The 66986-nt window shown below is 48.4% G+C and overlaps 4 protein-coding genes across 4 annotated transcripts; all 4 read left to right on the top strand.

Moving 5' to 3' along the window:
• The first annotated feature begins 7667 nt into the window (after window positions 1-7667).
• Krt13 (keratin 13) lies at window positions 7668-11562 on the top strand. Its single transcript, XM_057774583.1, has 8 exons — window positions 7668-8138; window positions 9097-9179; window positions 9360-9516; window positions 9700-9861; window positions 9971-10096; window positions 10190-10410; window positions 11139-11164; window positions 11489-11562. Exons 1-8 carry the CDS (start codon window positions 7668-7670, stop codon window positions 11560-11562), a joined length of 1320 nt encoding a protein of 439 aa, XP_057630566.1.
• An 11387-nt stretch (window positions 11563-22949) lies between these two features.
• Window positions 22950-26289, top strand: Krt36 (keratin 36). Its single transcript, XM_057773528.1, has 7 exons — window positions 22950-23408; window positions 24036-24118; window positions 24349-24505; window positions 24982-25143; window positions 25242-25367; window positions 25539-25759; window positions 26094-26289. Exons 1-7 carry the CDS (start codon window positions 22950-22952, stop codon window positions 26287-26289), a joined length of 1404 nt encoding a protein of 467 aa, XP_057629511.1.
• Window positions 26290-32455: 6166 nt separating this feature from the next.
• Krt35 (keratin 35) lies at window positions 32456-37096 on the top strand. Its single transcript, XM_057773529.1, has 7 exons — window positions 32456-32926; window positions 33691-33773; window positions 33946-34102; window positions 34433-34594; window positions 34848-34973; window positions 36432-36652; window positions 36949-37096. Exons 1-7 carry the CDS (start codon window positions 32456-32458, stop codon window positions 37094-37096), a joined length of 1368 nt encoding a protein of 455 aa, XP_057629512.1.
• Window positions 37097-42941: 5845 nt separating this feature from the next.
• Window positions 42942-49893, top strand: Krt32 (keratin 32). The gene is made up of 7 exons (XM_057774632.1): window positions 42942-43424; window positions 44481-44563; window positions 44730-44886; window positions 46135-46296; window positions 46379-46504; window positions 47212-47432; window positions 49761-49893. The coding sequence occupies exons 1-7, from the start codon at window positions 42942-42944 to the stop codon at window positions 49891-49893; spliced, it is 1365 nt and encodes a 454-aa protein (XP_057630615.1).
• The last annotated feature ends 17093 nt before the right edge of the window (window positions 49894-66986 follow it).

The raw sequence follows: 66986 nt of genomic DNA, 5'->3' as shown, positions 1-66986 counted from the left end.
CCGCTGAGTCCCTGGGCAGGCTGTGTTGACAGAAAGGGATTTTAGGATTTGGCACCGTGGACATGCCAGGGCCCAAGGCACCAAGGCTAGTTTGAAGTGATTCACGAGGAGTTCTGTAGGAAACAGATGTCTCAGGAAGGAGAGAGCTGTCTGAAGGCCTGGGTTGACTGTCAGGAGGAAGGTCTGTTTCTCAGGAGAGGGAGGAGGGACCCCATCTAAGCAAGACACTGCAGTAGGAGACAGGGTTCAGGGTGCAGGCCAGGGAGGGATCTGCACATTAGTAATCTGTTGAAGACACACAAAGCTGAGGACCAGAGACGACATGCTGAAGCCAACTAAGGGATGGTTTCACTATGATGTCCACGAGAAGCTTTGAAAGTCCTTGCATTTCTTCTTGTTTCCTTGTTTAATACTATTCCAGGCCTCAGTTTCCCCAAATGTGAAAAGAGGGTATTAAGTGGCAGAGTACTGATAAGAATCTTTCACCGAGTGAGCACTCCCATAAACTTCTGGGCTTAGGAACTTAGATCAGTGAAAGTCTTTGGAAAGGTGGACACTGCAAGCCGTTAACATCATAGGCCACCATGGGAAGCAGGGGCATCTTCTGGCTAGGTGCTAGCAGTGCCTGAGCATGGAAAGGCCAACAGATGTGGTGGGGGGTAGAGCTGACACTCAGAAACTTGAGTACCCTACCACTAGATACGGTAGACAGAGCCAGAGCTGAGATTCAAAACTTGACTTCAAGGTGTCCTAGGGCAAAGGGATTGCTTGTCTGAAACTCACCTGCTTTATCTAAAAAAGCAGGCCTTAAAAACATAAAACAAAACAAAAAACCTATCCTGGGCTGGGAATGTAGCTCAGTGGGCAGTGAGCCTGTCTAGCTTGCGTGAAGCCCTGGGTTTGAACCCCAGCACGGACTGAGCTTGGTGTGATCACACTCGTAATCCTAGCACTCGGGATGTGGAGGTAGGAGGATCGAAAGTTCAAGACCATCCTTGACTATGTAATTTGTTTGCGGTCATCCAGGACCACATAATCTTTTTGAGGCCAACCTGAGCTATGCAAATACTCTGTCTCAAATGTAAAAGAATGAAGCAACGAACCTCTCCTCTTGTGAGACTACATGACGAGAAACCCTGTGATGTCTGCTGAGATGGGCTGAAATCGGACTCAAGGCAGTTCAATTCTGACGCAACCATAGTTAGAAAGACCTCACAGGTCGGGGCTCAGGCCCACAAGACGGAAACCTGCTTCAGGTAACAGCTGTCAGCAGCATGGCCCCCGGCAACCCACAACTTCTTGGTCACAAATTGTGGGTTTCCACGACTCCCTGCTTGGCACTCTCACAGAATTCAGTAAAATAATGTGCTTATTATTGCCGATTGATTGTGAAGAACACTCTAAAGACTTACAGTGGTTCACAGGCAGTAAAGAGGCAGACCCTGGAGCACGCCTGTTTTTACTGAAATGGGTTCTTACGTATTCCAGGCTGGTTTCGAATTTACTGTGTAGCCAAGGATAACTTTGAGTTCCGAATTCTTTTGCCGTCAACTTCCGGAGTGCTGAGATTACAGGCATGCACCACCCTGCCTTCTTTATCCAGTGCTGGGTGTTAAACCCTGGTCATCATGCATGCTAGGCAAGCATGGTATCAGCTGAGCTACATCCTAGCTGACCATTGAGATTTTGAATTTGGGCAATGTAATTAACTTCTCTGTGCCTCAGTTGCCCCAGCTTTAATAAAAGAGTGTGATATATGATATATAGATCATATCTATATATCAGAGTTGTTTTGAATAAGGTAGTGCAAATACAAGGTTCAACATAGTATTAATTTTATTAGTTATGTGTGTGTGTATGTGTGTGTGTGTGTGTGTGTGAGAGAGAGAGAGAGAGAGAGAGAGAGGAGAGAGAGGGACAGGAGAGAGAGAGGAGAGAGAGAGACAGAGAGAGAGGAGAGAGGAGAGAGAGACAGAGGGAGAGGAGAGAGAAAGAGAGGAAAGAGAGAGATAGGAGAGAGAGAACATTCCTGTTTGTGAATGGAGGTGCCATGTGGAGGATGGAGGACAGTTTCGGGTGCTGGTCTTCACTATCTACTTTGTTTAACACAGGGCCTTTTGGTTGTTGCTGATGCTGTCAGTCCATCTGGTCCAGGACCTTCCTGAGAGTCTTTTGCCTCCACTTCCCATTTTCCTGTAGGAGGGCTGAAACAATAGATGCTTACATTATGTGCCTGTGTCTTCCCCAAAATCAGGTTCTTAGTCTTGGGCAGCAAGCACCTTTCCCTGCCGAGCCAGTCTCCTCACCTTTACTGCCCGCAAACCACTTTTTGTCTTTAGCGTAGTCCTCGCCATCAATTAGCAATAATAAGCACATTACTTTCCTCAGCAGTGTAGTGAGCATTTTCATTATCCTTTGACATCAGTGGAAGATGAGTGGAGAATGACCCACCTACCTCCCAAGGGTCTCAAGGCTTCCACCAGGGAGGGGACTGTACTGAGGAGCAGACCCCTCCAGACCGTCGATCCAGACCTAGAGGACAGTTCCCCGTTCCTCAGAGACACCTGTTTGGCACGGTGCGACTCACAAGTCACTTCAGACTGGCTTCAGCGCTTCAGGTCCTTGCATGTCCATGAGGTTCACTTCCTTCTTCCCACTAATCTCACCAACTCAGGGCATGCATGTGACCTGCGACCTGCTGTGTGGGGTTTTCCTCCAACAGGCATTTCTGCGATGCCCTCTGGAAATCACACAAGTCGGTACAACTCTGACATCCCCTGGAGTTAGCACAGACCCCAAAGGCTAGGGCTCAGCCCCACAAGACTGAATGATCCTTGTTTCAGATGATAATTACAGGTTAATTGCAACATGTGTCTCACTTGGGTACAAGTCATGGAGCCCCAAGACTCCCTTCTTGGGCTGAAATCTTTGGTAGAGTAGCTCACACAATCCAGGAAAGCATTGTGATTGTTGCTAAAGGCCCCAAGTGAGCAGTCAGGTAAAGAAACACATAGATGAGGTTTAGCTGGGCCCCCAGTACAGAAATTATTGTCCTCATTAAGTTGGTGTCTGCCATCATTCTGACACACAGGCATGGCCTCGGTTCTGGACTGGGAGGTGTCTGAACTACACACTCCAGCATCTGTGTGGAGATTTCATCACACAGGCATGATTAATGCTCACAGCCTTCAGATGCTTTCCCCTTTCTGGAGGCTGGAGCCTGAGTGGGAGAGGCTGGAAGTCATTCAGGTGACCAGCCCTTGTTCATGAGCCCACCTAGAACCATCTACCATGATGCTCCTGTAATCAGCAAAAGCCGAGCGATTGGAGTCTGTGACTAACACTGAAGACCACGTACCAGGACAAAAGATGTCCCCACTGTCCCTATTGCTCAAAAATTAAGGGTTTTAATTATGTGCTAAAACAAAACAAAACTCCCAAAATGTTCATATTTTACTATGAATCACACTGTCATGGAACAAACTCCTCTTAGACCTGAGCACCCCACTACTGGGTGTAGATAGAACCAGAAGCCAGATTCAAAATTTGGCTTCAAGGTGTCCTTGGGCAAGTGATAGTGATTTGCTTTCTTGAACCTCACATGCTTCATCTGGAAAATCCTCAGAGGAGAGGGGGCCTGAACTGGCCTTGTCTCATAGTCACACTGATGAATACCTTGAATATCACCATAGAACCTTCAGCCGGCAATGGATGGAGATAGAGACAGAGACCCACATCAGAGCACTGGAATGAGGTCCCAAGGCCCAGATGAAGAGCAGAAGGAGGGAGAACATGAACAAGGAAGTCAGGACAGTGAGGGGTTGGAATGGGAGCTCACCAAATCCAGCTGGACTGGGACTGAACGAGCATGTGATCAAACCAGACTCTCTGAATGTGGCTGACAATGGGGGCTGACTGAGAAGCCATTGACAATGGCACTGGGACTTGTTTCTACTGCATGTACTGGCTCTTTGGGACACTAGTCTATTTGGATGCATACCTTCCTAGGCCTGGATGGAGGGGGGAGGGTACCCTGCCCTCTCTTAAGACTGGAGGGGGAGGGAGGAGGGTGAGTGGTGGAGCAGGAGGGGAATGGGAGGAGGGGAGGAAGTGGAAATTTTTGAATGGAAAAATAAAATAAAAAAAATCCTCACTTGAGCAGGGGATGTGGCTCAGTGGGTAGTGAGCTTGTTTGCATATATGAATCTCTGGGTTTTTTTTTTTTGTTTGCTTGTTTTTTGTTTTTTTGGAGACAGGGTTTCTCTGTGGTTTTGGAGCCTGTCCCAGAACTAGCTCTTGTAGACCAGGCTGGTCTCGAACTCACAGAGATCCGCCTGCCTCTGCCTCCCAAGTGCTGGGATTAAAGGCGTGCGCCACCACCGCCCGGCTGAATCTCTGGTTTTGGTGACGAGCATGGAATAAATCTGGTATGGCGGAGCATGCGTGTGATCCTAGAACTCGGGAGGTGGACCCAGCAGGGTTAGAAGCTCAAGGCGCTTGGCTACATACATAAGACTCCATCTCAAAACTGAAGAAATAAAACAGCCAACAGCAATTACCTATAAGGCTAAACGATGATGTGTTAGTGTTGTGGTTGGTGAATGTGTTTTTTCCCCCCTCCTGCACTTGAAACATAACTGGAAATGGGATGGATTTTCATGTTATTTTGCCCAAGAGCCAAGGAAAAAATTGTCAGACAAACTAGAGTGAGTTTTCATGATTTCTGAGATGGGGACTGGGTCCCTAGATGAATCTCTGCTCAGCTCTCCCCCCCCCTCCAGAAGGGCCTGGCCTGTGCCCATAGGCACTGGGGGTCACGGTGTGTAGGCAGAGGGCATTCTTGTAACAAGGCACCATGAGTCCCTTCTTGGAGGGAGGGCTGTGGCCTGACCCTGTGAGGGGAGGCATGCCATGCCATCCATGTTTGCTCTGCCAGGGCTTTGGAGGATCTGTGACATTGTTACTTGTAGAGGCGTTGGCCCAACCTGCTTGTCAACCCCGGGAAGGGTTGGGGCATCATCACCTCAGGCCAGGCAGGTTTCATTAATCACCTTTTTGTTAGTTTTGATCCTTCCCTGACAGAGCCAGGGCTCTTGCTTTGGGCTGAATCATGCCTTTCCAGTGAGAGAGCTGAGCCATCAGTTTGGGATGGGAGGGCTGGGCAGGGTTAGGGGTCAGCCCAAATCCTGGACTCATCATGGTGTTTGAACACCCCGGTACACCCTGGGTCTTACTCTGGCAGGACCACCGGCCTTCTGGGTAAACATGGGTCCCCTTCCTTACCTCTGAACACAAACGTGATAAGGTCCCTACTCAGGACTCTCTTTTCTAGTCTTGTTGAGTCAGCACAGGGAATTCTGGGACAACCTCACATCTGTGCCACCTCTCCTTGGGGGCCCGTGTTGGGGTCCTTCCTTCTCAGCCCTGCAAACTTCTTTCCTATCCCTGGTTCTGAGAGGGTCCCTCGAGACCTTTCCTTCCAGCTGGACCATCAGGGCCTCCTCTAACAGGGTCTCTACGCAGCCCCTGAGCTTTTCAATCACACTCTGCGGTCTTTAAAAGAGACCCTAACCCTAGTCCCTGAGACACAATCTTCTAGTCGCGTCTCAGTCAAATTTTACAAACTGAAGCAGATATCATGAGGGCCCTGCTCAGAAACTCCAGAACCTTTTCAGCTTTGGAAGGTGTGCTAAGACAATCAGAACAATGGACTATAAATCCCCATATATTGGACTGACCAAGCCCCTCCTTTTTAAACCTCAACTCAGTAAACTTTTCTGAGCAACCCTTATCTCTCCTTTGCACATTAGGGCCATCACCTAATGTGACAACCCAAACAGCTCTAGATATGAATAAATGTCCTCTGGGAAGCCAAGTAGCCCCTGGGGGAGAACCTCTGGACTCATTTCTGCTGACAGAAGTTGGAAGAGTGATTTTATTAGGGGTGTGGGCTGTGAGTAGATACTCAGGAAAAGTACTGTGAGTTTACGGAGTGCTGGAAAGTTCTGGAGAGCGGTTGAACGGGAGCATGCATCGGTGACAAGGCAATTAGACACTGGACTCATAAACTTTATTGTATAAAAAAACAGATATAAAATGAGTCCTGAGGGCAGGTAGAACTAGCCTTGGGGTTTAGTTCTGACTCTTCCTTAAGATTCAGTTCTCAGGGAGGGGGAGAGAGACTCAGGGAGGGGAGCAGAGAAAAATGTAGAGCTCAATAAAAATCAATAAAAAAAAGATTCATTTCTCAGCCAGGTGGTGGTGGCGTACACCTTTAATCCCAGCACTTGGGAGGCAGAGGCAGGCAGATCTCTGTGAGTTTGAGGCCAGCCTGGTCTACAAGAGCTAGTTCCAGGACAGGCTCCAAAAGTACACAGAGAAGTCTTGTCTCAAAAAACAAAACAAAACAACAACAACAAAAAACTCAGTTCTCTGTGTATAAAGTGGGGCATAACATCGAAGCCACCTCCTGGGGCTGTTGCTAAGGTGGATGAAACTGAGGGCAGGGCTGGTGAGGTGCTCAGCAGAGCAGAGTTTCATGCCTGGGACACATTCAATAGAAGGAGAGCTGACTCTGGATAGCTGTGCCCCAACCTCCACAGCATATGGCGGCACATGTGTTCTCCCAGGGCACAGAATAAACAAATGAAACTGAAAAATTAAAAAAAAAAAAGAGAGTGAAGACTCAGGCTGTAAGCATATTAGTGGGGCTACTCCCTCCTTCTGCACCTCAGTTAACTCAACGGTGTTTGCCTTCTGGGGTCCCCTAGGGTCTCTTATTAGTGTTGCTTTTTAGAACCATTTCTTAAAAAAAAGATTTATTTATTTTATTTCACGGGCACGAGTGTTTGATTGCACTTATTTCATGCATTATGAGTGTTCCTGGTGCTTACAGAACCGAGAAGAGGGAATGAGATCTTCTGGAACTGCAGCTACAGACAGTTGTGAGCTCTCATGTGGATGCTGGGAACTGAACTCAGGTCTTCTCTCAAAACAGCAAGTATTCCTAGTCCTGGAACCAACTCTCCAGGCCCTGGAACCACATTTTTCCTCAGGCTAAATATGTTTTAGGTGGTTAATTCTTTAATATTAACGAAATTTGTCTTCAGAAGTGTTGGGAGCATTGGCATAGACTAAGTGCCAAGGGGTTTCCAGAACATTCCAGTCAGACCTTTTAGAGGCAGAAAGAAGGGTAGCGAGGGCTATGGTGATCCCACGCAGCATAGGGCCACTTTGCAGCCTGGGCTTTCCCTGAGGAGGCTCTCTGGCAGACCATTGCAGCTCAGTCCCCAGACTAATACTGGGCAGGGCTGGGATGGATGTTCGTAACTGGAAAGGTGAAGTAGAATTTGGTTGTCAAAAGGATAGTCTCAAGCAGAACGTTGCTCCCTCTGAGTCAGCCCTTTTGTTAAGGATTAAAAGGAAAAAAAAAGTCACCCCCAACAACACTACCCACCCTAGAGAGTAGAGGTAGCTGGGCTTGTGGGAACTGAGGTGCAGGTGCACTTGGCATCAGGTCAGAGGGTGGGGAAGGGAGGAGGGAAGATGTCCCACCCCCATGGAAGGTGCATAAAAGGCATGCCTAGCAAGGGAGAGCCACACAGTCCTCCTTGGCCTTGGTCAAGTTCAGCTCCTGTCTGCTCCTGCTCCTACTCTCGCTCCTCACCATGAGCTGCCGCTTTCAGAGTTCCTCCACCAGCTATGGAGGTGGTTTCGGGGCTGGTTCCTGCCAGCTTGGAGGAAGCCGTAAAATCTCTACCTGCTCTTCCCGGTTTGTCTCTGGAGGGTCAGCTGGAGGCTATGGAGGTGGCATGAGCTGTGGCTTTGGTGGCGGGGCTGGTAGTGGTTTTGGAGGTGGCTTTGGAGGTAGCTATGGTGGAGGTTTTGGTGGTGGATTTGGCGGTGGCTTTGGTGACTTTGGAGGTGGCGATGGTGGCCTCCTCTCTGGCAATGAGAAGATCACCATGCAGAACCTCAACGACCGCTTAGCCAACTACCTGGAAAAGGTGCGCGCTCTAGAGGCAGCCAACGCTGATCTGGAGGTGAAGATTCGTGACTGGCATCTGAGGCAGAGCCCAGCTAGCCCAGAGCGGGACTACAGTGCCTACTACAAGACCATTGAAGAGCTGCGGGTTAAGGTGAGGCCTCTGATGCTCAGAAGGCTTTCTCAGTATGGGGCAGAGCATCAAGAGCTAGGACATGTAGTGTCACAGAGGACCAGGTGTGGATGGAATTCGTATTCTTGCAGGGGGACCATTCTACCTTTGTGCTACCAAGACTCTCTACTACTTAAGTTTTCTTATGCCATGGCCCAAACGCTTTCTCTCCCATACCTCACGTTTATTGATGTCATTATTCTTGCCAACTTTTTTAAATGACTTCCTGAACTGTTACTTGTGACTCAGTTGCTATAACCTAACCTACTGAGCTATTTGGAAACATGACATTTTAAAAAGTCGCTGCGAATGGCAAAACCAAGAGAGAAAAGACATCTACGTTCACTGTTTATTTTGGAAGAACCACACATGAACTTCTTCTCAGTGGATGATGACTCAGTGGGGTGTAAAGAGGTAGAGGCTCAGGCTGGTACGGAGCCTGGAAGCCCTCAGTGATGCCTGACTGTCACACCGTGACACCAACTTGTTAGAGCAGAAATCTGCTAGCCTGGATCAAGCCCCAGTTACGCAGGACAGGCTTTAATGCTTAGACTGCAGATGTTTGGGCAAGAGACTCAATTGGATGTGTTTCTTCGTTGCTTATCTGGGAGGCCAGCTCCAGGGACATGACCAGAATAGATCTGGAGTCACAGTGAACCTCTTCTGACCTTAAGGGGACAGCTCTGGAGACAGTGGCCTAGATAGGCAACAGCTCTAATATATGACTACTGGAAGATGCCCTGAGCAGGTGTTCCTCTGAAGCGTTCACCATTGGCCTTTCCCACTCTGACTTGATGGGGGACGCTCAAGAGAAAGAAAAGGGTGCTGGCCTTGCCTCTCACCTCACAGAGTTGGTCGTCTTTGCTCAAGCACAGTTAAGGCATTGAGTTTTGCTCTCTAAGCACAGTCCCAGAGAATTCCCTCTCTCTGTGTTTTGTAGATCCTGGAAGCCACCACCGACAACAACCGCATCATCCTGGAGGTTGACAACGCCAGGCTGGCTGCAGATGACTTCAGGCTCAAGTGAGTCTTTCTTCCTCACGTCTTTCCCAGCAGACTCTTACGTGAGAGGAATGCCCATCTGATGGAGGGCACTGGGACATCCGGGAGCGAAGGCCTTGGAGTCGTAGAGGAGTTCAGGGTATGGGGTGGGATGCGTCTAATGCTATTTATGTTTTGCTTTAATTCTTAAACATATTTCAGGTATGAAACTGAGCTGAACTTGCGGCAGGGTGTGGAGGCTGACATCAATGGCCTGCGCAGGGTGTTAGATGACCTCACCCTGTCTAAGACTGACCTGGAGATGCAGATCGAGAGCCTGAATGAGGAGCTGGCCTACATGAAGAAGAACCATGAGGAGGTGAGAGGGGATGGCGGGCCTGCCATGGGCTGAGCCACCTCTGGTGAGCAAGGGGAGCCCGCTGCTGCAGGCTGACACTGCCATCCACTGTGAGGTCCTGATGAATCTTCCAGAACATTCTGCTGCCACTCAGAGATAAGGAGAAAAAGGAGTCTCTCACATCTTCCTTTTCTACCCCCACAGGAGATGAAGGAGTTCAGCAACCAGGTTGTAGGCCAGGTCAACGTGGAGATGGATGCCACCCCTGGCATTGATCTGACTCGTGTGCTGGCTGAGATGAGGGAACAGTATGAGGCCCTGGCAGAGAAGAATAGGAGGGATGCCGAGGAATGGTTCCAGAGCAAGGTACTGGTGTTCCTAACCCACTAAGGTGGGTGGTGCTGGGGGGGGCATGGCTTTTGGTCAGGACTTCTTGCTAAGCCCCACCACCCCCTTCTCTCTGCTTGGCATTCAGAGTGCAGAGCTGAACAAGGAAGTCTCCTCCAGTGCTGCCATGATCCAGACCAGTAAGACAGAGATCACAGAGCTCAGGCGCACACTCCAGGGCCTGGAGATTGAGCTGCAGTCCCAGCTGAGCATGGTACCCTCGGCTGCCCATGCCCTGTGATTCCCCCACTACTAGGTCTCCCTCTGGACTGGCTCTCCTCATAACTTCTTCCTTTTGGACCACCAGAAAGCCGGCCTGGAAAGCTCCTTGGCAGAGACAGAGTGCCGCTATGCCCTGCAGCTGCAGCAGATCCAGGGACTCATCAGCAGCATTGAGGCCCAGCTGAGCGAGCTCCGCAGCGAGATGGAGTGCCAGAACCAGGAGTACAAGATGCTGTTGGACATCAAGACACGGCTGGAGCAGGAGATCGCCACCTACCGCAGCCTGCTCGAGGACCAGGATGCCAAGTAGGTCCCTGGCACCGACTGTCTTTAGAAAGGGGTCACAGGAACAGAGGCTAGCAGAGCGGGCAGCGTCTTAGAGATCGGCCTTCTCTTGCTGGAGAGGCAACAGCTTCTGCTTGAGCTTAAATAACCTGGCAAAAGAACTGGAGTCAGAGCTCCCTCCTCATCTCTCCAGTTAGACTGAGGAACTGCTCTGTAGCAGGCTGGCAGGGTTAGTACCTTTGTACATCACAATGCCAGTCCCTGTTTGTGGACAGACCGGAAGAGGGATGTGGAAGGAGCATTTAATCCAGGACAGCCATTAGTTGGGATGTGTTTCAGCCAAATGACCACATAGCTCCATGACAGAGTGCCTGCTTGGCTCTATCCCTGCACCAAGGAGAGAGAAGATGACGATTTAACTGCATTCATACTATTTGTGAAGACTAAACCATCTTTGTGGGCTTAGGGGGAAAGGTGCGGGGGCAGAGAGCTGAGTGAACCAGACACCCCGAGTCTTGGGACCAATAGTATGTCCCTTCGAGGGCTTTCAGACAAATTGGCGAGACAGGTAGACAGGTAAGCACACCTGGTAGATGCCTCAGGGGAAAGAAGGTCCCGGGCTGGAGACAAGGTTGGGAGAGATTCCAAGTCAAGGCTCTGAAAGGTGATAGAATTCCTACATCAGAGGACCAGGAGACGCCTGTCCTCCATTGCCCTCTGCTCATGGCTGTTTCTCCCCTCCCTTCCAGGATGGCTGGCTTCAACAACGCTAGAGGTAAGGAATCAGCTCTGTGGGAGGGGGTTTGAGACGCTGAGCTTGGGTAGATGTGGGCTGGGAAGGAGGCAGGGCAGGCAGCCAAGTACAAGATGGAGGGAATCGGGTGGAAATGCCTACTCTATTATTGACTTATCAATATAAATGTCTCTGCCTCACAGAGCCATGGGGTTGTGTTGGTGAAAGCCACCTTTGGGGACAGTAACAGAATCTTCGCCCACATACCTCTTGACTACTTGGGAGCTTGCGAGCCTTCCTGGGGTCTTGGCTCAGCCTGAAGTGGGGGTTCTCCAGCCTGAGCCTCTTGTCCTCTCTCTGTCTCAGGAAATGTCACTACCACTGCCAGTGCCTCCGTCTCCCCCTCCACTTCCGGTCGCGTGGATTTCCGCAAGTATTAACTCAGCTTGGAGTCCTTCCGTGGCCTTCAAGAGGAGAGCTGATGGTGCCTGTACAATGAGAGGACTGCATGTGAAGCCTGTCCCATTGTCCCCATGCCTCTGACAACCTCAGAGGGTGGACCCGCCCCCTTCTCTCCTGATTGATGGCCTTCTCTGCCCTACCCTGCTCTTCCCACTCTCTGGGTTCTCGATGTCTCTACTAAAAAGAACAGATAATTCAATAAAGATTCCTGATTTCCTGCAAATGTTTTGGTGTCTGGTCTGGTTTCTGAGGGTGGCCTCTGCCACCCCTCTGATTTAGGTCATGGGTGAGGTGGGTACAGGTGGGCTGAGCAGACATCTTAGATGGGATCTTGGGAAAATGGAGGCCCAAGACAGGTATTCCAGCCCCAACCGGCTGCCTTCCAGGCTGATAGCTCCATTTTGGCCTGAGATATCATTCTTTTCTTGGCACACCCCAAGGTCTTGCGACTCTAAACCACCCAGCGGACTAACCCATGACTCACTCAGCACCTCAGCCTGCCCTGGTCTCTGGCTGCCCTGTCTCTGATCTCCCTGTTCTCTCCTGCTTTTCTGGAGCCCTATCTAAAGTCACAGCCTCCTCTGGCTGTGCTGATCCTACACAAATTGACTGCACAAATGTTTTCTCTCTGTTCTTTACTCTTCCCTGGGATCCTCCTGGACATGTCTGTGGGCTCAATTACTACATGTCTGATGACCCCCTACATCTGCCTCTCCAGCTTCAGATTCACCCGCCCTATGCATGGGGCATCCCTTCCTAAGTTCTACAGATCTATAGGGCCACCCTCTTTGATTCATTCTTGCTCCACCCACTCTCAAGGACCGGGAGTTCCAAGACATCTTGTTCTCTCTCTTCTCATCTTCCATAGTCCTTGCCATGGACAGTGTTTTAGCTCCTGCATCGTTCCTAGCTCTAGCTTTGACAACTACTATGTGCTTCTACAATATTCTCACTGGCCTCCCTGCCTCTGGTTTGACTCTACCCTTCATTCAAGCTGGGGTGATGGGTTGAAATTTGAAGTCGTATAACCTAGAGATGCCTCTGGTTATAGCCACCAAGGAAAGGTCTCGATCCTTTGTAGGCCCAGGTCAGATGATCTGACCTCTTCTTGCCTCCTTCCAGTCCTGGCTCCTACAAGAGCCTGCCCCATGAACCTCAAGGTTCTGCTATCCCAAAATGCTCTTGGTGAGGTGGCCATGTGGTTGGGCACCTGGAGAGCCCTTGTTCTACTGGAGACCTCAGTCTGACCACCCTCCTCTTCCTCTCCAGAGCACGTCTGTTGTAATATGAACGGCAGGGCTGCGTCCCCGGCACCCAGCCGCCCGCATGGCTAGCTTATGCCCCAAAATAATTACACGGAAACTGTATTCTTTTAATCACTGCCTGGCCCATTAGTTCCGGCCTCTTATTGGCTAGCTCTTACATATTGATCTAACCCATTTCTAATATTCTGTGTAGTACCACGAGCTGGCTTACCAGGAAAGATCTTAACCTGCGTCTGTCTGGAGTGGGAGAATCATGGCGACTCCTCACTCGGCTTCTTTCTCCCAGCATTCTGTCTGTTTACTCCACCCACCTAAGGGCTGGCCTATAAATGGGCCAAGGCAGTTTCTTTATTAAATGAAAGTAACTCCTCCATCACACGTCTTTGTTTTATTTGTGACTATAAGGCTTTTCTTAAAATGCAGATTGAGATGGAAGACCCTTCTCCATGACAGACGGGGTGGCATGCCTCTGTGGGTGCTCCCAGGATTGTGCCCACCTGTCCTCACATTGACAGTATGACCCTAGGGGTAAGGCTGTCTTTTCATCTTGGGGAGGGTTTAGCTAGTGCTTATTGAAAGAAGAGAAGAACGAAGGAACTGTCTCCAAGGTGACATTTGAATTTTGTCACAGAATTTTTGCTGGAGGGTTGGAGGGTCTCTGGCACTTTTGCTACCTGTCTGTCACCTTTCTCTGGTCTTTCCCTCTCTTTCCTGTCTCTCTTCTCCAGGTTCCCACCCCACCCGGGTGTAACTTAGACTCTTCCCACTTGCAGGCCACAGGCAGGTGGCTTAGGCACACAGGGTATGCCTGGGCTAGCTAAGCAGAGACGACATCTAATCTCCACTCATTCCAGAGCCCACTCTGGTCGCCACTATAGAAGGAGGTGGGGCTCAGGTCAGGTTCAGCGTCCAGAGCTTTCCCAGGAGCTAAGGCCTCACAGTAAAACAGGCCACGCCTTTTCTCCCAACCCCTTTTGAGTTTTGCTTAATTTGTTTAGGCTGGCACTACCTGTTGAATGCTATTGTTTTCTTGACACTAGATTGATTCTGGAGAAAGAGAAAGAAAAAAAGATGGCGTTTATTTTGAAACGAGTTCTCAGACAAACAGGAACTAACTATGAGCACTTCCTTTCCTGCTAATTGCTACCTCCCATGTGGGCTATTAAGGTTGAGGACTCAGAACATCTGACACACAGTAAGTCAGTGCTCACCAAACAACTCTCCGGTCGTGACCTTTCTGGTTCTGTGACTCCCTTTGAGGTAGAAATAGTTTCGGGGTCACCCACATCCTCATACCTAGAGTATTTATAGGAGCTGAAAGAATGGACTAGATGAGGACTGAGGGACTATGGGAAATGGAAGAGGTAGTAAGCACACCACACCAAGGGCAAGAAAAAAATGGGGCCTCCCACCCCAGTTATGATTAGGAGTTTTCAAAGCTGAGTGCTCCTGGCTGGTTCTGGTCCCCAAGGTCAAAGAGTCTTTCCTGACTCTCTATTGGCAAGGTCCATAGAATATGGGGGGGTCATTCAGTGACAGGAGCTGGGCCACTGGAGGCATTTGGAGGTGACTCTATCTGGCCTGGGAGCCTTTCACTCGGATCCCAGGGAGGACTGTCAGGAGCCCCAACTAAAGACTTCTGTGGCCCCATCAGGTGTCTCGGGGAAGCTGGTTGGGGTGGGTCAGGAGCAGGTGTTTCTGCCAGGCCACCCAGCAGCCTTTCTGAGCTCTCTGGCCTGGGAGGTGGGAGGAGTGGGGTGGGGATCTTGTCTTTCTACCTAGGCTCCGTATATCACCTTAGTCACCTGTGTGGGGTGACACCTGAGGGAGAAAAGACCTGTCGGGTCAACACCGCCCCTCCTACGGGGTTGTCCTAGGTGCTCAGGCCGCACCAGGCTCTGTGACTGCTTCCCAGAGCTGTGGTAGTGAACAAACAGCACTGACCCAGTAGCGCCTGACTCCCAGCTATGTCAGACTGTGAATGAGTGTGTGTTAAGGCGGGAGACCCTAGGTTACAACCAGGTTGAAAAGGCCAACACACTGCACACTGAATGCTCTACCTGGTTTCTCAGCTTTATGTCACTTCATCTTCGATCATCCCAAGAACTGTCACTGTCCTGCCCCTTTTGCACACAGAAAGACCAATTTAGATCTTCTAAGTGACAAACCCAGTTCATAGGATGGGATCCACAATTCCAAAGTGCTCCCTGAGACTCTGGCTGGTACTTTGTCAGAGGTCATATGTTCGCTTCCGGTAATGTGAGAGAGGAACAGGACTTCAAGGCCCCGGTGCTCAGGTGACAGAAGAGTCAACCAGGTACATTTCTGGGATGTCCGTGAGCCTCGGCATTAGGTTAGGAGCCCAGGCGGGGGGTTGGTGGATCGGTGGGAAAGTCTGATATGTGGTAAATGACATACCCTGGTGGTTCAGTGTTGCAGTTCTTAAGAAGCTCCTGGCTTCTCACCTTGAGCAAAAGGTCCCTCCCCATCCTCAAGGCTCCTCCCTTTGTTAATGGACCAGTACCTGTCTGCCCATCCAGTGAGGCTGTCTGTCCTGCCTGGGCCCTGCAGAGGGCAGACTCCTGCCAGAAAGCAGATGGGACCTCTGGTCACCTGTTAGGGCTCAAGGTAGAGGGGCGGAGCCTTAGACCTGGTCTCAGTAGGCAGCTCTTTCTGTCTGTCCCCAGATTTGGGTATGGAAGCCAAGTACTGGAGAGCAAGGTGCAACTGAGGGCAGAGTTCCTTGCCTGAGACTCCTTTGGTACTTGGATCATCTTGTTTGGGTGGCAGCTTTGACCACCCAAGCAGGAGTATGAGACTTCCCTAGCCTTCCTAGAATGGGAATCCCACTGTTCCACCCTAGGAAAGCCTCCAATAAGGCTGGGAAGCAATGCCATTGCAAGGGTGTAGCCAATAGGGCCTAATGATCCTAATGATATATTGTCCCACGGTTCCCCATTTCCCTCCTGGGACTCTTTTTTTTTCTTCCTGCTTTTTGGGTTCGTGTATCTTAGGGAGCCTATGTCGTTTTGGATGGTAGTCTTGGGACCTTAGGGGTAGAGCCGAATACATGATCTATGTTCCTTTGAACATAGATCTGGGGTTCTGGGAAAAATGTCACACTGTGTCCCCTCATGGAGTTTGGGAGGGGAAGGTGGATGGGTGGCTGCTGAGACTCATTCAGGCACCTTTTGGGGGTGAATTTGTGGTAAAGTTGGCAGGTGTCTGACACTCTCTGTTTAACTTTCATGATTGGTCATAACCGCCATGCGGCTGCTTTCATCTGAGCCTCTCAGAGAAACTTAAAAGTAAAACCTCTGGTGTGTAGGGCAGTTAATGATAGCCTGGAGGCTTGAGCCTGGCCACAGAGATGCTGCTGTTAGCAGGAGGGATGTTGTTATGTGGACTTCACAGCATCTGTAAAGGCTGATGGCCGAGCCAATCCAATGGGGTGTTTAGGGGAGGGTTTGCTTTGTGGTTCAGCTAAGTGATAGTTGAATGGAGGGGACGCAGACACTGATGTCCCTGTTCCAGGATGCCCAACCGTACATCTCTCATAAACCACAGGTTCTCTAAACACACTGGGAAAAAGGTCGTACTGTGGAATTCTCAGACCATAAAAGTTGAGTGAGGGAAGTCAGGACTTAGCACCTCTGAGCAGAAGACCATATTCTCCAGATGGGAGCTGTTGGGCAGCATGATTGTGAGGAAGAGCTGGACCTCGGGGACAGGGCTCTGGGCCCTGAAACATGAATGCAGATCATGGCCTGGAGAACTGGAGAGGTACGGCTTTCTGCTGGGCCCAGTGGCTTCCTGGGTACTCACTATGGGAAGACACTTGGCTCATTCTGAATAGACTTTCAAAGCTTGGGTTAATAACCAAAGTCACTCCTGGGGGAGAGACTTTTCTTCTTTTGTACTTTTGGGGAATTAATATTCTGGGGCATTCTGGCCATGGTAAAGAGGGAATTTCAAGACCTAGTGAAGGTAAGCTAGACCCAGGGGGAGTTTTAAAGCTGTATTAGGGTCTTAGAGAGTCGAGGTCCTAGAGTTTTGAATAGGAAGCCACTGTTTAAGGTCAATGCCATTCTTCATCAGCTTCCCTGAATATCCCCACTGAAGGGCAGCCAGGGAATGGGTGAAGGACCTCCTTGATCACCTAGCTTGTGTTCAGACTGTCCTAAGTCCAGTGAGGGCTGGTGACAATGGAGGTGGGCAGAACTTTGGGCACCTGAGACACTGGAAATAGAGGAGAGAGAGAGAGAGAGAGAGAGAGAGAGAGAGAGAGAGAGAGAGATTTGAGACTCCTGCCCAGGCTTAGTCACCTAGTGGGAGGAAGATGACATCAGAGTAGAACGTCACTGAAGTGGTCAAGATCAGAAGGACGACAGCTTAGCCCCCAAACCTCTGGGACTGCTAATGGAGCCCGGGAAGGCACACATAGAGGTCACTGAGATGGGGACTCAAAGGTCATGGTTTTTTCCAAAGGAAGTTTGGTGGACTTGTTCCCAGTATTAGTTAATTTCATGGTGACAGGGAGGAGGGAAGGGAGAGTAGCATCTTGCTTGGTTGAGACCCTTAAATAGCGATATGTTCCTATTGAAGACCTCCATGCGGAGCCCAGGGTGCTCATCTGGACTGGCTATGCATATAGACAGTAACATTTTAGTATAACCATACTCCAAAATATTGAATGTGTTTTTGCTTGCCGGCTCTGGTAACCCTGTCCTTCCTAGGTCTATGAATGTTCCTTGAGTCTTTCACCATCAAAACCCAGTGAAACATTTCCTGGATCCTTCGGAAAACTTAAAAGAATGGCTAGCAATGTCTTCATCGTAAGCATTTGTACTTCCCACCGTGCGCTCTTTGACTTTGCGTACCAGTTCCTGCATGTCAGTACTAGCGCCTGACATCAGCTGGTGGCACATTTGGCAGGAGCTATGGAAATGGTTATTTAGAGCAGCATATATAGTAACCAGGTTTCCTAGGTGGAGGGACCAGAAATCCCAGGCGCTTCACGCTTGAACAAATTCCGTGTTATAAGGAAAGAACAGTTGTGTGGAGGAGATGAGGATTAGTTGCAGGCGGGGTCCTGGGTGGGGCCTGAAGGCATTAGGACAAGGAGTTAATTTTCAGGTATCTTCTCTGGCAGGCAATTTTCTAGGACCCGTGTGTGGACCTCAAGGTGAAAGCAAGTGATATGAGAAAACCAGGAAACCAAAGCCTGAGTTGGCAGGCTACTCGAAGAGGGACGGCCACGGGCCATCTTGAGTGGCCTTATTCTCAGTGGTGTCCATAGTAGGTGGCCTGACTGATCCATTGGCTACTGTCTGGTCCGTTTTCTCTGCTGTCTTTGGGGTTCCATGGTAACATGGTAGCCCTCACATTCTAACCAAAGCCTGGAGAAGCAGGAATAAAGGATCCCTTCTGGGAAAGTTCGTTTCCTCCTTGGACACATCGCAACAAGCCATCCGTGGGTGGAAGTGAGGGCTCAAGGGTGGGTAGGACAATCAGGCTGGCCACCTTGGGTCCCGGCAGAGCTTCGGCTTTCCAATGAGACTCAATTTCAACCAAGACGTTTACCTGGCTATTGATCTTGAGGTTGATAGCTTTCCAAGACTTGTTTGAGAAAAAGGGCCGTTTCTGTTCTCCTAGCAACATTTTCTCTCTTCCCCCTGTCCCCCCCCAAACTGAGTCGTGGTGGATGGAGAGTTCTCTGAGCACTGAAATTGCCTAGACCCAAAGGAACTGCTAAGGACAGTGGTTCTCAACTTGTTGGTCCTGAACGATCTTTTTACAAGGGTCACGTGAGACCACCAGAAAGCACGTATTTACATTAGGATTCATTGCAGTAGCAGAGTTACAGTTATGAAGTAGCAATGAAAATGATTTTATGGTTGGGGGGGGGGTCACCGCAACATGAGGAACTGTATCAAAGGGTCTCAGAATTAGGAAGGTTGGGAACCACTTGCTCTAGAGTAAAGGTCAGAAGCTGGTGGAGAATCCTGGCCAAAGGGACTGCTGTATTCTGCATGCAGCAAGACATTGCCTCTTTGGTCAGTTTTCTCTTCTTGGACAATTGGGCTAGGCTGCAAACATCAATATTCCATCAGGTGGTTACTGGCTGGGACAGGGCACTTGACTTCGGTTCCTGTTCTGTGGGTTTCAGAGTGGTCTTGATTTTTGAAACCAATGACATAATTTCTAATTTATCAAGCCCCTTTTGGGATAGTTTTGACAATTCTGTGACTGGCAAGAGACCCGTTTACCTGTCGCTAAGGAGGCCCAAAGACGGCGAGCAGCTCAGACGCCCATGTTCCCTAAGTTTTTTTCTGTACTGCGAGGTCTTCAGCTCATTTGGCCAAAGATGCCATTTTAGCCTGGGCCTGCTGGGATGTCTGCTTGGTGTCCAGTGACACTGACCTCTGAAGGAGCCCTCCTCAGGAACCACAGGGGGAGGTGGGTCTATGCTGCTACTGCCCATGAAGTAGAAGGTCGGGAGGAAGCCTCTTGCCATTTCCCTGTGGCGTGTGATGCTGAAGACAAAGGGAAATTCTGAAGTACATGGATGCTTTGAAAGAAAAGAAGTTTCAAGCATGTCATATTTGAACCTCTGAAACTCCTGTTTATTTTGTAGATGAACGATAGGGACAGGGTAATGGGGGATAGAGAATAAACCACAGCCATGCCCCACCTACTCGTAGTCCCCACGGAATGCATGTGGATAGCTAACTGCAGGGTGTCTGAGGCCCTGCCTCAGTTCTCATGGTACACGGGGCTCGCTCAGGGAATTGCTGCAGAGCTAGGCCCGGAGCCCAGGTCTCCTGTTCCCTAGGGTAGTGAGTGTTTGATTGATGTTAAAAACACTGTATAGAGGGTTTGAGAAGGCCTCTGTTTTGCCTATTTTGCATGTGAGGTTAACAAGGCAAATTGGGTTTGTGCGTGTTATTAAGGTTTGCCTGGGTGGGCCAACAGAGAAAGTAGACTCATGGTTTTCCTAGAAAATAGAATTGGGGGCTTAGGGGAAGTCTGATCATCCAGTGTCTGTGCTGATAGCTCAGCAGTTGTCAGCTTGGGGTGATATCATCGCCCGCCCCTTGCCAGGGGACATAGAAAATGTCTCTAGGCAATTTTGGTCATCGTAATTAGGCCAAGAAGTGGTGCCAGCTCTGTGGATGCAGAAACAACATCTTTTCCACCATCTCCCTTAAACACTTAGAATAAGCTTGGTGCAACGTAGGTTCCCAGGGAATATTAACTGAGCGAGTGGATGAATGAATGAATGAATGAATGAGCAGGCCCTGGGAAAGCCTGTTGTATCATTTGTGTCCTCCCACCTGGGCCCCTTTGTAAAGGGAGCAGGGAGTTAGGGTGAGTTATTCCCACCCAGAAACCCAGGGCAAATGGCCTAACAGGAGGGGTGACAGACAGGGAGACAGAGAAGAGAATGGCATCAGGTGGTAGAGGTGAGAAGTGTCACAGACACTGGACAGCGTACAGGGCAGCCCTGAACAACTCAGGATCGCTCAACCCACAGTGTCTACACTGCTGGGTCAAGAAGCTCCCGGACAGGATGGTCTTCAACCTTGTAGGAGAGCCGGGAGATAAGCTGTCACAAGGAAGTTGCTAATGGGGCGGCTAGAGCTGGGGGTGCAGAGGCTGACGTACCCCCTCACTCTCTTGACCGGCAAGAGCTGCAATGGAGCCACACTCAGGCAGCTGTGGAGGTGTCTACCGTCCCGGGCGTGTTCTTCACAGCCAATCACCCTCCTTGAGTAATCTCTGGGAGAAACTTATAAACTGTTTTTAAGAGGTTGAGAAGCACAACTTCAGAAGCACATAAATGCTTCCATAAACGCCAGCTTTGCAAAATGACTCCACGGAGGAAGAACAAGCAGAGTCATCTCCTACGCTTGGGCAAGTCCAGGGTTTGAGGTGGAAGAACCGAGCTTGTCTTTGGTCCACAATTTTCAGGATCTCCTCTCTTGATTTGCTTAGGCATCTGGTAGGGATTTGGTTTTGATCTTTTTATTCCTATTCTGTGGTTGGTCATCTCTGAGATGTGTTTGGTGACTAGGAAGGTCTAAGTGGTTTTAGGGTCAGGGAAGATGAAGACTACAAGGGAAATGGTCTTCCAACCCTGCCCATGGCTCCAAACAGGTGGATTACATGATGACCAGCTCATAAACTGTCTGAAGGCTTGGTTATGGGGTATCCTCTCCACTAACTGCTATCATATTGTTCCCGAAAGGGGGCACAGAGATGTCAGCAAACTCCAGCAGAGTGCTTATACCCATGAGCCTTTGCTGCCCTTACCATAAACCATCACCAAAGACTGTCCTTTTGGCTAACCAGTGCTTCTAAAGTATGGAGGGGCTTTCAAAGAACACTCGTAGCTATCTTTGGATCCTCCTGGTATCTATGGGGAGTAGACAGGAGAGCCCCCTGATCTCTACTGTTCCCACCAGGCCACTAGGGATCCCAGAGAGGTGACATGCTCAGTGTCATAGGGTGAATGATTGATGGAGCCAGTATCTGAATGCTGGTCTCTTATCCCTAAATTCTAGGTATCCTGAATTGGAGTCTAAGAGCCCGGGTTTCAGATATAAGTATTACCACTCGCCCCTTGATTACCACGAGTGTTCAAGCAATGGATGGCAACTGGTGGAGGTTCACTGGCTATGAGGAGCAAACGGAAGAGTTAAAATCCCAAGCACCACAAGCACATTGCCACAGCTAGTTCTTTTAATTTTATTAAATTTAAATCTAAAAATTACATTTATTTCTTCTGTGTGTATGTGTATACACAGGTGCGTACAAACGCGGTGTACATGTATGGATCAAAGGGAAACCTGTAGTTGCTTCTTTCCTTCTACCATATGGGCCTGGGGATTGAACTGAGATCGTCAGACTTGGTTGCAGGTGCCTTTACTCACTAAACCATCTCCCTGGCCTACACACAATTTTGAAAGATTTATTTTAAAAGTTATTACTGTGTGTATGTGTGCATGATATGTGTGTAAGAATGTAGACATTTGTGTGCTCCTGCATGCGTGTGTGTGTGTGTGTGTGTGTGGTGTAGTTCAGGGGACATCTTTCAGAAATCAGGTCTTTCCTTCTACTTTAGGATCCCCAGATCAAACTCAGGTTGTCAGGCAAGAGCTTTTGCCCACTGAGCCATCTTTCTGGCCCTTACTTGTAAAATTAGCTTGCGAGGTGTCAGGTTCCTTATGGAATGTATCTGTATAGATAGGTCTGTATTAGTTTTGCTTGACCCTGCTCCTCACTCCCACCCCTTCCCTTCTTCCCTCTGATCCCCATCACCTCTTATCCTTTTTGCCCCACTTTCCCCTTCCCACGTCCTTATCACATGTTCTAGTACCTTCTTCACCGCCCCCCCCCCAATGTTTCTCTTATGGGTCCCTTTCTAGTTGTCTGACTTACACACACTCCTACATAAACACACATGTGTAAACATTAGAAGCGAGGATCCATATAAGATGGAGAACACGTGGGGTTTGTCTTTCTCAGCCTGCGTTTCCTCACTCAACACAATACTTTCCAGCTCCATTTATTCTCCTGCAAATTCCATATTTTTATTTTTCTTTATGGCCGAATAATATTCCACTATGTATCCTTTACTCCCTTTTCATCGCTCCGGTGGCCCGGGCACGGATGAACAGCTGTGGGAGTATGGGTGACAGATGGACAGATGGGGTTCGCGGGGAAAGACAAGTAGGGAGGACAGAAACCAAATGTCACATGTGAGGCCACTCCCAGTTTACGAGAGCTGAAGCAAGGACTCTTTGAAGAGGTCATAAAATTCAGCCTGCCAGGAAATGCCGATGGCTGAGAGTCCCGACTTAGCAAACCCAATTGGACAATTTTTTTTCCACTTTTACAAGGAAAGACATTCTGATGGATAGCAAAAATGACATTCTAATGAGATAGGCTTTCTGGGAATGGAAAGGGTTTTCCCAAGAGCTAAAGACCTGGAACACGCCAACACCCCATGGAGAGTGTATATAAGCGCTGTAGGGAGCCCTGGGGAGTCCACAACCTGAGCTCCTGCCTAAGCTGCAGCCTTCTTCGCTAACATCATGGCCACCCAGATCTGCACCCCGACCTTCTCCACTGGGTCTGCCAAGGGCCTCTGCGGCACCTCAGGCAGCTTCTCTCGGATGTCTTCTGTCCATTCCATGGGCTCCTACAGGGCCCCCAGTTTGGTTGGCGCTGTGGGGTCCATGTCCTCCTTCAGGACAGGCTTCTCTGGCCTCGGTGGCTGCTTGCCGGGCTCCTACCTGTCCTCTGGGTGCCACTCATCTGGCTTTGTAGGAAACGGAGGCTGGTTCTGTGAGGGCAGCTTCAATGGCAACGAGAAGGCGACCATGCAGGTCCTGAATGACCGCCTGGCCAACTACCTGGAGAAGGTGCGGCAGCTGGAGCAGGACAATGCGCAGCTGGAGTGCCGCATCCGAGAATGGTACGAGTGTCAAGTGCCATACATCTGCCCGGATTACCAGTCCTACTTTAAGACCGCGGAGGACTTGCAGCAGAAGGTAATGGGCCAGGTCCTCTTCCAGCGGACCAGGCAACTCCCGGAAGCCTTCCATTCCAAGATTCAGCCGCTCACTGAAGCATACAGGAAATCCTTCTTGACGGAGAGAGCTCTATTCTCTGGGACTTGGTTCCCTGGGGACTTGGTTCCCTGGTCTGTGTTACCAGCTGTTCTACTCCTTCCCTTGTTGTCTTAGCTTAGGGAGGGAAGGATCATGACCTTAGTCCCCACTTGGTTTAGTGCTGTATCTGACACCTTTCTAGCCACTGGCTTGCTGGAAGATAGGGCTATCATTGTGCCCATCTAACAGATGAGAAGGTTGAGTTTTGAGAGGATCAGCAGCTTGCACAAGGTCACACAACCTAAATGTGGAACCCAGAATCAGAACCCAGTTCTGATATATCAGAACCTCACCCTGATGTATCCCACTGGGCCACCCTGGAGGCTACAGAAGCTAGGACTGATGGGCAAGTGATGTGGTGTACCTCCTAGGGCCTGTTCTTCTTCCATGTCTGGATATTTAAAGACGTTGCCTGTATTTAGAGGCATCTGTGAGCTGGGTTCCTCACCCCCCTATCCTCACATTGCTAGCCCTTCCCCAGTTCAGGGCAAACCTCTTGTTTTTCAGATCCTGCTGACCAAGTCTGAGAATGCCAGGCTTGTCTTACAAATTGACAATGCCAAGCTGGCTGCTGATGACTTCCGGACCAAGTGAGTGGCCCAACTAGGGCAAGTTTGCTCTGTGTCAAATTCTGTTCCTTGAGTTTTGGGAGCTGGTGAGGTGGGAATAAAGCCCGATACAGCTGTAAATTGGAAGCCATGGCAGAGGCCTTGGACCCCTCCTGAGACAAGGGAAAGGACCCCTGTGTTTCTGACTCTAAGTTAGCCATGGCAGCCAGGGCTTCCCTTGCTGCAGACTGGGCAGGGTTCTGTGTGTGCAGGTATGAGACAGAGTTGTCCCTGCGGCAGCTGGTAGAGGCGGACATCAATGGCCTGCGCCGCATCCTGGACGAGCTGACCCTGTGTAAGGCTGACCTGGAGGCGCAGGTGGAGTCCCTGAAGGAGGAGCTGCTGTGTCTCAAGAGGAACCATGAAGAGGTGAGATTGCTATAACCTGACCCCAAAGGTCCCCAACCAGCCAAGGAGTCACTGCTGACCACTGGGCTCACTGCATGGCAGGAAGTCCACGAAGCACTTTGTATCTTGTTTCATCCCCACTTTCACCACAAGAGTTAGATGGCACCGTGAGCTCTATTTTACAGCTGAGAAGATGGTTGTAAAGATGTGATGTCATTTGCCTACATCACACAGAGACTACACCCTCACCCATGACACTTCAACTCCATTTGGATTATGGTGTCTGATAATAATTCTATTGGCTTGGTGTGTCATCCCCTAAATCCTCAGGAGGGGTGAGGTATAGCTAGACCAATGGGGAGATCCATATTCAAAGAGGCGAGCTCTCTTGTCTCACGGTACCTGAGGGAGGGAGGAGAATTTGAATCCAGGTCACAGAACCTACCAAGCCAGCAACTTTCTCACAGCCATATGCCATCCTTGCTTTGTCACCGCAGGAAGTCAATGCACTCCGTTCCCAGCTTGGGGACCGACTGAATGTGGAGGTAGATGCTGCCCCGCCAGTGGATCTTAACAAGATTTTGGATGACATGAGATGCCAGTATGAGACCCTGGTGGAGAATAACCGCAGAGATGTGGAGGCTTGGTTCAACACTCAGGTGGGGTTGGCGACCCAGGACTGTGAGCTGTGGGGTGGGGTCACTGTGGAAAGGCGAGACTCTAGGTCTCATCCCTTTCTGCATTCTCTCTTCCGTAGACCGAGGAGCTGAACCAGCAGGTGCTGTCCAGCTCCGAACAGCTGCAGTGTTGCCAGACAGAGATCATCGAGCTCAGACGCACAGTCAACGCCCTGGAGATTGAGCTGCAGGCCCAGCAGAGCATGGTGGGTGGTCTCTGCCCAGCTGACTGGTCACAGTTCATTGAAGGCTCTCTGACTTAGCAATGTGCTGGCCATCACGTCCTCACAGGGTCTAAGCCCAACTGTGTGGAGATACTAGTTCAGCGGGTGTTTAGGGCAGAATCCCCTCTCAATGGCACCTCTTCCCCACTGTAGCGGAATTCCCTGGAGTCTACGCTGGCTGAGACGGAGGCCCGCTATGGCTCCCAGCTGGGTCAGATGCAGTGTCTGATCACCAACGTGGAGCACCAGCTGGCTGAGATCCGCTGTGACCTGGAACGGCAGAACCATGAGTATCAGGTGTTGTTGGATGTCAAGGCCCGGCTGGAATCGGAGATTGCCACCTACCGTCGCTTGCTGGAGGGCGAGGATTGCAAGTGAGTGATTCTTGGCCTCTCAGAGCTGGGCTGAGAGAAGGGCTTGACACACTTTCAGAGCTGAGTGGTTGTTTCAAAGACGAAGGTGACGGAGCTAAAGCCATTAAAGAATCCTTCTGGTCCAGGGCTTTGGAAATGTTCAAGGGGACAAGATATGGCGAGGCACAAGCCCGTCTTGGGCCATCTTTTTGGTGGACATTCCTAGTCTCCCCTCTTGCAGCTCCATCCTCCCTTCCTCGGGGTTTCAGAGTCACTTAAATGCTCTGATGTCATCCCCTAAGTTGGTCTAATGCTCCCATGCCAAGTGCTTCACATTGTGACTTCATTTCTTCAGGCTTCCTGCCCACCCTTGTTCCACGGAGTGCAAGCCTGCTGTCAGAGTCCCTTACGTCCCCCCTACACCCTGTGCCCCGGCTGGCCCCTGCACCCCAGCTCCCCAAGTCAGCACCCAGATTCGTACCATCACCGAGGAGATCAGAGATGGAAGAGTCGTCTCCTCCAGGGAGCACGTGGTGCCCCGTGCACTGTGACCAGCCACCAGTGAGGCCTAGGCCACAGGAAAGAGGACACCTCGTGGCTCTTGGCAGCGAAATGATTTTGCACTTCCCTGGGGCCCTCCTTGCTTAGCAGGTTTTTCTACTAAAATTCATCTATTGTTTCTGGTCTTAACTGTGCTTTTTACGCCATGCAAAACCAGGTTCCTCTGGAAACGTACCCAATAAAGTGTTCTCTTGGCATAGCAAAGCGGATCCTGATTGACTCTGTGGATTCTCCTGGGGTTAATGTCTATGGGTGTTTGGGCAGGGGATACAGTAAAGTTTCTGAGTGATTAAAAAAATTAATATTGGAGATGCTTTTACATTCTGGTCAATAGACACTAACTCCTACCTTAATCTTGGTGGGTGCCAGTTGGTTGTCCCTAGATTGGCTTTGTCTGTAGGCACCTACCGTAAGATAGCAGAGAAAATGCAAAGCCTCCCGTCTTCTTTAGCTGTCCTGATGGGATCAGTGATCATCTCTCAGGCCGCCCTACTTTCTCCCTTGGCTAGCTCCTGTTTCCCTTCTTCCCAACACGTATCAGTTCAATAGAGTCCCAGGGCCAACCAGAGAGCTCCAATCTCGGGTAGCCAAGACTGAGCCAACCACACCACGGAGGGGAGTTGGGGTGAACTGGAAAGTGAAGACAGAGCGTCAGGCAAATCCATGTTCCTAACATGGGGGTATGGGAATGATAGAGGACTCTGGAGGGACAGCTAGGGGCACTTTTATATTCTGTATTATAAAGACTCATTTGCACTCCGTATTGTAAAAGGGAGTCAGCGTTTCATGTACACACGGCTGATGGTTTGTCTGTCCTGATAACCCTCACCTACAGCTCAGATGTCCTGGGAGGAGCACAAGGTTGAGGATGGCAGATGGTCACTAGACTTAGAGTTTCAGGAAGTCCCTGAGCGCAGATACCCACAGAATGAGGGAGGAACACCGAGATGATAGAGACACAGACATACAAGTCTCAGGGATGCATCTGATGCCTGACCAGAGAGGCGAGCCTGAGCTCCAGAGTGATTGATGGCTTTTCTTCTCTCACCACTCCCATGTCCTGTGAAGATGCTGGCAGGAGATGAGATGAGAGGCAGGATGTTTTTGAGACATGTAAACCCATTACCTTTTCAGCTCACCATCTCGCCTAGTAAAGTACAGCATGATTCAGTTCCCACTTCTGTTCACAGGCCTTTTATTCCAGTTACAGGAAGTATGGGGTGGCAGGGACCGTGTGGTACAGGGGATGGCCAGTCTGCTATGTGAAGTGGCACTCAGGGTGTGTGGGTGGCCCCGACTGAGCTGTGCTGACTGACGTATGGATCTTAATTGGGTTGGGCTCTGGATACCCTCTTCATCACAGAAGCCAGGTCTATGAGAAGTCAGAGGTCCCATGCTGGCCTCTCTGCCTTCTGACCTATTCTTCAGTTCAGAACACAGACCCAGAGCTGGCAGTGATTTATATCAGACCACGCAGCAGTGAGGAGCTGAGTCCTAGCCATCACCCGGCTCTTCTGCTTTTGCCTCTGGGCTTTTACTTGAGGCCAAGATAGTGCTGCCAACGCTACCATATATCTGGTGACTAAGCCAAACAGGAGGAGGCCAGAGGTTCAGCAGAAGCAGCCCAGGTAGGTCCCAGGAGATGTTCACAGGCAAAATGGAAGTGTCTTGCCTGTGACTGCTCTGTTGCTCTAACAGCGCGTGCCCAGGCATGCCCAGGGACTCCTTTAGTCCCAGCAATTCATCCGTGCCTTGGAGCTTCTGGGAGCCCCGATGGGAAAAATGTGTGTTACCACTCTAAATGTGGTGCTCACCAGAGTCGGTCTGAACCAAAATGAAGAGTCTTCGGGCTACACTCAAACAGCCCTGGATGATTGTATTTGGTTTGTTTATGTGTCATTGCTTCAATTCCTACTAAATCCCTTGGAGTGCTTGCGGTAGTAAGAAACCCCTCCTATGCTCAACCTCAGCCACACACCCTTAACTGAGTCCACTAATGGGAAAACTGGAGGGCAATATTGCACGGCAATCGGAAGTCCTAGCGCTCCTTGGTTCTTTTGACTCCTAGCCCATTGTTCTCTCCATGACATCAGGAGAGGGATGAGATGATACAGGGCGCTTACTTTCAAGGTGGTCAATTTATTCTCTGCTTTCTAGACATACTATCTGGTCCCTTTTCCCAGACACTCTTGCTTCAGTGAATAAATTCGAAGGCAATGCTTGAGGACCTCCCCACCCCAGCCAGCAAAACCTGTGCTACTATGCACCAGAGCTCAGCCAGGGAGGAGCAGGGCCATGGCATTAGCGGCATTAACTGTGGATAACAGGCACGGCTCCCAGGAAGCAACCATCCAGTTGTAGATCCCCTTCTTTCCCTCCCAGGATCAGCCCAGGGATGGCAAGAGTCAGGGAAGTGTAAGGTTTTGGCCTGTGAGCAGGGGGAAAGATTGTTGAATGTTGGGGTGACTAGGGGAAGGGTTCTGAGAAGATTTAGCTGGGCAGAGCAAGAAAGCAAAAAGGTATTTTTAGGGCATGGCTGAGTATGACCATGTCATGTTCTGGACAGAGGACAGAGATCTTGAGGGGGAGATTATCAGGGTGCTTCTAAGCAATGTTAGTTCTTGTTGATATGGAATTCTAGGCAATTATTTTATTTTAGTTTTTTAGATTCTAATGGGGGAAAAAGAAATGGAGGAACACAATTTATAGGCATTTCATAGCCCTGAAAATATTACTTATCTGTTTTTTTTTAAATAAAAATATCTTATTATCTAAAAACATCTTATCAGGATTTTTCAGCCACACCTTTGAGCTGCCTCACTGGCTCCTTTCTCCCTTGAGCAGATGGCTTTTGTTCTCTGCTAGGGGACCCGGCTTGTTGGGGCAGGTGATGTTGGTTCCTGTCTTGCAGCTTCTGCTTCTTTATCTACTGCCTTTCCCGCTTCTCCTAGTCATTCATTCTTTTTTTCCTTCTTCCAATTCTCCCTTCTATGCTCTCGTCTCCTCCAAATCCTTTATTTCTTTACGTAACGCAACTCACCCGTTCACTCAGTCACTCCCGCACACACTCACTCACATTCATACCCTTGCACACTCACTCGCACACTCTGAGACGTCTAAAAGGACAGCACTGTTGTCGACATTGCAGGGGTGTTTCAAAGGAAGTCTGAGGTTAGTCCCCAGGGCAGTCGCTCGGGAAGATGGGGCTGAACCACAAGACAGAGGATAGCAGTTCATGGAGGACGAGGGGATTCTCTCAGTCACCTCCGCGGGTTCCAAGTGTTGAGTGAGCACAGCAGGACTGGAGAGGGGCGTGAGCTCTAAGGAGAAGGAATGACTGGGACTGAGCCTCCAGAGGCAGTGGAATGGGTCTGAGGACTGGAGTCACTGGATGGGCAGGGCTATGGTCTCCTGGCAGAGCCTATGTGGACCCTGCATAAACTATTCTTGGCCCCACCATTGGGATTTCTGTGGGAATTGGCACCCATCTATCTATGTAGGGTGTAGGTGATGGTGGGGTTTAATTTCAGGGGACTGCACACTGAACAAGAGCCATTTCTGTCACCTCTGCTACTCCTTGGCTGGCTCCTAAAGCACTGTAAGTAGTCATCTACCCAGTAGGGTTATAATAATGCCCTGATAATGCCAACCTCATGTCTCATGAGGATATCGTGAGGACTGAGTGAGAGGGCGCGTAGAAGGACTGAGCGCAGGTCCTGGCACATCCCGAGTGGGTGATGGAAGTCCCCACTGGTGTCATTAATAGGGCGATTTGGAGGACTCTTCAAAGCTGCCAACAGCACTTGGTCCCTATCTAGGCAGCTCAGGTGTAAAGTCCCACCAAGGAAGTCATGTCATCCTTGGGGTTGAGTAGATGAATCCAGAATTCCTAGAACTTGCTGTGACTTCTCTGGGACACATGGCTTCAGAGTTGCCCTGATGAGCCCAGAGCACATCCCCAGTCGTCCCCAGGAGGCTGTGACATAGGAGAGAGTTGGGTGGGAAGCACAAACACTCTGGGGGGCTCAACCAGGCTCTCAGCTCAGCTGCTTCTTTGCACTGAGGCATGGTGGTCCAGGGAGGAGAGGCTGAGGTAGCCAACGACACCCTAGGATTATGCTGGGTGGGTGCTGATCACACGGGGTCCCAGGCCGTGGGAAGGGTGCAGTGGCTGATGGGAGTGACCTACGCACCTGGCCCATCAGATAGTGGATTGCGTGCTTAGAGTCTGTCCCCCCTCCCTAATGACAGCTGCTTAGCTTTACCAAGTTCCATTTCAACAGGACTGAGCATGTGAAGGGACTGACTGCTGCCACTTGGAGTCCTTGCCACCAACAGGTGCTATCTGAGCTTTTTCAAGCTCAGTTAATGCTTAAGGCAACCCAGGGCACAGGCATTGATATTTGTTCTCACTACAGAAGAAACAGAGGGAGACCCTGGGAGGTGGAGTCAGCTGGTTCATGCTGGGGCTTTTTTGAGCCCACGAGTTCAGATGTCAGATTGCTTTTCTCGGGACCCCAGAGTGTGACTCATGCCCCTGTGGATCCTCCTCCAATTCCCTCCTCTCTGTTTTCCAGAGGCGCTATCCTATCAAGCAGCCTGGGACAGAATCCCAGGTTTAGTCAGCCACATGCTGGAGGTGCTAACACAGGTCTTGTTATATCCGAGCTTTGCTGTCCTCAGCTATGGGCTAGGGACCATGAGCTCAGTTCCGTAGGGAGCACACGTGGGAAGCTGCTGAGCACCGTACTTGGCTCTCAGCTCATGGTTGCTTCCCAATGGGAAGACAGTAGATGTTCTTAGAAGAGAAAGCAGAGGAGCTGGAAGAGATGACTCAGTGGTTAAGAGTACTGACTGCTCTACCAGAGGACCCAGGCTCAATGCCTGGCACTCACTTGGCAGCTCAAAACTTTCTGTAATTCCAGTTCCGGGAACCCAATACCTGCACACAGACATACATACCAGCAAAACAGCAATAAAAATAAAATAAAGATAAATTATTAAAAAAAAAGAAGAGAAAACATGACAGCTTAGAAGATGGGTCCCACAGCCCTCACCTGTGGCGTTCTGTCCACAGCATCACCTCTCCTCAGCCCTGGCTCTCCTCAGCCCTGGTTCTCCTCAGCCCTGGCTCTCCTCAGCCCTGGTTCTCCTCAGCCCTGGCTCTCCTCAGCCCTGGTTCTCCTCAGCCCTGGCTCTCCTCAGCCCTGGTTCCAGGACTCTCTTGTTCACACACTGAACTGGCCAGATGTCTCATCAAACTTTCTAGGCATCGAGTCAGCCAGTTTCCAGAGCAGAGATGAGCCCGGGAGGCTCAGGTTCCTTGTACCTGCTGAGGAGATGTGTGAATCAAATACTCCCCCCTCTACCAATTCAGACAACTAGAAGGGAAGCCTCCATTTCTACCAGGCCTGGAAAAGAAACATCCCCCTAAACACGGCTCTAGCTGTCACATGGGTCAGGACTTGACTTTGAGTCGAGGCTATGTAAGCAGAAAGAGCTCCTGGCTAGGGAGTAGGAGAGTGTCTGCTGAGGCTCTGTTGGGTTGAGGGTTACTAACTGTCCTATTTCGTCCAGGACAAAAACTTTCCTGCATCACACATTAAAATCACAGCAGTCCAGAGGGACCTGGGACAGTTGGTTACCAAGATCATATCTTCTGGGCCCACTCAAGAGTCTCTTATGTTTGCTCAAACTACAAGCCCCTGCCTTCCAGCCACTTGCAGGCTTGCATCCCCCTCCCCCAGAATGTTGTTCATCAAAAGAGGCAAGGCCGAAGAGGGCAAGACGGTGGCCGGACTCCCACGCCTACTTAACAAGGAGGCTGAGGTCTGGGTTCTGATGACAGGCCCCTTTGAAGAACTGATGCAGACTGGGCCTTCCCAGGGTGTAGGGTTGTGGGAGTGAGTCTCCACATATCCACTTGTCCAACGGGGCTTCTGTTTTACGAGGCCAGGGTATGTTCACGGGAAGCTAAATAACAGGCTAATGAGAGGTTTTGATAGAAAGTGGAATTAACTTTAATGAGGAGAAAACACTTTGTAAGGGCCGACCAACGCCCACTGGGGCAGAGGTATAAAGTCAGGCTAGGGAGCTGCTTCTCTGTGTTGGGGTGTCAACTCTCAGAGATCCACTGCTTACTGGACTGCTGTGGCCATGGCTTCCAAATGCTTCAAGGCCAGCTTCTCCTCCGGATCCCTCAAGAGCCCGAGTAAATCCGGAGGGGGCTCCACACGAACGTCTTCCATGTATTCCAGCAGCTCTTGCAAACTGCCTAGTCTTTCCCGGGGAACCCGGAGTTTCTCCGTGTGTTCTGCTGGCCTGGGTAGAAACAGTTACAGGGTTTCCAGCTGTCTGCCTGCTCTGGGCCTCCCCTCGGGAGGTTTTTCTACCAGCTACAGTATCGGTGGAGGTTGGTTTGGGGAGGGCATCCTCACTGGCAATGAGAAGGAGACCATGCAGGTCCTGAATGACCGCCTGGCCAGCTACCTGGAGAAGGTGCGCCAGCTGGAGCAGGAGAATGCCAACTTGGAGAGCCGCATTCGCGAGTGGTGTGAGCAGCAGGTGCCCTATATGTGCCCTGATTACCAGTCTTACTTCCGAACCATGGAGGAGCTCCAGAAGAAGGTGAGTCGTTTGGAATGGCTTCGGGTCTAGAAGCCAGGATGTGTGTCATAGTAGCCTGGATCCCACAGGGAACTTTTGGAGGAAACAAAGCTTTTTTTATATCTGCGGTTTCTTCTATTCTCTCCGATGATCTTAGCCCAGTCTATCAGATGAGAACACTCAAAGCCAGGCTGGCTAAGTGACCCAGATGGCAATTAGCAGACTCAGAACTTGAACACAGGCTGAATTAACTAAGTGGCTGTGTGACCTTCGATACCACTGTCCACCGTTCTGAATTTGAATGTCCTCATTCTAAAAAGGCAAATTGCTTAGATTTGGTGTACTTAGTGAAGCTCTGTTTCCACACCCATAAAGCAGGGAAGATGCCTTCTCTGTAAGTCCTCGGGCTCTGCTGGATCCCGAGAGAGAGTGTTTGTGACCAGATAACTGAGCATAACTGTTAGCAGCAACCTGCCTTGGGCCCACAGCAGGCCTTGGGGACAGGAAGGCAGGAGGAATCTTCATCTCCTCACGCTGTAGTATCCTGTAGCATGCCTTTGCCTTGTCTCTAGCCCTTCGCTACACATCATAGGCACACCACATTGCAAGGGATCTTGAGGGTCTACTGCCTGACACCGGCTCTCATCTCTTACGGAGCCCCACACTGTCGAGATCCACGGATGGGAATGTACCTCCTAACACAGGCAGCTCTTGTCAGACTTGGGGGGACGCCGTCACCAACTGAACATCCTTTCTTATGTGAAATCACTTCCTTATGTCCCCAGACTCTTTGCAGCAAGGCAGAGAACGCCAGGTTGGTGGTGCAGATCGACAACGCCAAGCTGGCTGCCGATGACTTCAGGACCAAGTGAGTGGCCTTGCTTGTCCCCGGGCTGGGGCTGATACAGTCGGATGCTGGTGATGGTTGGTCTCAGGGTTCAGTTGCACTCAGAACTTACAGCACCAGGTTAGTCTGGGGTGGGGCTTGACCTCCATGCAAATGGGATCACAAGTCTGGGTGCCTTGCTCTGTGTCTTCAGGTATGAGACGGAGGTTTCCCTGCGGCAGTTGGTGGAGGCTGACATCAATGGCCTGCGCAGGATCCTTGACGACCTGACTCTGTGCAAGGCTGACCTGGAAGCACAGGTGGAGTCTCTGAAGGAAGAGTTGCTCTGCCTCAAGAAGAACCATGAGGAGGTGAGCATGGGGGACCAAGTGAGCTTAGGGAAGAGGTCAGCATGTGGGCCAGATGAGAATGGGGGTGGGAGGAGGAGGTATTCATTTAGGACCAGGTGACAATGGGGAAAAGGTGAGCACGGAGGAGCCAATGTCAATGGGGAGCTGAAGAGTGACTGAGAATGGGAAGAATGGGGAAGAGATAAGTATGAGGAATAGGTGAACGTGGGGGAGCAGGGGCGCGGGAGAGAAGAGCAAGTGGGAGGCGGCGAATGTAAGAAGAGCATGGGAAGAGAGAGGTGAGTATGGGGGATGCAGTCACCGAGGAACGGACCCTCATCTGTGTCACAGGAAGTGAACTCACTGCGCTGCCAGCTTGGCGATCGGCTCAATGTCGAGGTGGACGCAGCTCCACCTGTTGATCTGAACCGTGTCCTGGAGGAGATGAGGTGCCAGTATGAGACCTTGGTGGAGAACAACCGGAGGGACGCAGAAGACTGGTATGACACCCAGGTAGGTACCCGGAAGCGGCCAGAGCACCAGAGGTGCAGTCATCTAAGAGTATCCCTGGGGCTCTGAACCAGAAGCCCGAGATGGAGGGCTTTACCTTGGTTTTGACTTCATTTTGAAACCATGCGGTCTCCCCAGCACGCACGACGTCAGTGGGTTGGAGTGGGTAATCTGGAAGGTTCCAAGTGATCTCTGTGACCTTTGAAGCTGAGACCTCAGGGTTCCTGTTCAGACCCCGTGTGCATGTGTGTTGCAGACTGAAGAACTGAATCAGCAGGTCGTGTCCAGTTCGGAGCAGCTGCAGTCCTGCCAGGCGGACATCATTGAGTTGAGACGCACAGTCAACTCCTTAGAGATCGAGTTGCAGGCCCAGCAGAGCATGGTAAGCACCAGGGTGGGGCAGAACTGCTGACCCGAGCTCGGAGGCACACAACCCCCAGATTCCACATGTTGGCCGTACACACCAATTCCAAGAGTTCAAATTCTTAGCTCAGGGCTTCCCTGTGTAGAGAAGAGGGCGTGAAGGTCAGCCACACGTCACAATTGCCCTGGGGTTGAAAGATAAGAGGGTCTGTAGTACTTGGCACATGCTGGGAGTGAGTCCTCCAAATAAGATCCAGCTTCTGTGTAACTGCTGTCCAGAGGTACCAATAGGAAGGAGATGCTGTCTGGATCAAGAAGCCACAGGACCTGGGCTAGTTCACCTTTGGTTGTGTTTGACTGTGCTTTCTCCTAGTTCAGTGACTCTCTGAGCTTCCATTCTTTCTTTCTTTTCCTGTTAAACCTATTTTTTTATGTATGCATCAAAAACACACAGTCTACCATTAAAGATTATGCCATTCTAAAATAATACAAGTTACTAATAATTTTAGTCGTGGTCAGAAGGAAGACCCAATCATTGCAGCATGGAGTAGCTTACATATTAGATGTGAGAATTTATAACACTTTTAATACATCACTAGTCATGGTGACCTGTATTTCACTGACTAGGTATATAAATATCATGAATCAGCATGCTATTTACTTTGACCTACAGATATAACAAAAATACTATAAAAATACACATGGCTTTTTTAAAAATAGAAATATGTCTGAAAATCCTAAATCCTCCATAAGAAGACATCTCTTCTATTTAAGGGTGTCCTGCTAAATGCAGGTGCTGCTACCATGACAGTGTTAGAGGGGAACACGTCTATGACCTTAGCACTTGGGAAGTGGAGCCAGAAAGACTAGGTATTCAAAGCCAGATTTAGCCACATAGTGAGTTCAAGGCCAACCTAGGCTACATGAGACCCTGTAGAAGAAGGAGGAGGAGAGGGAGAAGAAATTATTAATCAATGAAGGCTCTTCCTTTGTGATTCAAAATCAGATTTTACACATCAAGAAGGCCCCCATCATATATCAGTGCCTTAGTCTTGCAATTCCCACAATCCAAAAGTTCCAGATTTTCCAGGAACATCTCGAGTCTGAAGTCATCCATCACAAAGCGCCTTTCTTTCTTACGATTTACGTATTTTTATTTTATGTGTGTCTATATTTTATGAGGGTTTTGTTTGCATGTGTGTCTGTGTGTCATGTGTGTGCAATGCCCATGAAGACCTGAAGAGAACATCAGAACCCTGGGAACTAGAATTACAGACATTTGTAAATCACCACATGGGTGTTACAAATTAAACCTGGGTCCTCGGAAGAGCAGCCAGTGCTCTTAGCCACTGAGCTGCCTCTCCAATTTGTGAGTTCATGCTTGTATTCCAAAGTCCTACTGACATCCAGGCAGGTCTTCCTCACTAGTTCTCTGGCCTCTAACCTCCTCCTCCTCCCTCAACCCTTGCCTTCCCAGAGAGATGCTTTGGACTCCACCCTGGCAGAGACGGAAGCCCGCTATGGCTCCCAGCTGGCCCAGATGCAATGCATGATCGGCAGTGTGGAGTCCCAGCTTGGTGAGATCCGGGCTGACCTGGAGCGGCAGAACCAGGAGTACCAGGTGCTGCTGGATGTCCGGGCCCGGTTGGAGTGTGAGATCAACACCTACAGGGGCCTGCTGGAGAGCGAGGACAGCAAGTGAGTATGGCTGCATGCTCTCACCCTTCCAAAGCTCTGGGGAGACCACACGGTGCCAAGGAAGAGCATATCCGAGTCAGGAACCTTAGGGGTTTAGCACTGGTCTTGGGACAAACTCATTTGTTTGCTCCAGCTGGTTCTGATTTCTTCTCTGAGAGCCTGTTTCCCTTTGGGTAAATTAAGGAGACACAGTTTAAAAGGTACCATCTGATGATTTGTATGTCTTCGATCTGTTTAGTGTTATCGAAAACAGCAACCTGATTACGATAGTAAGCCAACGCTCTTCTGTTTTCCAGGCTTCCCTGCAACCCGTGTGCCCCAGACTACTCAGCCTCTAAGTCATGCCTCCCCTGCCTTCCTGCGGTCTCCTGCGGCGCTGGAGCAGCCCGCGCAAACAGCAACCCCCGCCCTGTCTGTGTTCCCTGCCCGGGGGGCAGGTTCTGAGAGGGACAGAGCCAGACGGTCAAGGCCGTTGCCTTCAGGGTTCTGACGTGGCATCTTGTCAACCCTAACTCTTACAGCCCAAATATTTCCATTCATGCTGGACCTAGGCTTCAGGCCCTGAGAGGGCCCCTGCAAATATATGCCTTAAAGCTTCTGAGACCCTGTCAACTAAGTCTGGTTGCCCTTCAGGCCTTGATGCCTCATCATTTCAGTGGGCTTCAGGGTCTGTGTTCTGGGGGCCTTTTCCTTGGTCAGTTTTTCTTTCTGAGTGTGTTCTCATAGGTTCTGAAATTTAATACAGTGTATCTGAGTCTGAGATAATAAAGCCGTTTGCTCTGGCTCCCAATGACTGGCTCACATCATTTCTGTGTTGGTTTGGGTCCATCTGGGGTTTAGATTGACTGTTGGGTATGGAGGATGCTTGACCAGTGGTGACCCTGGAAATATCAGGGTCCCCAGGCTTCTCATTGGGGGTAGTGAGAGGGCTGCAATGGAGAATATTTTTGTGCCTGCACATGTTTGGGACATCCTTGACTGTTATTCTTCGGGCTTCATCCACTTTTTTTCCCATTTTGAAACAGGATCTCTCATTGCCCTGAAAACTTGCCCATGCAGACTGGACTGGCTGACCAGGGAGCGCCAGGGATCTGCCTGTCTCTGCCTCCCAAGCACAGACATTATAAACCTGTGCCACCATACCTGGCTTTTTGTTGAATGTGGTTGTCGGGGATTGAACTCAGGTTGTTGGATCTGCAAGGATCACTTTGCCCACTGAAGGCCTTGCTGGTGAGGCTTCTTCGCTTGGCTTCCTTGATGAAGATCTTTTTGCAAGGTCCCAGTGTGGTCACAATTGTTACCTATTTTGCCTCTTGGTATACATAGCAACTCTTGGAGGAAGTGAAGAGAGAACATTGGGGTCACTTTATTAACCTGTGTGTGTTCCTCACAGCAGTGACATGTGCCCCACACTCAGGGATTTTAGGGTTCTTGCATATTAACTCCCCTCTTCCCTTGAAACCCTTCCCTGAAATTCTCCCACTTCAGGAAATCTCAAAATCCTTAAGTTCCGTTGCACACAGGCCACGGAGATTGAGCCAGAGTTAGCATTTCCACTTGTAGCTCAGAGGCTCTTGACCGAGGAGACCCCTGTGTACTCTTGGCATCTAGTAAGGTTGATGCTCAGATGCAGAAACTCCCAGCATCTCCCCATAAAGCCCGTCATTTGTGTTCAGAATTCTTCCCTCAAAAGATCAAGCAAAGCACCAAGCTCTTCCAAAGCCGATGGGAAGGGGACAAGGGTGATGGTACAGTTTCTAAGCTAGAGAAGAAGGCAGACTGTCGCCAGAGGGTCATGTGCTCTTCAAAAATGATAAAGGTTCCTGCTAAGAAACTCAAGTGATGTTAAGAGGATGATCATGGTTCCAAGGTGAAGCTCAGGATGGTGGAAGGTACTGGACTGATTTGGGCCAGAGCTATGTCCCTTCAGGGCACCAGAACAGTTCCTTCTGCTTCTTCCCTGACAGGAGGGCCCAGGTCTTTGGTATCTGCCAGCAACATGACTCTAGGTAGCCTGTATTACTGTCTTCTTGGGACACTATGGTTGAATTTGCTAAAGCTCAGGCATCTGCCTTGTTCACTTTATTCTATAAATCCATACCGAGCGTTAATATGTGCCAGGTCGGATGCTAGGTACTACAGGCAGGGGTCAGTCTGCATGGGAGGGATGCCTTGGCATAGGACAGGGAGGACACCCACTTCAACTTACAACTTCTGTCTGTCTGTCTATTTATCCATCCATTCATCCATCCATCCATCTACCTATCTACCACCTATTTATCAGTCTGTTTATTCATTCATCTACCCATCTCCTATTATCTATCTATCTATCTATCTATCTATCTATCTATCTATCTGCCTACCTACCTACCTACCTATATTCATGTAACTCTCTTTCTCACTCTCTATTTGCCTACCCACCTACCACCTATTTATTTGGCTATCTATCTACCTACCTACCTACCTACCTACCTACCTATATACCATTCTCTATCTGTCTGTCTGCCTGCCTATCTATCTATCTATCTATCTATCTATCTATCTATCTATCCATCCTTTCATCTATCTACCTACCTATAAACTATCTATCTATCTATCTATCTATCTATCTATCTATCTATCTATCTATTATCTATCTATCTATCTATCTATCTATCCATCCTTTCATCTATCTACCTACCTATAAACTATCTATCTATCTATCTATCTATCTATCTATCTATCTATCTATCTATTATCTATCTATCTATCTATCTATCTATCTATCTATGTATCTATCTATGTATCTATCTATCTCATCTACTTTAGTGATGAGAGAAGGATGTGCCATTAATGTGAGCAATGTAGAACCAGAACATGGAGTCAGAGGAACCTGGGACTTCAGGTCCACCATGTCCTACCAACTTCACCACTGTGAGAGTGTTGACAGGCCCCTTTATGAGTCTCAGTTTCCTCCTGGGGAAAACAGAGCAGGAGACACTTACTATGCCGTAATGTCCCTAGTACTTTATTGAGCTTACAGCTGGCATCTGGAACGTGGCCAACACCGACTTGTTCTTCTAGTTTGATGCTCTGAGGGTGGGCATCTATTTTCCTCTGTTGGAATTTTATTTTAAGGCAGCATTTCCAGACAGCAATGCCCAGTTACCTCAGGCTAGCCAAGTATATGAGAACTTACGGGACTGGAGAGATGGCTCAGCAGTAAAGAGAGTTTATTGTTCTTACAGAGGATTGGAGTTTCATTTTGGTTCCTAACACTCATGTCAGGCAGTTCCCAAGCCTCTAACTCCAGTTCCAGGGGATCTAATGCCCTCTGGCCTCCACAGGTACCTCACTCACATGCATTCTCTCCCATTACACATGTTAAAACAAATCTGAAAAAAACAAAACAAATCAAGAAGTCCCATGTATCAGTATCAGCTTCAGCTCTGACAGTCACGGTCAGCAGGACAATCTGCTCTCTCGAGCACAGGCTCTGGGGAAATCTGTTCTGTATAAGTCACACTCTTCTTCCTGGTGGCCTCAGAATCAAAAGCCCCTTGTGTTTTTACTTTTGAGCCCTACAGGTCATTCCAGTGTACAGACAAAGGTGAAAACATCTGGCTGCACAGAGACAGGGCTGCAATTTAAAAGCAAAGGCAAATGAGATAAGTAAAGGGAGGGCTCCACAGGATCTGGTGAGCGCCTTCTGGGAGGGAGCTAGGATGGTTGGAATGGGGCTTTTGATTCTGAGGCCACCAGGAAGAAGAGTGTGACTTATACAGAACAGACTTCCCCAGAGCCTGTGCTCCAGAGAGCAGATTGTCCTGCTGGCCGCGACTGTCAGAGCTGAAGCGGAGACTGATATGTATGATTTCTTGGTTTGCTTATTTTTATTTTTAAAAATATATGTGTAATAGGATAATATGCATGTCAATGAGGTACCCGCCGAGGCCAGAGGGCATTGGATCCCCTGGAACTGGAGTTACAGGCTTGTGAGCTGACTGACATGAGTGTTGGGAACCAAAACAAAACTCCAGTTCTCCATAAGAAAAACAAACTCTCTTTACTGCCGAGCCATCTCTTCAGTCCCGTAAGTTTTCATATACTTGGCTAGCCTGAGGTAACTGGGCATTGTTGCTGGAAATGCTGCCTCAAAAATGAAATTCCAGCAGAGGAAAGCAATTGCACACCCTCCGGTGGTAGATGCCTACCGTTTCAGGCAGCTGGCCTTGCTCTCAAGCCTTCTCCATCTGACATCACCAGCTCCTCTAAATTGTCCATCGAGACAATGCTTGGATGTTCCAGGGCTCAAACTGGGAGATCTTTTTTCCTAGGAGGGGAGGGTCGTGAGAATGGTGGTGGGACCTATGTTTTCACCCATGCTAGGCGTGCACTGTAACATTGAGCTGTATCCCCATCCTTGAGAGGTCATTTAAGTCGGTTTTCATGGAGAAGCTGAGACATGGGAAGACTAAGTGACTTTTAAAGGTCACAGCACACATGGGAAGGCAGGATTTCTAGGTTGAGTTCCTAATCAGTGAGAGGGCTGGGTGTCATTTTCCATTTCCTGACCAACTCTTCTGAAGGACGTGATTGGAAAGCTAGCACAAGTGCTTATATACCAACATTATATTGTGAAGAGAGCTTGATGGGACTTAGAATCGCCTAGGATACACACCACTGGGTGTGTCTATAGGGTGTTTCTAGAGTTTTGAGTGTGGCAAGAAGACCCACCTTGAACATGTGCAGCACCATTTCTTGGTCTAGGGTACTGAACGGAGTTAAAAGGATGCCAACTGAGCGCCAGCGTTCATGTCATTCCGTTTCTCGACTGAATGCAGTGTGGTCAGCTGCCCCAAGCTCCGGCTGCCATGCTGCTTTCGCCATGATGAACTGTGGTCCCTCTGACTGCAAGCCTGCCTTCTTTGAGTTGTGTTTTTCAGGTAGTTTGTCATAGCAACAAGAAAAGGAACTAAGACGGGAGCGAATCCCAAAGTGGTGCTATGACATGCCAGGTGTCAGTGAACAGCTTTCACAGCGGGGACTGAAAACCATTAGCTCATCACGTCGCTTTAAGGCGGTGGTTCTCAACCTGTAGCTTGTGACCCGCTTGGGGGTCAAACAACCCTTTCACAGGGTCACGTATCAGACATCCTGTGTATCAGATATTTACATTATGATTCACAACAGTAGCAAAACTACAGTTATGAACTAATAATGAAAAATAATTTTATGGTTGGGGGGTCACCTTAGTATGAGTAACTGTATGAAAGGGTCACAGCATCTGGGAGGTTGAGAATCCCTGCTTTAAGGGGTTGCTCAAGCCTTGTAACTAGGGACCACCTGCTCCCTGTTTACTGGCTTAGCACAGAGCATTCCTCTTCAAAGACCTGATTCACAGGACTTCCTCTCGCTGGGATCCCGTTGAGCCTTCCCTGTGCATCAGGGCGAAAGGAGAGCCCACTCTAGTTATTCAGCCTCAGTCTTAGCAGACAGTAGCACACTGCATGGTGGCTGTGATCCTCAAGCGGAGGACCCGGAGAGTCAAGACAGAGTCTCTGCCTCCTGGAGGCTTTCATGGCATTGAATCGCTTTTCCAAGGAGAAGGGCCTTATCTCTCTCTTTCTCATTTGCCTTTAACTAAAAAGATGTCTTAGCTGCTTAGGTGTTCGTGTCCTCACTTCCTTCTCTCCTCCATGATATGTCCTTTCCATAGGTGGCGGAATGAGCTGTATGTGTTCTGAAGCCTCTGCCCTCTTTCCTGTCTCTCCAGATTTATACCACGGTATTGAGGCAGCTTCTGTCACCCACACGTTTCCTTGTGAAGGGGCCAGGTCTTTTCCCACATGGAATGCTTTCATTAAAGGGGCAACTGCCTCTCTGCAGGCTCGCAGCCTTCCCTAGGGCAGGTGTAGGCGGGGGCGCAGTGGGCAAGGTCCATGGCAACCAGGGCAAGCTGTGGCTGTACCTGCTGCCACACCCTGGTAATGAGAGCCCAGGTATTGGAACTGATCCTTTGAAGATGTGTCTTGATGCTCTCCCCCGGGTGACCAATGACAGGAACCTAGAGTCCTGCTTTAGCCAAATGACAAGTTTGGCCTCTTTTATGAGGAAAGGAACTCCTTATTGGAAACCAAATTACAAATTAATTATCAGCTTCCTCGGAGACCGAGTGTAAACAACAACACTCCCACTCCCATGAGGACTTTTTAGTGCGAGCCCCCTCGCTCCAAGAGTATAAAAAGGCCTGGGCAGGATGGAGTCTGTAGATACTCAGGGAGCTTCTGGGGGGAGGGACTTCCATAGCATGACATCCAGCTGCTGTGTCACCAGCACATTGCCAGTCTCTCTCAAGAGCTCGTCACGACCATCTTCCGTCTGTTCCAGTAACATGGGCAGCAGGCAGGAGCTGTGCTTGGGTTATGTGTGCCAGCCCCTGCAGGGCATGTCCTCCATCTGCATGCCTACTACCTACAGGCCAGCTAGCTGCTTCTCCAAGCCTTACCTGTCCAGCTCCTGCCAACCCAGTAACCGCCGGCCAACCAGCTGCATCTCCAGCTCCATGGGGACCTATGGCCTGATCTGTGAGGGCTCCTTCAATGGCAACGAGAAGGAGACCATGAAGTTCCTGAATGACCGCCTGGCCAACTACCTGGAGAAGGTGCGGCAGCTGGAGAGAGAGAATGCCGAGCTGGAGGGCAAGATCCAAGATGTCTACCAGGCTCAGGTGTTGACCATGTGTCCCGACTACCAATCCTACTTCCAGACCATCGAGGAACTCCAGCAGAAGGTGAGGGTGGGTTGTAAACAACCTAGCTGGGAGAGGCATCCAGAAAAGCCAGTACTCTAGATATGTATCTCGTTAGTGTTTCCAGCTATGCTCAGGGAAAAGAGACCTCCCCAGGGCATAGGACTAGCTCCTAACTTGGACACTCAGCCAGAGCCCTGAATGCAGGAAGAGCTCTGCCATCAGGTCTATCATCGACATATTGCATAGCTTTGGGAGGTCTCTTTCCTTTTCCAGACGCCAGTTTCCTCATCTGTAGGATGGGGAGAATAATGGTCTGTATCTGAAGGGGTGCTTAAGAGAGTTCAGCGGACAACCTAGGTCAAGGGTCTGGTACAGCCTCTGTGTAGAACTCTCTTTACGAATTGCTCATGGCATCCATAATGGGGCATTTTGGAGGATCGCAATTATCTTAAGACAATCCTCCACAGACATGACCCACAGACTAACCCAATGTAGACAATACCTCAATGAAGCTCTCTTCTCAGGTGATTCTAAGTTGTGTTAATAAATCTGGGAAGACGCATTCCACGGTGGGTGGTACCATTCCCTAGGCAGGGGTTACTGAACTGCATAAGAGTGGAACAATCAAGCTGAGAGTAACATGCAAGCAAGCAAGCAAGCAAGCAAGCATGCAAACAAGCAAGCAAGCAAGCATGCATGCAAGCAAGCATGCAAGCAAGCATGCAAGCAAGCATGCAAGCAAGCAAGCATGCAAGCAAGCAAGCATGCAAGCAAGCAAGCATGCAAGCAAGCAAGCAAGCATGCAAGCAAGCATGCATGCAAGCAAGCAAGCAAGGAAGCACACAAGCAAGCACACATCTATGCATTTATTTCTCTCTGCTCTCGACTGTGGATGTGATGTGACTAGTTGTTTGACTTCCCTTCAGTGATGGACTCTAACTGGAACTGCAAGCCAAATAAACCCTTCTTCTCCTATGCTGCTTTTTGGTCAGGGCTTTTTATCACAGTAACAGAAATGAAATTAGGACACTTTCACTGCATTCTTTTCCTTCTTTACATCCTGCGCTGACCTGCTCTGTGCGCTTTGGTTGACAGGTTCTGTGCACCAAGGCAGAGAATGCCAGGATGATTGTGCACATTGACAATGCCAAGCTGGCTGCAGATGACTTCAGGACCAAGTGAGTTTGGCTGGGGACTTGGAGATGGGGTGTCTTTTCCTCATACACTCTTGGGTTAGCTCTCTATTTGTTTCTTACGGGGTTAGACAGAGCCAGCATTTCAAATCCTTCCTTGAATTCTGTATTCAGTTCTACCCCTTGGCTGCTGACCCTGACCTTCTTGTAGGTATGAGACAGAGCTGGCCCTGAGACAGCTGGTAGAAGCAGACACCAATGGCCTACGCAGGATCCTGGATGAGCTGACCCTGAATAAGGCTGACCTGGAGGCTCAGGTAGAGTCCCTGAAGGAGGAGCTGCTGTGCCTCAAGAGGAGCCATGAAGAGGTAAGCCAATGTGGGTCTGGGATGTGGCATGGGAACAACATGGGGTTTGGAGTTTGGTAGACGTGGGTTGAAGCTTCCCAGTGGACCACATAATCATTTCTGTGACTTTATGTGATTCATTTATGCTTTCTGATCCCCATCTCCCATGGAACAGGGCTAGCTACCATGCAGGATTATTGAGAGGATTTAATAATACTATATGGATCCTGGATATGATCCAAGCCCTGCATATGAAACACCTACCTCTTGGTAGATGCTCAGAGACATGCCTTTTTCTTCTGAACTTCGTAGACCAGGGCAACTATCAAATTTTCTATGAGGGACTGCATTTGTCTTTCTGGTGAGGGCCTTCCTCTAGAGGGAGAGTGGTGCCGTGGGCCTGGGATGTTTCTATTCCAGAACAGACCCAGAGACTGCCTATCTCCATCAGGCTCCCTACAGGGTGAGCTCCTCCTCTTCCGAGGGTTGGGCTTTGGTGCTTTCCCTCTCTGGTCTATCCCTGTTCTTGCCCCCCTCTTGTATCTTTTGTCTGTAGAGAAGGTGCACACGCTTAAGTCATAGACACGGTTCTTTCCCCTTTTCTCCAAAACACTGCAAGGACCATTTCTCTAGGGTGCTTTGGTCTTCCTTCTTCAGGCTGACACTCACACCTTTCACTTGGGGTTTGAATGGACAAGTGTCTCTGGGTTCTGGTTGGGCTTCCTTAGGCTTAAATATAAAATAACAATCAGTCACCATGCACTCACTGAATGCCCTAGGGTGCCTGACTCATCCCGCTTAAACTCGAGAGTTGGGAACTGCGCCAAGAAGTCACTAATGAGGCATTATCCCATACTCAGGCAGCCTCAGTGACAGCTCTCTCTCTCTCTCTCTCTCTCTCTCTCTCTCTCTGGCAGGCAAGCCTGGGGAGGGGCCTGTTCTCATTGGGATCTCGAACCAAGTCAAGTCAGGCTCTGTGACTCTCCTTCCTTGATGAACAGGGCTGCTAGCAAGATGGGGAAATGAGAAGGGGTGTGTGGGTTTCCTGTCTTAGTCCAAAGGGATCAAACAAATTGCCCCTGAACTTGGCTTCTGCCCAGCTAACAGGAAGTGTCACCCCGGGTGTTCAGCTGGAGGTGGAAGACCCCTGAGGCTCTGCAGGGCAGGTTTCAGTCCCTGAAGCTCTACTCCCCAATGCTGAGCTCTTCAGCATCTCTTGTTACAGTTTACATATTTTCCACACTTGCCTGGGGTCTTGTGTCTTTCCAGGAAGTCGGCGTCCTCCGACAACAGCTTGGGGACCGCCTTAACATTGAAGTAGATGCCGCACCCCCCGTGGACCTGACCAGGATGCTGGAGGAGATGAGGTGTCAATATGAGACGATGGTGGAGACCAACCACAGGGATGTGGAGGAGTGGTTCAACATGCAGGTGGGCACATCTCTCACAGCAGGTTGGGTTTTTCGGGGTCCTAAGGAAGGGATGCTCAGTCTCCCGCTTTTCTTCACTGCAGATGGAAGAGCTTAACAAGCAGGTGGCCACCAGCTCCGAGCAGCTTCAGAGCTACCAGTCAGACATCATCGATTTGAGACGGACAGTCAATACCCTGGAGATCGAACTGCAGGCTCAGCATAGCCTGGTGAGTGCTGCTGGCAGGTACCACTTAGCTCGGGATCTGGGAGAGCCCTGGGCATGGCTTTCCAGGGATGTTAAGAGGGGTAGGAGGGCAACCAAATCCAGCCAGCATGGATATACCCCCAGCTGATTTATTTGGAGGGAGGTTTCTCTCGGGAACCAGCTCAGAGATAAAAGGACATGCTCCTTATCGTATGTCAAACATGATCCCTCCAACATGTCTGTTATCTACTTAGCCTGTCCTTCCAAACCCTTGTTGTAAACATCACCTATAGAGATTAAATAGTCCTGACACCTATAGAAAATCCCAGGAGTCTAGAGAAAATTCTAGGAGTTAGGATTATTGGTCTAGAGTCTAGACCCATGGTACCAGAGTCTTAGAGGCGTCGCTTGGGCCTGGGTATTTTTTAAAGGGCTCTTATGGGGAAACCATCAGAAAGACATGGTGTCGTATTAGAATACTTGGTGAACTCCAACTCCAAACTGTGTAGAAGGAATCAGGGACAGAGGAGCAGACTTGGGTTCAAACTCTGGTTCTACCACATACCTGATGCTTGGCCTGTAGCAGACGATTTGACCTGTTTCCAGACTTCCGTGGTTTAGAGGAGAGGGGCCATTCACAACACCAAAGACTTGGCCTTCTCATCTCTTTCTGAACCAGCCCATGGAAAGCATCTGCCTCTTCATAGTTGTGTCTTTCTTTTGCCTTAGAGAGACTCTCTGGAAAACACGCTGGGGGAGACGGAGGCTCGCTACACCTCCCAGCTATCCCAGATGCAATGCATGATCACCAACGTGGAGTCCCAGCTGTCTGACATCCGCTGTGACCTGGAGAGGCAGAACCAAGAGTACAAGGTGTTGCTGGATGTCAAGGCCCGGCTGGAGTGTGAGATCGACACGTACAGGGGCCTGCTGGAGAGCGAGGACAGCAAGTGAGTTTCTGGGGGGAGGCTCTCTGGGGGCCCAACAGGGCTGGGCAGGGCCTAGGACGCAAGTGCACCTACCTGTACTAAAAGACATGAGTTTAGAGTCTGTCAAGATTAAGGGGCCACCAGAATGCTGGCATGCTCTAAAGGAAGCCGGGTGATGACATTTAGGCCACCATCCCAAACCTGGTCCAGAGGAGTCCGTTCTTCTTCACTGCAAGCTGACAAACTCCTTTCAAGACCCTACCACATGTCTGTCATGCATCATGAAGGATACTGAGATAGATGGTGGGAAGGATCTGCCTTCAGATTGTTACATCCGTCAGAGCACAGGCGGACAGACCGCTGGAGGTTGTTCTTGGGGGAGGCGTTCTGGGGTTGTGGAATGACAGGAGGTAGCTTAATGTGATTGACTCCGGTGGACAGTAGGGCAGGAATGGTCAGCTGGAGCTTATTCATGGACACACTGGCCTATCAGAGGCCTTTGCTGATTGAGCGAATGGTGTAATCTGAGAATTGCTCATCTCCCCACTGGCTGGTAAACAGTTGGATTGCAGAGACAATAGGATCCGGTTCCCTGAATTCAGTTCAGGGCAGATGCCTAATACATGTTTCTTGTCTGAGTCAAAGAAAACTCAAAGCTCCTGTTTGGGAAGATTATCCTGAGAGATGCAAGAAGCACTGAGTGGGGGGAACCAGGCAGGGACAGTGTTCAGGAGCAGTGGGGGAGATCATCTTCCCACTGTTATGCAAGCAGGCTCAGCAGGATCTGGTGGCTGTGTGGATATAGGGTGTTGTGGTCATTGGGTATGCTAACAGCTGTTGGAGCAACCCCCCCACAAAAAAATTCCTCTATGTGCTTATGCACATATCTGTCTATATGAATATAAATATATACATGTGTTACAACATATGTGTTCAACGTGTGTGTGTGTGTGTGTGTGTGTGTGTGTGTGTAGGTCAGGACAACCTCCGGTTTTCCATTCATTTGAGACAAAGTCTCTTGCTCACTATGAGCCCACAAGCTTTTGGGGATGATCTTGCCTCTGCCTCCCCTCTCACCATAGGAACACCAGGACTACAGCCATGTGCTACTGTGTCTGATCATCCATAGGTTGTGGGGGTTCCAACTCAGGTCTCAACACTTGTCTGCTAAACCCTCCACTCACTGAGACGTCTTCCCAGCCCTGGTAACTAAATTGTCCAGCATTTAGTCTTGTTTTCCTTTCACTCTGAGCCTGACCCCACTGAAGCCAGTACTGTAAACTCACATGTCTGCAAGGATCAGGCTGCTCACATCTGCACACGATGTGGGACAGTGGGGACCAGGGAGCTTGTGCTCGAGGAGGGCAGTGCTGTCCTCCTGTGGCCACGTAGGGTGCAGAGGCCTTGCTGCTGCTCTTCCAGCTGCCAAAGGAAAGCTGGGGTTTGTATTTTTTCTACTCTTTAAAAGTTTCAAAATTTAAAATGTATTTTAAAAATTGAGAAAAAGGTGCCAGCCTTTTTAAGACTGAATGTGGCTCTCAGGCTACACATTGAGCCCCTGAGCTGTTTGGTGCCTGCCCAGTGTCCAGTGTGTTGTTTCTGGTTTTCTTCCCCAGCCTGTCGGTCTCTGAGAGCACCCTTTTGCCATGTACTCATTCCACATCAACTTAAAATTTCTTTTTCTTCAACACATTTTTATGAAGTGCCTGCGCTAGGCCGGGTATACAGAGGGCACACACAATGTCTGGTAGAGGAGAAAACCATAGTGGAATACTTAGCTATCCCTATGGAAGAACCACAGTGCCACTGGGAGGTTTAACACTGAGATAGGGGAGGGGTCAGGGGAGATGTGACAGTTAATTGAGCTTTTAAAGCAGAGAAGGAGTTAAGTGAGTGACCATGGGAGAGTTCTAGAAAGAGGAGACATGTGTTCCACAGCCTGAGAGGGATAGCTCATGCAGGAACTGCCAGAAAGCTAGAGCCCAGACATCGGGACTGTCAGGCGAGGTGGGAGGAGAACACACATCTGTTAAAGAGGTTAATATTTGTCTTAAGCCCAAGCAGGAGCCACTGAAAAGTCCTCGGTAGGGGAAGGACATGATTAGATTACTCTCTACTGGAGACTCCTCTGGCCACCCATATACCAGGGGTGAGAAGCAGAGGCAAGAGTGGTGTTGGGGGTAGGGATCAGCTGGGAGGCCACAGAGGTAGCACAGGCAAAGATGGGAACGATTGAAACAATGGAAGCCAGGAAGAGGTGCACAGCAGTGTCTGAGGGTAGGACTGTCATGGTCTGTTATGAGGCGCGCACCTCCACTAATTCTTCCCCATTGTGACCTTTTCTCCCAGGCTACCCTGCAATCCTTGTTCCGCTCCCTCCTCCGGCCAGTCTTGCACACCCTCCTCTGGGGTGTCCCGCTCAGTCTGTGTGTCCCGCACTGTTTGTGTACCTTGCTCGCCCTGCCTTCAGAGCCGCTACTGAAGCCTCAGTGTGTGGATTCCGGAGGGACCTGAGTTCTGAGGCACGGCGCCTCTTCACAGCAAGCCTGATGACAATTTTGAGAACATGAAAAGAGTGGGGCCAGCTGAACCAGGAAGTGGACACCAGCATTATGTTCTGATACTACAGGGAGTTTCCTTGCCTTCCTTGCTTCAAAGCTGCCTTCTCTATTCCCATGGGCAGAAGGTTCTCTTTGGTGATGCTTCTGGTTTTCTATGCTTTCTCGGAGCATACATGTTTTCAGTTAAACTGCAAATAAAACTTAATGCAATGGCCCTGCAAATTGGCATTTTTTTTTTTTATCTTTCATGATGGTGTATTTATGAGCCAGCTGTTGTGTTAAGAGCGGCGGGGCTAAGTTCCTGGCACCCGACTGCCCGCATGGCTTTACCCGAAATAATTACACGGAAACTGTATTCTTTTAAACACTGACTGGCCCATTAGTTCCAGCCTCTTATTGGCTAGCTCTTACATTTTGATCTAACCCATTTCTAATATTCTGTGTAGCACCACGAGCTGGCTTACCAGGAAAGATCTTAACCTGCATTTGTCTGGAGTGAGAGAATCATGGCGACTCACTGACTCGGCTTCTTTCTCCCAGCATTCTGTTCTGCTTACTCCACCCACCTAAGGGTTGGCCTATCAAATGGGCCTAGGCAGTTTCTTTATTAATTAACCAATAAAAACAACAGATTAATACAAGACCCACCTCCATAAGCCAGCTTTATTCATTTGGGTTCAAGAAGGGAGTGCCCATGTTTTGCATTCTTATGCCTCTCCCTTAAAAATATCAGTTGCTTTTAAAAGAGTGTTTTGCCCATCTTGCTTGAATGTGCACCACATTTATGCCTGGTGCCCATGGACGCCAGAAGAGGGTGTTGGTTTCTCCATGGAACTAGAGTTAAAAATGAGCTACCATATAGGTGCTGGAAACCCAACTCAGGCCCCTCTTGGGAAGAGCAGCAAGTGCTCTTAACTGCCGAGCCACTTCTTCACTCCCTTACAGCCCTTCTTGTTTCCACAGACTGAAGGGATATTTACTAAAAAAGGCTTGTATGCCATAAATGTGTTTAAACCAGGAAACCACTCCAGAGCCAAGTAATAAAAGAATAAAGAGAGGAGGGAGATGGGCCATGCCAGAAACCAAGGCCAAACAACTGCAACCGAGGATAATGCCCTAATAAACCGGGCTCATTGTTCCATCCGGCTGGCATGATGTGATCACATATCCAACAGGTCTTCAGGGAGTGCTGCTGGAGGTGGGGGTCTGCATTAGAGGTTGACTAACCAGACAATGGTCTCTAGACACTGCTTTTAATCTTGCAAAAAAAAAATCCTATAAACAAGGTACCATTATCTAGTTCACTTTTTAATGAGGAAGCCAAGGGCCAAAGGGGTTAAAAGACTGGCCCAAAGTCACTTACTGAGAGATGCTTGATTAGTTCACATTCAGAGTCTTCAGTGTTTGCAAACTACTGTTGGGTGTGGAGGAAAAGAATGCACCATCTAGACACTTATAATTGGAGGGGGAGCTAAGACTATGTGAGGCTCCATAGGCAAGGACCAAGCAATCACAACAACAACAGCAGTGATTGCTATCTTGCTTCCTTTTTGACTCTACTGGCAATTGCATGCAGGATCTCATGCATCTTAGGCAAGTGCTCCATTGCAGACCTCTATGCACCTCCAGTCCTCCTTTTTTTTTTTTTTTTTTTTTTTTAAAAAAAACTTTTTAAGCAAAGTCTCACTAAATTGCTCAGGCTGGCTTTGAACATGCCACCATTCTACTTCAGCCTCCCGAGTAGCTGAGATTACAGCCTGTACCAGCATCATCAGGCTTGGTGCTACCTTTCATGAAGCACTTAGTATGTGTTTATCTGTTCAGATTTGCTGAAGAAATTAGAAAATGAACACAGCAGCAGTTCCCACGACAATCTCATAAGGTATTGCTACTCGTTCATTTAGACACAGGAAATCAGGGCACAGGGAAGGATTAGATCCATTGCCCAGGATTACCTGCAAGCAAAAAATTTGAACCCAAGCCTAGCTGTACAGCATCATTATTTTAAGTACTATGCAAATTCCTACCCAGAAGGAATAAATACTGGCAAAGATTGGGAGGAAGTAGTCTGGGGGTAGGAGGAAGTAGTGTCTCAAAGGGGAGAAGACATTGGGCTGTGGGGGGCCATGGGTGTCCATAGAGAACCTGCTCTCTCTCCCACAGACAGTGGGAGGCCTGCTGCAGGGTATGGGGCCAAGAATGACATGACCAAAGTGGTATTTTAGAGCATTTCACCAATGAGCATAGGCAGAATGACTGAGAAGCAGGGCCATACACCAACTGTCTACAGAGAAATTAACAGGATTTTCAGCAAGGCAAACAAGGCAACCCTGGAAGAAACGAAGGGGGCTCAGAGTGAGGCACTCTGTGAGGGACTGACCTTGGCAATGAACTGGCCGCAGCAGGTAAAGGAGGAAAGAGCCAAGATCTCACTCTCAGAACACACAGCTCTTCCTTAATGAACCGAGTGAGGTTTTTTATTAAGTATTTGTTCTCTGGCCTTGCCAAGAAATCATGAAAGATGGACTGGCTCCCATAGCGACCTGGGGGCTCTCCAGACATGATCCTGCATGCCTGCCTGGCAGACAAGGCCATTAGCCTGACAGCAGAGACACAAAAACACTGCTAGGTTAGATGCGGGTCCTAATAGGTAAGTGGGTAAGGTTTCAGTGCGCTGCCATGGTGAGAGAGAGGGGCAACCGGAGAGCTGGATCTCTTCATAACTGCATACAAACCAGGAATCTTTTCTCTGTAAAGCTTCCTTACATCGTCGTTGGCTTGAGACCCATATATAGAATATACCAAAGCATTGGTTCTGGAATTCTGACCTGTTTTGTTTAATTTGCTTGCCATACTTAACGCTACTGACCAGAACAATGCAGAAGTTGAATGTTCTCACAACCACAGAAAGTGCTTTTGCTCTGAGCTGTCCAAGACTGCCAGACCAGAAGGAGCCTTCCAGACAGACCATGGGACCCAGCCTCTCCCATTTCACAGACGAGCAGTCTAAGACCCAGAGGGAAGGAAAGATATGTTCACAGACACACAACCAGCAGGACAGAATGGAAGCCAAGTGGTTCTAGGCCAAGCCCAACACATCTCCAAGCTCTTTATGATTGCTCCAAGGACCTAAGGCTCATTATTATTTCAGGCTAATTAATACTCCCCCTTTGCCCTCCTTTGGTTCCTTAAGAATGGAGATATTCTCTCCAAGATGCCGAAACTTCCCTGGAAGTATAGTTTCCTTAAAAGAAGAAGAAAACCAAAACAAAACACAACGAAAACTAGAGACCACTCCCTTTAGGTCCTTGCACATTTTAGCTCAGGGTGAGCTCATTCCTGAGGCTATAGCTGAGAGCTGAACAGGAATAATTGCATAGGGAGTCCTAGGTAGGCCGGGAGTCCCAGCTCCTAGACTCTTATAGGCTCCTTTCCCCCAGCATATATTGTCTAATCCAACCAGGCCTTCGTCTTCACACTCATGTCAGTGCAACTCGCCAAGACTTGTCTGACCACCCAGATGCCTATTAAAGTTTTAAAAATACAAAACCAAGCCCCACGGACCAGGGCCTGGAATGTGCTTTCTGCTGTAAACCAGCAACCAGTGTCCTCCACGGCTGGGTGGTACCTCCAAGATGACTGTGATCCTGTTTATTGATGAACCAAGAAGCCATGGGCATGGATTTTAGGAAATATTGATGCCCCACTAGTACCAAGACCTCCTGGTATGTTCCTCATATGGGTTTCTCAGAGAAACTCTGTCCTCACACCAAACCTTTCGAGATTCATTAACCCTGGTTTATAGGAAATGTAGGCGGGGTCATAGTAAAGTCATGAAAACTCAGTCATATTTGATATTTGGAAGAAATTCCCGCCCATGGTTGGGGTTCTCCTGGAGTCGGGGTGGAGGAAGAAAAGGTGTGAGTTTTCAAAAACACAATATTCCCCAAGATCATCAGTCTGGGCCTGGCCCTGGCATTCACTGTCCTGGAGAAAAGTCCTCTTCTGGGGGTGAGGCCCTGTTGGTACCATTGACTCTCTGGCCCGAGGGTGACACTTCGTGAAAGATCAGGAGTTGGATGCAATGTCTCAGAGATGATGAGTTGTGAATCTGAATTAAACTGAGTAAAATTTTCTCTCTCTTATATAACATCAGAATTTTTTATAATGTGACAAAATTACACATTCCCATGTTATATTTGGGAAGTAATTACTAATAAAATAATTCTCTTGCTAGACATGGCAGTACAGACCTATAGTACCAGAACTTGAGAGACAGGCAGGAAGATTGTGAGTTGAAGGCTAGCCTGTCTTAAAACAACAACAGCAACAACAACAACAGGAGCAACAACAACAATAGCAACAGTAACAACAGCAACAGCAGCAACAACAATACCAACAATAGCAATAGTAACAGCAGCAGCAACAACAACAACAGCAACAGCAACAACAACAGCAGCAGCAACAACAATAGCAATAGTAATAGCAGCAACAGCAGCAGCAGCAACAATAATAGCAACAGCAACAACAGCAGCAACAACAGCAGCAACAACAATAGCAACAGCAACAACAATAGCAGCAGCAACAACAGCAGCAACAACAACAATAACAACAGCAACAGCAGCAACAACAACAGCAGCAGCAGCAACAACAACAACAACAATAGCAACAGCAGCAACAGCAATAGTAACAGTAACAACAGCAACAGGAGCAACAACAATAGCAATAGTAACAACAGCAACAACAATAGCAACAGCAGCAGCAACAACAACAGCAACAGCAACACATTCTCTTTTCTCATTCCAATGCAATAGTTTCAATTGACTAACTAGAAAGTGCTTTGTATCACTTGATGTCTGTTTTTTTTTGAACAATTGGTTAAGATAACTGTATCTTTTATAGCCCTAATAAGGAAGCACATATACAATAGCTGTCTTGACACAATGGAGAAGAACAATGGCTTTGACTTGAGATCCTGGGTTAGAATACCAATCTCGCTACTGCTGAGCTGTGTGGACTTGGTAAATCTCCTAGTTTCTGACCTCAGCCTCCAGGCTAACCATACCTGCTTTGTAGAGTCACTGGGATATAAAGCCTACAGCAATACTTTTAAGCTCAATAAGGTGGTTAAAGACAATCTACTTTGGCAGCAGTCAAGTTCCTGTCTTCTGATTTCCCCCAATGACAATGACAGCTGGTTTATCTTTTGGAGTCACTCTGAAGTCCAAGCTCCAAGAGCAGCCCATGGGCAGCCTCACATCACTTCAGAACACCAAGATGTCCTTCCAGTCTTGTCTAAGAGTCTGGCAGAGTAGAGACCCCAGCATTCTAGCTTAGGGTCTGGTTCCGGAAACTGACTGGGTAAAGACCAAGTGTCCAGGCTCTTCCTTGGTTGTCTGCCACCACATCAGACTGAAGGTCTCCCACATACTCTGAGGGACCTGATTTTTCACCCTTACTAATTGTGCTGTGTAGAACAAGGGGCTATACGATAGCGGATTCTCATGTGGGTTCTGGTTAATGAAATAATCTGGGAATGGAGCCATAGCCTTAAGTTCCACATTGCCTGTGCCAGCTCTGTGCCTTGATGGTGGAGTTGAGTTGCTGCAGTTCCGAGACTGTATGGCGTGCTACCTGGCTCTTTAACAGGAAATATTGGTTCATTATGGTATTGTGGAAACAACACCGGAGTTAGGAGCCCAGAGAGCTCCTATTGGTAACTTGCTCCAGGCCCCTGAGGAACTTACAGCTCCTTGTTGGGTTCTGAAGCATGAATGGATGCAATGGTTAATCCTGATTATCAGTTTGGTGGGATTCAGGATCACCTAGGAGACACATTCCTGGGGGCAACTGCAAGTGTGTTTCCATTGGAGGTTAATTAAGACCCGTCCTGAATTTGGACAGTCCCATACCATTGTCTGGAGGCCCGGAGTGAATGAAAAGGAGAAAATGAGCTGAGCAGCCACACTCACATTCACCTCTCGGTGCTTCCTGACTACGGATGCAATGTGAGCAGTCATCTCCTGTTCTCGCTGCCAGGCCTTCTCTGCCACGGTAGACTGCACCCTTGAACTCTGAGCCCAAATACGCCTTTCCTTTCTGAAGTTGTTCTTGTCTGGTGTATGGTTACAGCAATGAAAATATCTACTCTCGTGGCTGAATGGGTTCTCCAACTTCATAACCCTTGTTATTGTGCAGGCTCTTTAGGGGTTCTCTCCCTGAGACCAGAGGCTCCTGTGTTTGGGTTAGCAGAGTGTCCTTCCGTATCTGAGGGAATGCTACTAGACCTTAGAAGTGACTCAAAGGACACAGCCGAACTTCCTCAGTAAGAATTATCTTTAAGTTGGGCAGTGGTGGCACCCACCTTTAATCCCAGCATTTGAGAGGCAGAGGCAGGCGGGTCTGGGAGTTCAAGGCCAGCTGGCCTACAGAACAAATTCCAGGACAGCCAAGGCTACACAGAGAAATCCTGTCCCAAAAAACAAAAAAAACAAATAAATAAACCAAAAAAGAAAAGACAAGGAAAAAAAAGGATTATCTTTAAGGAGGTAATATAATACCTTTAGCAAGAGAGAGAAGTAACAGCAAATTCGAATGCTGGTACCTTCTTTTATGAGCTAGCGCTATGACTGCTCAAGAGTTGTTCTGAATATACAGCGTTTGGAAGTGTGGCTTGAGTGCTGAACCTGTTCACACACAGTGGGTGAACAAAAGCTTTGGGATGCCGTAGCTGGACACTTGGCTCTTGTAATCCATCTGCATATCATTTTCCTAGGATCATGGCTCTAGACATCACAAGAATCCCTCCTCTGTAAAGAATTCTTTGAAGGTTCTCCTTTCCAGGTAGTGTTGGACAAACAGTAATCCCAGAACTCTATGCATTGGTTGTCCAGCCTTCAGCACTGACACCCGTTTCAAAGACAGATACTGATTGAATTACCCTTGCCTCGCACCTGTGGACTCTGTCAATAAAAGCTGACATCTTAGTGCCTGGCCAGAGAAGAACAAAGAGACAAGAGGCTCAGCAGGGGTCTCTGAGGGAGTAACTCTGTGCTTAGAAAGATCTATGAGAAGGGGCAAGCTGTTAGAAAGTGGCAGAAGCCTATTGAGGTTGACCAGAAAGAGCAACAGGCCTCTGGTTTGTGCTTGAGTGCTGTCCTCAACAGGCAGAACCTCTTAACTACCAGCTGGCCTAGCCTCCACTCCCAGACAGTGACCTTGGAAAAGCAGAGCTGGGGAAGGCAGTTAAGGCTACACAGGTCTCTAGCCCGGTTCTGCTTAGCAGGGTGTTAAAGTAGATGGAAAAGAGACTAAGGGGGATGGACTAAGTGTTCTCCCCCAAGTGCTGCTCAGGACCCCATGGCTCCCTCCCCCTTGTCATAGGTGCCCAGCTATAGCAGTGCAGGTGTGGCTCCCTAAAGAGTCCCCTGCTCTTCCTATGTCCTTCTTTAGTCAATGATGCCGCAGAAGAATAGGATGAGGGGGAGCTGGCATACAGGTGCCTAGAGCATCTATGATGTCTTGGGCATGTGGCATGCTCTTATTGATTCCTTGACACATTGTAAAGTTTATCTCAGGACATTCTCTGTGTGTTTGTGTTGGACAGAGAGAAGGGAGAGAGACAGACAGACAGAAACAGAGGCACTGAAGTGAAACCGAATGGAGAGAACCATTTTCACCTGAAAATCAGGTCTCAACATGTACGTACGTACGTACGTACGTACGTACGTATGTATGTATGTATGTATGTATGTATATATGTATGTGTGTGTATGTATGTGTGTTTGTATGTGTATGCATGTATATATTTATGTATGTATGTATGTGTGTGTGTATATGTGTGTATGTTCTGAGTTTCGACATGCAATATATGGGTCTTATTTGAGTTGTACTCACAGGAGTTCAAATGCATGTCTGTTCTGGAACTTGCCTTTTCAGTCGGGGACCCAGGGTGTTTTGTTTCAGGCTATTTGCTTAGTGAATGACAGAGCTAAGGGCAGAACATTTACAGGAATGCCTCCCTCTTTAATGGCACAAATCCCCAATTTAGCCTGTTCAGCAATCCAGAGTGGGATGCTTTAGCATCAAAGAAAGAAAAAAAATCCAGTCTTTCCTGCCTAGTCATCAGGTCTTGGGAACTGTCCCATTGGTCAAGACTGATAGAGGACTGTGGTGTCCCTGGGTGAAGGGTAGTGCTTCAGGGGACACTTAGAACCAGCAAAAGAAGTTCCATAGCTCGTAACTCTGGCTGAGGTGGCTCCCAGACTGCTTCTGAGTTCCCCAGACCCATCTCTTTGTTCTAGGAGGACTTGATCTTGTCTGAGAATTTCTCTTCCCAGATCCCACTCTCGTCTGCATGCAGGGTGTCATATTCGCCCTGCAAGACTAAGGAGCTCCATCTTTCATGCCAATTTCCTTGATGTTTGTGCCAAAGAAGAGTTAAGCTGAAATGTGCTTCCTCCCTCTCTGAGAATGCCTGTTCTCGGCAGATGATTGACACATCAGGTGAGTCTGTCTACGTACCCCAGGTGTGGGCCCTACTCACCCAGGCCTCAGTCATTCATCCAAATCAACACTCTAATCCGGGCATTCACGTAGAAGACATCTGCCCTACATACAGCAAGGGGGGCAGTCCTTTGCTGAGCCCTGATGTCTGGGCTCTATTCCAGACTTCCCAAGGGTGTGGGAAAGACCTTGTAAGAAAACACATTACTAATTCTTCCTTGGTGTATTGCTATTTATACTAGTTGGATAAATAGGCCCTGTCTAAAGACAAATGAGTAATGGGGGAAGAAAGTCTTTTGCTGTTCATCCACAAGCAGTTCCATTAGAAAATCTCACTCTGTGAGATGTGACTTCTCCCCAGTATCTCCGAAACCAGACTTTATAATCCTCACTTGCCCCAAGAGGAAAAGAGAATTCCTCAGCTTAAATAAAACCTTTGAGGAGGCTTGACCCTGCACTCCAAATATCCAAACCACTGCTCTCCGCTCTAGGTCTTTCCCCATCCTCCTTTCTCAGCCTTCCAAGTCGCCACTTCTCAGCTTCCACTGGAGTCAGAGCCTTCTGGAATGCTGACATCTGGATTTTACTTGCAAGGATACTGAAGCCATTGGCCTTAACATGGTGGCATCAGACTTCCTGGAGTTGCCCAGGGTAGTCTCATGCACCTCCAAGCCTGGAAGAGGTTTGCACTGCATTTTAGCAGAGAGACAAGATATTTTGTTCTTGATGTTTCCACCCTGTATATAGGACTGTTCCCTGTGCTCAGAGAAGTGGTTATCACTTCATATCACTAATTAGAAGTTCCTCGGACACATGTGCAAACCCCATCTGTTAGTCTCGACTTCACACAGTAGGTCAAGGTTGGGACCCGAGAACGTTTATTTCTAGCAAGTCCCCAGGCAATACTGATGCTGCTGTCTAGTGAGCATTGGAAATTCTGCCCTGGAGGATGACAAAGCCTGCTTAGAGAAGTGTCCAGACACAGGCCTTTTCCTCTAATGTGCAAAACCAAACCTACATCTGCATTGAATTCCTAGACTGTATTGACTTCGTCCTTGTAATGGTTGCTAGTGGCCTCACATGGATCCATACCTTTCTGGGATCAGTGGCAGGATCAGAAATGGCAGGGGCTGGCTCAGGAGAGAAGTGTGCATCTCTGGAAGAGAAGGACTGTTTCTAGTGGTGCACGAACTAACCAGTTGTTTCCACCATTTCCAGGTCCTACCTGGTTTCCTAAGATCCACAGTCCAGCTTGGACCTGGGGGCTCTAAGGAGAGCATCTCAGTGACTGGTGAGGTGATGAAGTTGCACAGGGCTATACCAGGACCACACTGCTTTTTTAATTAAAAAAGGATTTCTCTATGTGTATGTGTTGGAAAGAGGGGGTAGGGAGGGAGAGAGGAAGAAGGAGGAGGAAAGGAAAAGAGAAAAAGAAGAGGAGATGAGAGGAGGTATGTGCTTGGGAATCCAGAGAGGGCTTTTCTGGAAAATCAACACCTCACAGAGCTCATCTTTCTGTAGACACCATAAAGCTCTTAGGATATTTAATTGTCATGGATTTGTAATGAGCAAAGTAAAGCAGAATTTCCGGTATTATCTTATGTCCTATCACGAGGATCCTTGAGTTATGTCCAATTCGCTTTTCATTCTTGCTAAAATAGGATTATACATCCCCCCGCCTTATTAGAGTCTTAAATACGAGGATCTTTCAGCTTTCCCACTCCATCTTCTGAAATCTCTCCTAACCATCTCCCTTCAGAGTGAAGCGAGTTTCACAAGCCTCCCCGCAATAGATGGATTGCAGATAAGCCAAGGATGCCGCTGGAAGCATCTCGGAGGCTCAGAGCATCCTTTCGTGGCCCCCAGGCCCTGGAACTGAGTATAGGATTGAAAGCTCATGATTGCCTTGATTTACATCTTGTTAACACAATATGATGGGACCTGTTTCCTCCAACTCCTGCCAGCACTCTGTGCTGTTATCCTACGTTAAAAATCAGAAAAGAGAAACAATACCTTTTTATTTATTTAGTTTATATTTCTCAACTGTTAATAAGCATATATTAAAATAAGATGGCATCTTACTTAACTTGAGCAGAAGGGGTGGTGTTTCCACTCAGCATAGCTTAAAGAGTTGGCTACTTTGAATTTATCTGCTCAGTCTGGTCTGTGGGATCTTCATGGTTTCCTTGACCTATTATTTCCCAGGTTATCATTTCCTAACACCTAGGTCTAGGTTCTAGCAGTTTTCTTAAGTGTTTGCATCTACTGCGATGCACAATGGGTCACATTCTCTACAAGACACAATTCCCTGTGTCTTCTAGCAGTAGGAGCCATGATTAAAAATATATGAGCTGTAATGTGGCCATTCTTTCCAGGGAGTAGTTTGTGATTCCATACTTTCCTCACCCACTTATGGAGAGATAGCCAGATGGTCCAACACTGTATTTTGCTTTGTTTTGTTTAGATAGGGTCTTACTCAGTAGCCTAGGTTGTCCTTGAACTCACTACGTAGTCCTACTGGCTTTGAACTTGTAGCTATCTTCCTGCCCCTGTTTCACTACACTTAGCTGCAGCATAGTCTTTGAAATAGCATCTCAAGGTCCCAGGTCCCCACTGTAATCTCCAGTAGTCTGTGCCTGTGGTCCTTGGTGATGAGCCTGGCAATGGAGTCTGAACTCACCAGGCATCCTACCTGGGATTATCTTGAATATATTAGCCTCTGGGCATTCTTGTGGGAGGGTATCTGAGGTGAGATGACCCATTCTCAAAGTGAGTAAGTAGCACCGTTCCCTGGGCTTAGATCCTAACTGAATAAAAACAAGAAGGCTGTCACAGATTCATTGTTCTCGTTTTTTTTTTTTTTTAAATCTTAACTTGTGGATCTTTTTAATTATTGTTTTTATTGAGCTATATATTTTCTGATGTGTTCTTGGATTCGGTTTGCCAGTATTTTATTGAGCATTTTTGCATCATTATTCTTGAGTGAGATTGGTCTGTAATTCTGTTTTTTATTAATGTCTTTGTGTGGTTTGAGTATCAAGGGAATTGTAGCCTTATAAAATGGTTGTCAATGTTCCTTCTGTTTCTATTGTGTGGAACAATTTGAGCAGTATTGGTATTAGTTCTTGTAGAATTTTGCACTGAAACCATCTGGTCCTGGGCTTTTTTTGGTTGGGAGAGTTTTGATGACTGTTTCTATTTCTTTAGCAGTTATAGGTTTATTTAATTTGCTTATCTGTTCTTAATTTAACTTTGGTAGGTGATATTTATCCAGAAAGTTGTCCATTTCCTTTAAGTTTTCCAATTTTGTGGAGTACAGCTTTTCCAATGATTATTTGGATTTCCTCCATGTCTGTTGCTATGTCTCCCTTTTTGTTTCTGATTTTGTTAATTTGGATATTCTTTCTTTGCCTTTTGGTTAGTTTGGATAAAGGTTTGTCTATTTTGTTGATTTTCTCAAAGAACCAACTCTTTGTCTCATTGATTCTTTGTATTGTTTTCTTTGTGTCTATTTTGTTGATTTCAGCTCTCAATTTGATTTTTTTCTTGATGTTAGTTCTCCTGGGTGAGTTTGCTTCTTTTTGTTCTAGAGTTTACAGGTGTTCTGTTAACTTACTAGTGTGGGATTTTCCAGTCTTTTTATGTAGGCATTTAGAGATATGAACTTTCCTCTTAACACTTTTTTCATTGTGTCTCATAAATTTGGGCATGTTGTGTGGTCATTTTTATCCCAAGACTCTCTTCTCCCTTGTCTCTAAGGTCATGAACAGCTACCATGGCATTGCATACTTACATAAATACCTTGGCATCTTCAGCCTAAGGCTCAAGGAACTTTGAATTGTCTTTTGAGTTCTAGGTGTCTACATAAGTATGGGTACTTGCAGACCTGGAGCCCAGAAAATGTCGCTTCTCATGTGAATGATCTTCTTGTGTCTCTGAGATCTTATGTGGTAAGACTGAAGATGTCCTACAACTGTCAGTGACCCCACAGACTGCCCTAGTAATACAACTATCACCCACATTCAGAGGGCCTAGTTTGGTCCTATGCTGGTTCCCCATTGTTAGCCTGGAGTTATGAGCTCCCATTAGCTCAGGTAAACTGTTTCAATGGGTTTCCCCATCATGGTCTTGACCCCTTTGCCCATATTATGACTCCTCCCTCTCTTTGACTGGACTTTGAGAGCTCAGTCCAGTGCTTTGCTGTGGATCTCTGCATCTGCTTCCATCAGTTGCTGGATGAAGGCCTTATGATGATAACAAAGGTAGTTATTATTCTGATTACAAGGGAAGGCTAGTTCAGGCACCCTCTTCACTATCACTTAATGTCTTGGCTGGGGTCATCTTTGTGGATTCCTGGGACTTTCCTTAGTGACAGGTTTCTTGTTAGCCCCATAATAGCTTCCTCAATCAAGATGTCTCTTTTCTTGCTCCCCCTCTCTGTCCTTCTCCCATCTCGACCATCCCATTCCCTCATGTTGTCCTCTTCCCTCTTCTTCTCGCCTCCTCCTCCCCATCTGGCCTCTCTTGTCCCACCAACCCAACACTCCCAAGTTTCTCAGGTGATTTTGTCTTTTTCCCCTTCCCAGGGGGATCCATGTATGTTTCTCTTAGAAAATGCAATTACTTTTACAGACCTCAAAAGAACAATACTCAACTTTATATGGAAAAACAAAAAACTCAGGATAGTCAAAACAGTCCTATATAAGAAAGAAACTTCTGGAGGCATCACCATACCTGACATCAAACTCTACTATAGAGCTACAATAATGAAAACAGCTTGGTATTGGCATAAAAATAGATAGGTGGATCAATGACATAGAATTGAAGACCTGATATTAATCCACACACCTCTGAACACCTGATTTTTGACAAAGAAGCTAAAATTATACTATGGAAAAAAGAAGTTATCTTTAACAAATGGTGCTGGCATAATTGCATGTCAACATGTAGAAGAATGAAAATAGATCCATACTTATTCCCATGCACAAAACTCAAGTCCAAGTTGATCAAAGACCTCAATATAAATCCAGCCACATTGAACCTCACAGAAGAGAAAATGGGAAGTAACCTAGAATGCATGGACACAGAAGACCACTTTCTAAATACAACACTAGTAGCACAGGCACTGAGAACAACCATAAATAAGTGGGACCTTCTGAAACGGAGAAGAGTCTGTAAAACAAAGGACACAGTCAATAAAACAAAAATGGCTGCCTACAGGACGGGAAAAGATCTTCATATTAGACAGAGGACTGATCTCATATATATATATGAACTCAAGAAACTAGACATCACATTACTAAGTAATCCAACTAAAAAATGGGCTACACAGCTAAACAGAGAATTCTCAACAGAAGAATCTCAAGTGACCAAGGACTTGGTCAACATCCTTAGCCATCAGGGAAGTGCAAATCAAAACGACTCTGAGATACCATCTTATACCAGTCAGAATGGCTAAGATCAAACCACCAATGATAGCTTATGCTTGAGAGGATGCAGAGTAAGGGGAACACTCCTCCACTGCTGGGGGGAGTGGAAACTTGTATAGCTGCTTTGGAAATTAGTATGGCAGTTTCTCAGAAAATTGTAAAGAATTTTAATTAAAAACTTCAAATCACTTATTTCATGTGTATGAGAACTTTGCCTGAATGTATGTATGTGCAGCACACATGTGTCTGGTGCTTGTGGAGGTCAGAAGGGAACCATCATGTGGGAATTGGGTACTGAACCTGAGTCCTTGTCAAGAGCAGTAAGAGCTCTTAATTGTTTAGTCATCTCTCCAGCTCCTAGTGTGCAGAACTCTTATCTGAAGATGAGGCATCTACGTCTCTGAATGGCAGAGAACCTCATCAACAATATGGAGGGACAGCTATCTGAGGCCTGGACTCCACTGGAGGCAGAGAACTAGGAATACTGAATGATACTGGGCACCAGGACCCACTTGCAGAGTGTGATCAACTTGTACTAGAGTCATCTGGAGAGTGAGTTCTGCATGTATGTCACTCAGGCGAAGCCTGGCCAAAACACATACCTGACTGTCAGGTGATCCCTCAGAGATAGCTGAAGTGCTTGCAGATCTCAGCACAGGGAACATGCCTTCATGTGTATCTTTGCTCAGTGACTCATGCACCCCTACGCTGACAGAATGTTACATAAATGATAGCCATGTCCCCTGGTGACCCTATCCCAGCCTCTTGGATGCTGAAAGACACAAGCAAGAGGTAGTGGAACCGTCAGCACAGATTCCTTTGATTTGAGTACTTGGTTGATAGCACACTCGTCATTTGGCCCTTTGGGTCTTGTCTCTTTAACACCGAAGCATCTTCTAACTTCCTTTGTTTAGCTCTTTCTTTCCTCTCTTCCTGCAGCCTCCCCCGCCATCCCTGTTGATTATCTGCTTCCTTTGCCTTTCTCTCAAACTGTGACCTATCAATCACAAGTCTCACGTCCACAGTGGTGCTGGGAGATGATGCTAAAGTCAGAGATCCAATGCAGGGTATTACAGCAGTGGCGCCGGGGTCAAGGTGTGCCCATCTCTTAAGCTTCCTTCCCAAAAGACCAGACTTCCCTGGAGATATTTTCATTAAAATTCAAGTAGCAGTGTTGTTCCTTAAGTTTTTTTGGAAAGACACTATTGTGGCAGTAATGCAGGTATCTTTCATTAAAGTTTACGCTGCTTCCAGTGTCTCTTCTGGGATTTGGGTTCTAGTCTGTTGTCTCAGAGCTTTTTAAGATGAAGCTGTGTGCCTGCATCACATGGCAAGCCACCCTGTGTGTCAGTTGCTGTCATTTGGGTACTGCCATTCATGTGGTGGTCCTCAAGTTGTTGGGTCCTCATTGGCCTTGACGTACCATTACAACTGGGATCGGGGTCTTAAGTCTCCGGACAAACGCTCTTTTCTGACACCGAATGTGCATTTTGTCTGTAGTTCTTTACAGACTGGTTGACAGAAATGATGCCTGTTGCCAGGCTTGAATTCCTTCAGAACAGCTCAGAACTAACATGTCCCTACGGTGCTTTTGGCATCTTTGGGCCTCTTGGTATTTCATCCAAGAGCAAACTCACCCACTTAGACTTGCAGTTTAGTTAAAGGGAGGTTGGTCACGTTGAGAATTGCTTTGGTCAAGTTGCCAGGTTTTATTTCTCATTCAAATTGGCCCTTTTCATGGAGGCACAGAATTCTCCAGGCCTGGAGGCCCAGCGTGGGTACCAGGGACAATTGTCTTGGTTCTGGCTCGTTTCCCAGATGTACTTTTCTTTAGAGACACTGCCACAGATACATCGATTCTCTGTTGTTATCTCACAAGTTCTGACTTTCAGGATTGTAGTTGCCGCTAGGGTCCTCTAAGTCTCTATGGCCTCCCAAACAGGGCTTTGGCAAAGACCAAGGTGATTCTCAGCAGGCCATGATTGAACAGCAGGCAGAGAAGCCGTCTTGAAGGGCTATTCTGATTTCTACACTGTGCCCGGCATGCCAGGTTTTGGCGGCGACTGGGTATCTCCACAAGAACAAAATCTCAGATCCTAGCTTACCTATGTATCTGGCTGTGAAGACCAAAGCAAAATTGGTCTTTCTTTGTGGCACCCTCATACGGAAAAAAGAGAACATCTGTTAGAGTCAGGCAGAACTGACTTCAAATCCTGCCCTGGTGATGCGAGCTTGAGTCACTACAGTGTGATGGAGGAAGGTCATTGGCTAATAAAGAAACTGCCTTGGCCCATCTGATAGGGCAGAATTTAGATAGGTGGAGTAAACAGAATAGAATGCTGGGAGGAAGAGGAAGTGAGCTCAGACTCGACAGCTCTGCTCTCTGGAGCAGACGCCATGCTCCCCTCTCCCCAGCAGACGCGATAAAGCTCTGACCCAGGATGGACGTAGACTAGAATCTTCCCGGTAAGCGCTCCTTGGGGTGCTACACACATGAATAGAAATGGGCCAAGCAGTGTTTAAAAGAATACAGTTTGTGTGTTTTTATTTCGGGTCATAAGCTAGCTAGGCAGCCATGAGCCGGGCTGTGGGAAGAGGCCCACAGCTCCTACTACAACAGTGATGACCTCTGGACACCTTGTTCTCACTGGTGAAAGTAGATTTATTACAGTACCTTTTCACTAGGTCGAGGAAGAACTCACACAGTGTTCCTGGCTGGTGGAAGGCATCCAGTAGACACTGCATATGGAGAACCAATGGGGACTGTCTTTCTCCAGCAGGAAAGAGGAGCTGAGAAGTGCATTCCCTGGGTCAGCTTAAGGAGCCCTAGCTGTGCGTATTGGCGACCTTGAAGCTTAACCATAGCTCTTGATTAAATAACCAGGATTGTTAGTGGAACCTGAGTGGCCCACCTGACACTAGGGAAAGAAGCTTTTGTGTTGTCGTAAGTCAAGAGTGTCTTGGTGTGTGTGTGTGTGTGTGTGGCCATAATGTACCCACCAAATTGCCTTACAAGTAATTGTGTTTATGCCCAGAGATTGGTGTTCTGATCAATTTTAGTCAGAGAAACTTTTTTGGCA

The sequence above is a fragment of the Chionomys nivalis genome, chromosome 7, assembly GCF_950005125.1.
Source record: "Chionomys nivalis chromosome 7, mChiNiv1.1, whole genome shotgun sequence".
NCBI lineage: Eukaryota > Metazoa > Chordata > Mammalia > Rodentia > Cricetidae > Chionomys > Chionomys nivalis.
This window is presented reverse-complemented; position numbering and strand designations above follow the sequence as displayed.

What these genes read in the sequence shown, in the direction of transcription:
- Krt36 (XM_057773528.1), top strand. Translation starts at nt 22,950, where the DNA reads ATGGCCACCCAGATCTGCACCCCGACCTTCTCCACTGGGTCTGCCAAG. An exon ending in TCAAGAGGAACCATGAAGAG is followed by an intron (nt 24,506 to 24,981) that starts GTGAGATTGCTA and finishes TTGTCACCGCAG; the next exon opens with GAAGTCAATGCACTCCGTTC. An exon ending in TGCAGGCCCAGCAGAGCATG is followed by an intron (nt 25,368 to 25,538) that starts GTGGGTGGTCTC and finishes TCCCCACTGTAG; the next exon opens with CGGAATTCCCTGGAGTCTAC.
- Krt35 (XM_057773529.1), top strand. Translation starts at nt 32,456, where the DNA reads ATGGCTTCCAAATGCTTCAAGGCCAGCTTCTCCTCCGGATCCCTCAAG. An exon ending in TCAAGAAGAACCATGAGGAG is followed by an intron (nt 34,103 to 34,432) that starts GTGAGCATGGGG and finishes TCTGTGTCACAG; the next exon opens with GAAGTGAACTCACTGCGCTG. An exon ending in TGCAGGCCCAGCAGAGCATG is followed by an intron (nt 34,974 to 36,431) that starts GTAAGCACCAGG and finishes TTGCCTTCCCAG; the next exon opens with AGAGATGCTTTGGACTCCAC.
- Krt13 (XM_057774583.1), top strand. Translation starts at nt 7,668, where the DNA reads ATGAGCTGCCGCTTTCAGAGTTCCTCCACCAGCTATGGAGGTGGTTTC. An exon ending in TTGAAGAGCTGCGGGTTAAG is followed by an intron (nt 8,139 to 9,096) that starts GTGAGGCCTCTG and finishes TGTGTTTTGTAG; the next exon opens with ATCCTGGAAGCCACCACCGA. An exon ending in CTCGAGGACCAGGATGCCAA is followed by an intron (nt 10,411 to 11,138) that starts GTAGGTCCCTGG and finishes CCTCCCTTCCAG; the next exon opens with GATGGCTGGCTTCAACAACG.
- Krt32 (XM_057774632.1), top strand. Translation starts at nt 42,942, where the DNA reads ATGACATCCAGCTGCTGTGTCACCAGCACATTGCCAGTCTCTCTCAAG. An exon ending in TCAAGAGGAGCCATGAAGAG is followed by an intron (nt 44,887 to 46,134) that starts GTAAGCCAATGT and finishes GTGTCTTTCCAG; the next exon opens with GAAGTCGGCGTCCTCCGACA. An exon ending in AGGAGTGGTTCAACATGCAG is followed by an intron (nt 46,297 to 46,378) that starts GTGGGCACATCT and finishes TCTTCACTGCAG; the next exon opens with ATGGAAGAGCTTAACAAGCA.